The sequence below is a fragment of the Populus trichocarpa genome, chromosome 1 (genome assembly GCF_000002775.5).
Source record: "Populus trichocarpa isolate Nisqually-1 chromosome 1, P.trichocarpa_v4.1, whole genome shotgun sequence".
NCBI classification, from domain to species: domain Eukaryota; kingdom Viridiplantae; phylum Streptophyta; class Magnoliopsida; order Malpighiales; family Salicaceae; genus Populus; species Populus trichocarpa.
This window is the reverse complement of record NC_037285.2, coordinates 5,565,412-5,622,043: the sequence shown is the minus strand read 5'-3', so window position 1 is coordinate 5,622,043 and position 56,632 is coordinate 5,565,412. Positions and strand designations below refer to the sequence as shown.

The window sequence follows — 56,632 nt, the reverse complement described above, 5'->3', positions numbered from 1 at the left end:
AATAATTGAGATGGAATTTGAGAAATAAATAAATGTTAAAGGGTGTGAAATTGAAAAAATATGAGTTTAAAAAAAGAGGAAAAAAAACTAGCAAGCTCATGTGAACTTGATACTTGGATCATTAACTTGACTATATGTATCCAATAAGATTGGAAAGTTTAATGATATGATTTAAATAAAAGGCAACAATAGAAAACGAACCATAAAGAAAACACCTGAAAATAATAAACAAAAAAATAATCCATCGATATCATACCTGCAAGAAGAAGAAAGAAAAAATTGTTGGAGATCCACTGCCACTTGACTGTAGGCTTAGCTCACAACCAAAAGAACTTGCTAAGTTGGTTCAAATTTCACTGCAAAAGGATGCAAGATGACATCAAAAGAAGCTACATGGTTCGCTAAAATAATACCGTATAAAAATAAATTGAATAAAACACAATGATGTGAGTATCCGTCTATATCCAATCAATCACTCAATTATATTCCATTAAAGAAAAAAATTGTTTTGAGAAAATATATCTATCAAAGGAAAAAACATAAAGCGACCCCAAATAACCTAACCAAATAAAAAAAAAGATGTAGAAGCATATAAAAAAACATTGAGCATAATCTCTGATAAACTAAATATCAGAGGATAAAATCTGGAAAAAAAATATTAGCTTAAAATAATGATAAAAAGAAAAAGCAACTCCTAGCGAACATCCTTAAGCTGCGTTAACTTTCCAAACTGAAATCCATGGAACTCTAAAATGAGATTAACTAAAAAGCTTAAATCCAAATCAACTCAATGTTGAAGGGTAAAATTAAGTGTAAAAAAACACAAAACTAAAAAAATTTAGCGAGAAAAAAAATCAAAAGAATAAAGACAAAATCTTATAGGAAAAAAATGATCGAAGGTGAAATCGTCGAAAAAGTTATACTATAAAAATTATCTCAGATGACATAAATAACAATTAAAAGACCGGGGACTAAATAAAAAAAAAATTTAAAAATCAAATGAGGATGGAATTGAAAAAAATTTAATTTTCACGAGCTATTTCAAATAAAAAAAATATCAACTAAGAGACCGTGGACTAAATAAGATAAATTTAAAAAAACAAATGAGGATGAAATTGAAAAAAATTCAATTCTCACAAGTTATTTCAAATAAAAGAAATATCAACCAAAAGATCATGGACTAAATAAAAAATAAAGAGAAGTAAAAAAAAAATCAAATGAAATTGAAATTGAAACTGAAACAAATTTTGATTTTTCATAAGTTATCTGAAATAAAAACAAATATCAATCAAAAGATTAGGGACAAAATAAAAAACAAAAAGAAATTAAGGGGCTGATTTTAAAATTGCAAGGCAGGGAGCAAAAATCGAGGGAGAGAGAGGGAAAAGGAAGGAAAAAAAAGACAGCCAAAGTCAAACCGGATCTCTGTTTTCTACACGAGCTGCTTATACTTAAAGGAGACATCAAGACAAATCTAAAGACGCCTCAAAATGGTAATTTTGGTTGCCGAAATCAGCCACTTGTCATCCAAAAACGGTGGAGCACTTGATACACTAATGTGTTCCCAGCACGCGCTAATGTTTTTTTTTTTAAATCCCTTTAATTTATTAAAAAATAAAACTAATAATCACTTTATCCAATAACAATAACAAAAACTAATAATACAATAATCAAAATATTCTCAAATCCAAGGCATAAAAAATTAAAATCTAAGGGCAATGAAGTATTTTTACTATGCAAATAAAAATGATAAGATAAAAACACACCTCCCAGCCAACCAAAGTATTTTTGTATATAAGGTTAAATTAGTTATTTTATTATGTATTTTACAAGTAAAAATACAAATCTACCCCTCGTATCAAATAATATAATAATCTTAAGGGTATTTATAATAATTTATTGTATAATTTTAAAGTAAAAACCTATCATATCCTTGATCAATTTAAAAATATTAAAAGACTCATCATCATAAAAGGACAATCATGCTCTCAACCTCCGAGTAAAAAGGGTTCTTATTTTTTTCCAAGGGAAAGTGATGGGGAACAGTGAATTCACCATCTATTTTAGTTTTTTTTTTAATATAATATATAATATAACCGGTGGTATTTACATTGATGTGGAAATATATAGAAACTCTCAACCTCACTTTGGATATTCTCCGAGGTGCAGTGCTCGTCTTTTAATTAAGCAGCCCCGATGCAAAGACACACCAGCATTATTAAATAATTTAACGGTGTTATTAATAATAGCAAACTTTAATGATAAGGTAGCTAGCTAGCTAGGTCGTGTTAATATCCCAGGTTAACGGTGTTGTCGGCCACACCTGAGTTATTTAATTACCGCGTTTCGTGTTTTAATGTTTTATGTTTTTTTATTTAAAATTATTTTTTTATTTTTTAAGATTATTTTAAAAAAGATTATTTTAATTCATTTTAGAATTAAAAAGACTTTAAAAAATTATTATTATTATATTTTTAAACATCCTGTTAATCATGCAGGTTAATCATTTAGGATAGCGTTTGCAATCTGAGAATTTTACACCTGATCCAAATCCCATGATTAAAACCAAACACCATTTTCAAAACTACAAAAGTGGTAACAGGTAGAAGAAAATTATACCAATTAAATAACCTCAAAAAATAGATTTAAAAAAACTATAAATTATAGTTTTTTAATAAAAAAAATTAAAGAAAGAATTTGTAATAAAATCTATATAAAATTGTAACGTGTTCTAATTAAACAAATATTTTTAAAATTATAATTAAATTAAAACGCGTTTTCAATCACACATCATTAAACTGCCGGGTACACTCTTAATGGGAAATGGGTTTAGGATAGTGTTTGACATCTTGAAAATCTCACAGCCGATCAGAATCCCATGCTCAAGAACAAACCATTCTCAAAATAACAATGACAATTAATATACCATTCTTTTTCTTCTTTTTTTTGCGCCATCCAAGCGAAACTTCTCAGTTCTCACCGCACCGCAGGTTTGAAATTTGAAGGCCCAGGGATCTCGCATTACGCGTTCTAGTTATTACACATCACAATCAATTTTCTACATTATATTGATCACATTCACAAGAAATCCCACGACCAAGAGAATCTCAAAGACTAAATTAGAAATAATGAGAACGCCGCCTCCTTCTGGGAAATACAAGCAGCAGTTGAGAACGCAAGCAACACCAGATGGTCCTCAATCAAGCAGCGGCAGCATTTGACGAAGGCGTCAACCCACAGAGAAAATATCAAGTGATGCCGGCAAAGGGTCCCTCCCTTTGCATTTTCTCTCTCTCTTTTTTTCGTTCTTGGGAAAAGGTCCCTTCCTTTCTGATTGTCTAATATATTTTTGTCACAATTAAATCTTAAATTTTAATATTTTTTATTTATCTTAATGCTATTACTGATGATAAGGTAAACCGTCTATATCTCAGCTGGTGTGCTGATGATAAGTTTTTTTTATTTTTTATTTTCTTAATATTCAAATTCCAAATAATACTAAGAGTGATCCAAAATAAATAATTAATTTTTGTTAAAAAGAGAGAGGAGGTAAATGGAGAGTCACCTTGGAAAACAATACCAACACGTGTACGGCCCTGCTCGCACAGTATAAATAAATAAAAACTTATTCCGGAAAAGTAATAGAAATGATATACGTGTCAACCAGTCTCAATGATATCACTTTATTGATTGAAGTGAAGTGGGTCCAAATCAACCAGTACAAGACACGTGTCCAGAACCTTTTGCGCGAGGCGCAGCCTGCCCTTCTACGCAATGCTTCATGAATTAGTTGTTAAAAGATATTGCCGCGAATACAGGAATTATAAGAAGGTCCTGTATCCTCCCGACTAGTCGTCAGCTGTGTGAACTGGATCACTGTTTGAGCGTGAGAGCTGTATCGGTCCACGTGGAAAAATGAGTTATGATGAATCTTGTGGTCCCTGTCTAAGGCTGTGGCCTTTGTTTCGGAGGACAAGCCCATGAGGAAGGACAGGCGTCGTTGACGGAGAAGAGCACCGATTCAGATAATCCTCCATCTGTCTATATTTCTTCCCTTATACGCTTTATCATGTTAATTATTCTGATTCTTATTTGACTCCTCCATGCTCCCTTAATCATTAAAAAAAAAAGAAAAAAAAGATCATAATATTCCTGCCTGGGTTGTAGCTTTCCTTCTTTTGTTTCTCTTTTTAGAAGCAATTTAGTATTATTAGAACAATTATTTTTTAAAATTATTTTTAATATTAGTACTTTAAAAAAAACTTGATTTGAAGTAATGAAAAAAAAAAAAAATTTAATTTTTTTCAAAAATATTTTTAAAATACAAAAATAAACTATCTTTTATTATCTTTTTAGTAATGTGAAATTGTGACGCAAGATGATTTTTAAAATATTTTTTATTGAATCTCTTTTAAGTTGTCGGATAATAGATCTAAATTAACAATAAATAAAAAACTAATATTTAGTTATAAAATACGAGAGAATATATATTGCAAATATCTATCATAATTTCGTTTTCTATAGTATAAAGGAAACTTTTATTAGAAATTTCACTCTTAATTTTGTTTTGTGTGCATTACTTCTTTTATGTTCCAAACCTTTAGTTTTTGTTTGGGAACAATGATTATGCAATAATCTGATTTTTACAAATAAATCAACGATGCTTTCAAAAAAATTGCCAGGAGGGAGGAAAAATGGCCGCAGCCGGCGTGGACAATAAATTGACCTGGGAAGTGTTTTTTACGTGGAATCCAAAAGCATCTGAAATGTGATTCCCAAAAATAAAATAGGAGGAGAGAGAGGATGAAACGACGAACAATCTTAGCGTTTTACGATAAACAAATAAAGGGCTATATTTCTTAAGAAACAAAAAATAATGTAAGAGATATTACTAGTTTTTACTGCTATATTTCTTTAGTAAAACTAGAAGGAGAATCATTCTTCTTTAGTCCGAGTGTGATCGTTTTGTTTTGTGATTGTGATTTTAAAAATATAAATTTTTAAAAAATATAATTAGCTGTGATTAGTTGAATTTACATACGTGTTTTGTAAAAATTATAATTGAAATTTATGTGTAGCAAAGAAACATGTATAAAATATTTGGTAGTTGTGTGATTGTGGTTGCTTTCAAAATGTGTTTTACTTGGAAATTCATTAAAATAATATTTTTTATTTTTTAAAAAATTATTTTTGATATCAGCGTATTAAAATGATATAAAAACATCAAAAAAAATATTAATTTGAAACAAAAAAAATAAAATTAAAAAATTATTTTTTTCAAAAACGCTTTTGAAACGCAAAAACAAACAGGATTAAGAATTTTTACGAAACTTAGTTAAAAAAATATAAAAAAATTACTATACAAAAACTATATTTTAAACTCAATTTTTTAGACTACCGCAAACACTTAAACTAACGAAAACAAACGCAGCCTAAATCCATCCATTTGCCCCAATAGTTGAAACTTCGTATCTCACCGGGAAATATCTATGTGTATTCTCTAAAAATGTCCTCGAAACACGAGAAAATAATTTCGGAGAAATCAGAGACTGGGAATTAATTTTGAAAAACCAAGAGAAAAGAGAAGCTTATAGGAAAAAAACAAAAAAAGGAAACATAAAGGACCCACAAGGAAGAAAACTTGAAAACTCAAAAAAAATGAAAAACAAAAACAGTAGCTGTAAGATAAAAAAGGAACGGAACTGAAAGCACCAGAGCCTCACCGCAAATTAGAATCTGCCAAATTTTTTTATTTTTAGTTTCTAGTTCTCAACACAAGATTATAGACATGATGAAGATTTCTTTAAAAAATTAGCCTTGCTGCTGTGCATTACTTCACTCTGTTTGTGTTTTGTAATGATGCTGTAAAGTTGCTTTAATTGCTTTCTATTCTGTTAAATCTAATTATACCTTTTAATTAACGTAAAGCTTTCCTCTCCGAACATTTACTTTTTATATTTTTTTTAATGACAATAACTTGAAAATAATATTTTTTTAGTTCTTAAAGATTTATTTTTAATATCAGAGATCAAAATGATCCAAAAATAAAATAAAATAGGAATTTAATTTGTTAAAAAATACAAGAAAACAGACAGACAAAATTGCCCTTCACAATGTCATTGCCGAATCACTACAAAGAAGTTCAAGCTCAGATAATCGAGAAATCCACACTAATTTGAAAAATAGATGATTTAATTACCTAAAAAGGATATATTACTAATATACACTCTACCAAACCATTTCTAAAAATGGAGAGCCAAGCAATTTACAACCCGCACTGGCACTCTAATTTTGCTTTTCACACTCTCATTTACAGCCCCAAAAGTGATATAAAAAGGGACGCAAACAGGCACGTCCTATACAGTATACACACCCTCTATTAAAGATACAAGCAAGAAATACAGAGAGAGAGAGAGAGAGACCTTCTTCCTCTGCCTCTTCATCTTCCCCATCTTCTCCCTCTCTCTCTGAGAAAGAATATACAGAGGCTTCCGAAATCCATCCGATATGGGTAAAGAGAGATCAGAGAAAGAGAGAGGTGGAGGAGAGCATAACAAGAGGAATTTGTTTGTGTCTTGTGTTGTAATGAACTCATGTGCTGCCGAGCTTAAACTTCTTTTAACAGCTCTTTTAGTTATTTGCAGTGTTGCTACCCTCTTCCAGATTCTCCCTCCACGTTTTACTATCTCTGCTTCTGATCTCCGTTTTTGCATCTCTAGGATTTCCACCTCCAACACCTCCATCGCTTCCCTCAACAGTACCCCAACCAGTACCCCAACCATGCCTCCAAGCCCATCCCCGCCCTCCATTCGAAAAGATCAAGTGGCTGACAATGGTGTTATCAAGCGAGTCTTTAACCCTTATGGTTCAGCTGCTTATAATTTCATCACCATGGGTGCTTACAGAGGTGGACTCAACACCTTTGCTATCATTGGCCTTGCTTCAAAACCTCTCCATGTTTACTCAAAACCCGCTTACCAATGTGAGTGGGTCCCCCAATCGTCCTCTGCATCCAACTCTACTTTCTCCACTGTTTCTTACAAGATGCTCCCTGATTGGGGTTATGGTCATGTCTACACTGTTGTTGTAGTGAACTGTACCTTTTCAGAGGCTGTTAATAGTGAAAATTCAGGCGGGAAGTTGTTCCTGGAAGCCTCAACATCAGGCGGTGGTGATAGAGATTTTAACATTACTGATAGATTTGAGGTTTTAAATGAATCCCCAGGAGATATAAACACGACCCTTTTTAGTTCAAAGCCTAAATATGATTATTTGTATTGTGGGTCATCTTTATATGGTGGGCTGAGTCCACAAAGAGTGAGGGAATGGATTGCTTATCATGTGAGATTATTTGGGAAAAGATCTCATTTTGTTATACATGATGCTGGTGGGGTTCATGAGGAGGTTTTAGAGGTTTTGAAGCCATGGATGGAATTGGGGTATGTTACATTGCAAGATATAAAAGAACAAGAGAGGTTTGATGGGTATTACCATAATCAGTTTATGGTTGTCAATGATTGTTTGCATAGGTATAAGTTTATGGCTAAGTGGATGTTCTTTTTTGATGTTGATGAGTATATTCATGTGCCACAAAAGAATACTATCAAGTCTGTCTTGGATTCGCTCTCGGATTATACTCAGTTCACTATTGAGCAAATGCCTATGAATAACAAGCTCTGCCTCTCTGCTGATTATGGTAGATATTACAGGTATAATTATGCTTACTCACTCTTTTTTTTTTTTCTCTTTTTTTTTTAATTTATCTCTTATTTTAACTTTGTTTTATCTTTCCTAGCATGATTGATTTCAAGCTGTTAGAACTCTAAGAATGGGTCTCTCTTTTTTCTCTGTTCCGGTATTTGTGCTATATTGGACTTCTTTTTGTTTTTGGTGTCTGTGTGAAAATGGATGTGTCGGTTCGCATAGTGGTCCTACTGCCACAATAATTGAATTTTGCTTGGTAAAGTTTTCACACGGAGAAAATTAGCTTCTAGGCCAAACGAGATGGGTATAGAATATAGATTGTTGGTTGATTGAGTCTTTGGGATATTGGCAAAAATTGGAGCATCATTCGGTTTTTGTAGTTTTGTATGATACTTTGCACATTTGGATGCTGGATTGGAACATTTTAGGACTGATGCTGAACAATTAAACAAAAGATTGAGTAAAGTGTTTGGAATTATTCACCTGGTGACCATACCTTGATTTTTCTCTCGTCTCTTTATCAGGGCAGGTGGAAGTGGGTGGGCTTGAGTTTTGTTCTAAAGTGATTGTCTCTTAGTAATAACTAATAACTATGATTAGGAAAACCAAGTGATTCTTGAAGAATCAAAAGCAAGTTGAATTGCGGATGTTCGCTTCTTAAAGATAGGAAAACCACAGATCAAAATAGAGCTCATTGTGGTAATGAAAAATGGATTATTGTGGCGAAATGAACTTGGAAAATCAATAAAAATCAATTAGATAGTCGTGAATGATCAATTATGCTGATGTTTTTCTATCAAAAGTAAGTTGATGTCTATATAAAATAGTGAGATTGCACTAATGTTGATGTGGATGTGAAATTGAAAATTTTAATATCGAGATTGTTTTCTATATAAAATAAGTGCACGTTGCATTGACTTGCATCTTGTTCCCCTCATAACATGCCTTGTGATTGTGCTTGGATTCACAGAAAGTGGGGGTTTGAGAAACTTGTATACAAAGATGTGAAGAGAGGCATAAGGAGAGACCGAAAATACGCAATCCAACCACGCAATGTCTTTGCAACCGGAGTGCACATGTCCCAGAACGTTGCCGGTAAAACAACACACAAAACTGAGGGCATGATCAGATATTTCCATTATCATGGAACCGCAGCACAGAGGCGTGAGCCATGCCGGAACCTGCTCAATGTCACGGAAATCAACTTTGAAAACAATCCTTATGTCCTTGACACAACAATGCGAGATCTTGCTTGGTCTGTGAAGAAATTTGAGAACCAAATGATTGGACCCAAGCTAAAAAATACTCGGCAATGACTGGATGATAGATTTTCTTTCCATACTATGTAGTTGCTTGGTAGTAACTTTTTATCCTTTCTTTTTATTATTGTTTTACTGAAGGCTGGGTAGATCAGAAATATTCATTGGGGGGGTGTTCTTTTTTGTATCATATTGTTTTCTTTTTCCTTTTCTTTTTCTTTTATGAGTATAGATACAGGTGGTGTATGAAATAATATGGGAGGTGCTTCATTCTTTAAATTCTTCTATATATATGTATGTATGTATGTATGTATTTATATAAATTTGCGTGCCAAGTTATTTTTCACATAAATTATGGGTGATTTGTTGTCGGTATGATGTCCCACCAGCCACCTTTGGGAGGTAAAGCAATGCCAGCTTCCTCGCCTTTCCTTTGGGAGGTAAAGCAATGCCAGCCTCCTCGACTTTTGGTTTATCCCTCGTCGATGCCTTATGCTTTTGTTGTGTTTTTGATTGAAAGACCAAAGTGAACATGTGGTCTGGTTTCCGAGGAAAGCCACAGGCTGTTCTTCTCTTTTCCCTTTATAATCTTTTTGACAAGTCGAAATGGACATGTGGGTGACAATATAGCGGTCCCTTTCAAATGTCTCCTCTCTCAACTAATCCATGAAAAAAAAAATCATTATTCTTCACAATATAAAAGAATTTAGTATGACTCTTTTTATCTATTAATATTCATAAACATTAATTTTTATTTTATTTTACAAATCTTTGTTTAATATATAAAGATTTAAATCAGCAACGTCGGCAATCAAAGATGATTGCTATTTTTTTTTTATTAACTTAGATGTCTTACATATACCTCGGCTAAAAAAAATAAAATAATAATTGTTATTTATTGTTTAATTTTGATTAAACAAGTAGGTTACATATATTTGAGGTTCAAAATAAAGATCCCATGATTATTTTATCCTATCTGTATTCTTAGCAAGTATTTCATAAGAAAAAGAAATCCGAAATACTAATAAATTTGGATCGGTTGGTGGGTCCCATCACTTCACGTGTTTGTGAATCACGTACATAATTCACACACAAAATAATTAAGGTGAGGGATGAAATGGAATAATATTGCGAGACAACGGCTGTATTGATGGCCATACCTTGAAAGGGAGGGTAATGGAACCATGCACCAACTGTAATATTCTCCAGCATGCAATTGCTGCTCTATCCATGCTTCATTTACGAGCACTGCCAGCTAGCTCAACACAAGCCCGTTTCTCCAGCTATTTTTGAGAGAGACTTCGATCGTGTCCTGTAGCTTTCTCACTCATCATGACCTTTAATTATTTTTCTCTCATTTTTTGCTTCAATTGAAATATATGACACAGTCATCCTCTTCCAAGCACCAAGTTAATACAGGAATTCACTCTGCTAAGCCATAAGAGTCCGATGTTACTAGCTAGTCAGTGAGATGGTCTTGGACGCATAATTAAACCCGTAAGCCCTGTGGAAGATTCCATAAACGAAAATTATATATATGGTATTGGGAATGAAAGCGACATGGCGTGGAACCTGTGGAAGATCAGGCCACTCACCGTCCAGGACGTCGTTGCATGATCACATGAGGGCGCCTGAGCTGGGGCAATATCTCATCGATCCTTCGTTAATTATCATGCCAGTTAATGGTTCTGGCTTCACTTACCAAAGGGAGGATTTCAAAGTCAAAAGTGACCAGTAATTTCTATCTTTGTAAAAGATTGTTGAATCTCCATTGCTTGAAGGATTGGTGGTCAGTGTTGCGAGACAACTCAACGCGGTTCCATCATCAGTACTTGAAAAATATATATTTCTTTTGTTGCTTTGTTCCTTGCTTCGGTTAGAGAAGAACCTCCCCGTCTAATTAATTAAGAAAATATGGCAAAGCTATACCTATATATCTTTGTTTATTTATCTATTAATCTAGCTATCTATCCATTTACCTCGTAAGTTATTTTTATAGGGAATTAAAGACGGAAAGGTCGAAGAGGTTCTTATTGGTGCATGAACAGCACCTCCAAAAAGCATCCCCACACTGTTCATAGCTTTGTTTTTCCTTTATAGAAATAGATGGCCATCATTAAATATATGGTATAGTGTGGGACAACGCACATGAGAGCATGTGGAGCAGGAATTTGGACGATTTATGCTTGCGTTGAGTCTGTTTGGGCTAGGTTCCAACACAGGAAGGGAGGGAGGGAGGAAGAAGGAAAAGGGATTCTGTCGGTTTTGTTTTTTATTTGAAAATATATTGAAAAAAAAAACAACTTTAAATAAAAAAACAACCGTGCTCTTAATTAATAATTAAGCTAAGAATCTAGGTGAGTTTTCTATAATAAGATGAGTCACGGGTACCAAACCAACCCATAATTGCAATAATGAGAATTAAAAGCTTTCATCGATCCTCCTCAATCACATCATTTTGTGGGTCTAAGGTATTCTGTTCGGTGGAGCACTTATTATTAATCTAATTTCAACGACGATGAACAGTGGCTATAAATTTCTGCTAATTGCTCCATGTGGTTCGAACTACAAATCATGTCTATTTGAGATTTAAAGTTTCCACCGCTAATCTTATCAATTATCCCTTGTCGAATTTATTTATTACAAATTTAATACGATGAATTAATTGAGCAGATAACATGTAATTTCATAGGGGTACGGTGTCGGTGTGGACCTGTAGAGGTGTGTGACAGAAAAGTAAACGATACCTAGGGAACTATTTCATTACATATATACTTGTGGATTTTCAGTTCTTATTTGTTGGTTGATTAATTTGGTGAATATAGACAAATACCTAACAAATAATTAGGAACTTAGAAGCAAACCCCCGAAGACTTTTCCCTGATTACTCGGTGATTGAACATGTTTGTTTTATTTAAGCTAGGCTTTTCTTTTTTTAAAAAAAAATCAAATTACAAATCACATGCCAAAATAATAATAATAATAAAAAACAAATCTGTTCAATCACCGAGTAATCAGGGAAAAGTCCTCGGGGGTTTGCTTTTAAGTTCCTAATTATTTATTTATTTTGGCATGTGATTTGTAATTTGATTTTTTTTTTTTAAAGAAAAGCCTAGCTGACTTCATGATGTTGGCTAATATATATATATATATATATATATATATATATATATAACCTAAGTCTCTCATTCTTTCACGGTAAACAGTAAGAGGAAGAGCACTGTTTGATTTTAATGATTTGTTTCTCATAAGAATTTTGAGGCGTCGATGAAATGTTTCATCACTTATTTAAATCTCGAATTGATAATGCAAAATTCAATTTTAATGGTTTAAAATAGAGATATTATCCTCAAAATCTTATAATTTGATTGAAATTACACTAAATTACTGAATTTTAAAAAATTATAGTTTATTTCTTGAACTTTATATGTATATTAACGCTAAACATTCTGACAAAAAAAATTAACAAAAAACATATTATTTACAGAATTTTCATTATATTTTATTTAATAAAAAAAATACTTTTATACTAAATATTATATTTTTGCTGTCAAATTAAAAAACCTAGCCACTACCCTCATTTTTTTTCTCGTCTCTGAGATCCAGACACCCATCTCATCGACCTGCAAAAAAAAACACCACCGACTAACCAGAAGCATACCCATACCCTTAATAAAATCTTTGTGTCGAAGTCAGATGACCACCAAGTGAGAGTAATCTCCCCGAGCAACCTCATCCTTCTGATTATTTCAACATTTACACTCTTTAATGCTGGGCTGGTCAGTTCAACAGGCAGTGCCTGTGTATTCGACATTGCAATCTCAAGATTAACAAGTCCCGAGGTCTCGATCTTTGGGCGAGCAATGAGTAAAAGATTGAGATCCAATGCTGGGAATACTGACATAACTCAAAGAAAGAGATTTTAAACAAGGGAATCTCTAAAATTTGGGTTACAGCTTCTGCTTGCCACAAATCTCAAGAATATTTAGATAACATTCAGAATAGTTGTTTTTAAAATAGTGATTTTGACATGGCACGGAAAATATAAAACAAACTCAAATTATAAAATCATAAAATCGTAAGTAATTTTAAAATACATTAAAAAAATTCATGCTTCAAATAAAAATTCAAGAATCAATTCAAATCAGCCCTGTAATCAATCCAAACATTTTATGATTGTAATTAAATTTTTGTTAAAAAAGAAATAACATAATACATAACAGCCCATCTTCTATATTATTATCCAATCAAAAAATAATAGACAGAATCCATTCATCGAATCCATTCATCCAAATTACAAATAATAGACAGAATCCATTCATCATAAGTTACAACCCAGATGACTTGCAGCACTCTAAATTACAAATAATAGACCGCAAAGATTACAATTTACAAACATGCTAAGAAACGGACAGGGTAAGAAACTAAGAATCTTACCTCTGTTCTGAGCAGTGAGCACTGAGCAGATCGATATTGCAGTCAAACTTGGAGCCTGGGAATCCAATCAAAGTAATATTAGCATTAGAGTAAGAAACGGACAGGGGAACATGATACAACATGTTCCCTCACCGCCCCCTTTTTCTTTCTCATTTACGATCTGCTGGCCCTCTTAGCAACTTTACTATCCCTAACTAATCTCAAAACAAATGCGGTCAAATGAAAATGGAAAAATCATCCAGTCCAATCTGTCAGTTATCTTTTCTGCATGATCAGAATTCTCATATATTGACGACCTGACATTTCATTTCAATATCCTCATTTCAGCACCCTCAATTCCCTCAACTGACTTCCAACAATCCCATTGTCAGCTATAATTGACGATGGTTGGCCTTATAACTATACTACAAAATACTATGCTCTACTTCAGCAAGTTCCACAAACTGGAAAAGTTATTCTTAACTTTATAAAGCCCCTCCAATCCCATCAACAATCTCCTCTTCACATACTATCTGACAACACCACCCAGCAATACCAGGGAAAGGAAAGCCACTTTTATGCGTCTTTTTTCCTTGACATCCCACTATTCTCCTGTTCCAATGAAGTCACGATGTCTTCTCCATTCTACTCCTCTCCTGATTATTCAAAAACTTACAGAACCCTTAAACCAGACCTATGAGTTCGGATTTACAAGACATGCATATAGGAAAAACCTTAAAAGCCACCATCAAACCACAATACCTTAAATTCCCAGAGCTATAATAAACAAAAGCCTCGAAATTAAAAACCCATATGCACAAAGCTATAAACATGTAAAACAAAGAAAGAAAAGAAAAATCAAGAAAGAAACCTGAAGGCGTATAACAAAGTCTTCTTCTTTATCAACATAGAAATCATTGAACTTGTCAAGCTGAGAGAAAGATGAGGGCTGTTGTGGGGTACCGGTGGACGGTGGTCGATTGTTGGACCGTGGAATCGTGGACGGCTGAGAGAAAGAGATTGAGAAATTGAGGAATCCAAAGTGAGTATTTAGAATTTAGGGATTTCAATTTAGGGATTTTTTCTGTTCTGAACGTGAATGGTGAAATCAGAAATGTGAAGAGAAGACTGCATAGTGCATCCTCGATGAATTTGCAATTGTCAATTTGTCACTTTTGCTCGGTTAAATCCAATAGGCGGTTGACACCTGTCATCAACATTGCTTTTTTATCTCCTGCGGGCAAACTCGTTGAATCGGCAGTGAAATCGCGATTTTAAGCGATTTCACCCAATTTTAACGATTTTACCAGATTTTGACCCGATTTTACCCATTTCCAAGTTTTGTGAACGATTTAGCACGTAAAGCCTATATTGACTCGTAAAAACGTACGATTTTACGAGTTGAATCGCGATTTTAACAACCTTAGTTCGGACATTATAAATCAATAGGTGCAATGGTTTCCTAGTGTACATAGCCAAGCAATGATGGTTAAAGTAGTAAACATCATCATCAGTCAAAATTGTTTTTTTTTTTTTAAAGAAATAGCATAATAAACATAAAAATTTGACAAAATAGCACCGTTTTAAAAAGATTTCGTTAAATAATACAATTTTATATTCACGTTTTAAAAAAGAAACATAGCGACATTTAGTAAATGTCAATATAAAAAAGCACGACAAGCTGGCTTTCGTGCTTCAAAAGCGCGACAAGATAGATGTCGCGGTTTCGAAGCACGACATTTACTAAATGTGTGCTTCTGAAACTCGTTGGCTTCAGATATCACGCTTTTAAAGCGTAACATTAATTAAAATTTAAACGCAGCTCAGATCGAAGAACACACAAATTAGACGACCTCTTTCTCTCTCTAAAACCAAACATCACCCCTCACAATCTCTCTACAAAAAACCCCACCAAATCCTTTTATTTTGCCCTTAAAACAACCAAAAATCAAATTCATCCTAGTCTTTAAGCATCATTGGACGTGTTGATTGGAGTTATTGTGGTTTTTGTAGTTTTTTTAAGTGAGATAAAATTTTAGGTATAATTCTTATATAGGAGAAAAACTATAATTTTATTGTGGTTTTTGCAGGTTTTATTAAAATTATAAAATTTTTAACTCTCTAAAAATCGTAAAGTAAATTAAATTTTAGAATAACAAAAATTATGATTTTATAAACTTTTTCAGTCTCAACACACCAAAATTCTCCAAAACTAAACAGTAGCCAAAACGATCAAATTATTTTCAGAAATATCTAGTCGTTTCTCAAAACAGTTTGCTAATTAATGTTGAGGTTGAATACCATGACAAAATGATAATTTATGTCATGATTCACAACTATAACATTTAGTCAAATGTTGTATTTCTGAGCCGTGACACTATTGAAATATCACATTTCTGAATCGCGACATCCCAAGTGAAAAAAGAAAAGGGTTTTAAGAGTCTTGATTGGATATTCACAAGATCAAGGTAATGCTAATTTAAACTTGAGGTTGAGTTTTTCCCGGCTCGGATTGATTGATGCAAGAGGTGTTGTTTTTTAAAAAATAGTTTTCCTTAGTTATTTTTATTTTAGTTTAGGAAATTAAATATTATGCTTAATAATTTTGTTTTTCTTGGTTTGTTTATAAGTTTTTCTTTATTTTTAGATTTTCTAGTTTGTTTAGGTTGATTTTTGAGTTTATTTAAAGAGTTGTAAATCTCTCATATATACAAATTATTTAAAGAGAAAATATAGAGTAACAAAATTTTGAATTAAAAATTTTTATGTGGTGATCCTATCCCGCAGAATTTTATGTTATACATGTTTGCTGTTTTTTTTATATTGTTTTCGCCAGCATCAATTTCCTTCCAAGGCAGCGGGTTATGACAATAAAGCTACGATGACCATTTTTCATCTCTTTCTTTTTCTTTTTCTTTTCTCTTCTCTCTCCTCCACTTGGTTTCCACACTAGCTTTATTTTCTTCTTCCCTTAAAAGGATGCTTTTTTTTTCTTAATTTTAATTTTTAGTCCCTTTTATTTCAATCTTTTGAAAAACAAAGATTCTGAACAATTTTTTATAAAATCAAGCAACAATTTAATAGTGATAATTTTTTTTTCCGTGAGAACCCCACATTGAATCTATCAAAACAAATTAATATTAAAAAAAGTAACATGAAATGATGAAATTAAAATATATATATATATATATATATATATATATATATATCACGTAATTGAAACAATAAATTGCTTAGGTCTTTTTATTTTCTTGTTTGATTTTTTTTCCGGTTTATGAAAAGAATACGGATTCAGTAACATCGTACACGAGAATCCATAACAATTCACAACTAATTACATAAAGGAGAGACGGTGACGTATCATTGTTATTTTCATCATATCACGTGAGGGGTGGAGTGTCCATGTCAGATGGGCATGGAACTGGAGGTTGGTTTTAAATAGCAGTCATGGTTACGGTTGCCGTGTAGTTCAATACCTTAAACGATGTATTTAATATATTAAGGTTGCTATGTATATATACATTAATTATGCATGCATATAATATATTAAAAATTCATAAAAAAAATCTTTTTGAAGCGTGACGTCGGCGACACCGATTATAGTCATGACATTGATTTCTAGTTTTATTTATTTATTTACATGAGAGAAGAATGTGTTGATATTGTAAACATGTTTTCTTGTCTTGTCAAGATTTTAATTGGAAATTAAAATTTTGATGGGTATATTTAATGAAATGAGAAAATTATTGCAGACTTAAGCAAAAAATTAAAAAAACATAATAATATTTAATTTCATGACTTGGGATGTATATTCAAATTGTCTTTTATTTAACTACACGGAATTAAATATGATTTTTTCATCACAAATATAATAATTTAGATTTTGTAGGAAACATTTAATTGTTAGTATAATTTTTTTTTTACTAGTGTGTTTTTTTAAAATATATTTCTTTAGCTATGTTGTTTATTAGATATAAATTGTAAGCAACTAAAATCAATATAAAAAAATATAACTATTTGAAATAAGTCTAAAAATGTATTTCTTTAATCAAATCATGTTTCCCTATGTGGGATTTTTGTTACCAAAATATTTTTTATCATAATTTATGTTTTTTTTTTAAAGTTTATAATAATCTTAAAAGCAACTTTTAATAAAAAAAATGAATTGATAATTTTAAAGAGCATATATTTTAAAAAAATTAAAATATAATATTGAGAAAATTATATACAAAAACTTTAAAAATAGTTATTTCATACATTTCTAAATTTATGCATATTATGTTCATGTATACTTATTAAGAAATAAATTGTTGATATCACCATGAAGGATGCTAATATTATTTAAAAAGAATGACATAATTAGATAATTATTTAAAGATAAATATAAATTATTTTATTTAAAAATAATTAAAAAAGCACACACTCCTTGAACCACTATAACCGTGTTCCCGCCAACAAAACACATTTTATTCGGCTTAAAAACACAAAATCAAATCAAGTAGAAAAACTTTTCGAGATCGAATCTATTTTTTTTTTGTATACATGAAGAAAAAAATCACCTACATTAAGTTTCACTCTTAAAGATGAATCTACCAATACCAAAATCAAAGTTATCCAAAATTTGACCACCCAAAAGTTTTTTCTCTCGACAAAATTTTCGACAACTTTCTCTCTCCTCTCTCAAGTTCTAGGGATTGAAATGAAAAACAAATAAACTCTAGAACCTAAACAAACATTCCAAAACCATAAGGGATCAAACTTAAAAAAATAAAATTGAGGGATTAAAATGTAGATTTATCTGCCTTGCATCATTATTGTGTTGTGTTTGAGAGAAATAAAAATCATAATGTTCTGCTGGCTCTGGGCTGGGCCTGCGATCTCTAACATGAACCCCCAAAATTGGCTATTAGGCTTTAAAGCCCTTTGTGCTAGGGCCTCAGGGTCCTTTTCCAGTCTTTAGTAAACAGCGACGCAGCCCAGGCGTCTGCCTAGTAAATATGAAATACTTTCAATCTTCAAGTGGCTTCCGGCCCAACGCTCGTCAAGATCTAACTACTGTCTAGTCTCGCACTAAAAGCCCACGATCATGTCTCTTATTAATTATCCGACGTCTCTCTTTTCAAGGTTTTGCTAATGGTAGAAACCACATCATATAAAGTGTTCCTGTGGAAGCATCAAACAATAGCAAAAACATCGTCATCGATTTCGTCATGGAGGGTTTTTTTTATGTGGCGTTTGTCGTAGGCCTGGTCTGACCTGAGAGCCAAAAGCATTACCTTTTGCGATTTGGACCCAACTTTGCTTCACGTACAGAGAGCTAATTTTCACTTCAAGCATGGAATTTATTCCTAGTACTACAATCTATCTTATAACTCTTCTCTCCTTTTCCATGCCTTTTGCAACTTCCGCCACCATCTTTGATTTCGAAAACTGTGAGTTCCCAGCAATCTTTAACTTTGGTGACTCCAACTCCGATACCGGTGGATTGGCAGCTTCTTTCACCCCCCCTAACTTTCCCAATGGAGAGACATACTTTGACATGCCAGCAGGAAGATACTGTGATGGAAGGCTTATTATAGATTTTATTTGTAAGTCTTTCTTTTTTAACTTTGGAAAATCCAAAGTATAGATTCATAGTTTCAAGGTGAGCATGTTAAAAAATTAAATGTTAAGTATGTTTTATGAAAGAAATATACCAATACAAGTTAATTTGCATCTTTAGTTGTGTAGCGGTCACTAATTTTGGAATCTTGAGATTATAATTCATGAATTTTCTTTCAATTGCGTTCCTTTATCAATTTATTTTAATAGTTTAAGCCTAATATACATGTTTTATCCATAAAAATGGTGTCGATTTGAAGAAAATTTGTCAGAAAAAATAATGAACACTACTAACATTTTTTTTTTGTCTAGTATGCATAGTTATGTGCTGAAATGACTCCAGTTTGAAGAAAAATGATGAAAATGTTGATGAATATTAACAAAATGCTTGATTGAGAATATTTTGAAATATTTCAGATTGAATTTGATAAAATTCATAAATCTGGAACTCAATTGAAAACGAGTAAGATAGGTCTAGGAGTAGATTGAGGTTTTCCCAGTTATTATTTTTAGTTAAATAGCTTGAAAAAACCGTGTTTTTTCAGCAAAGAGTCTTGATCTTCCGTATCTGAGTGCATATTTGAATTCTCTGGGGACGAACTTCACTCATGGAGCAAACTTTGCCACTTCATCATCCACCATTACCTTACCAACTAGTATTATGCCAAATGGTGAATACAGTCCTTTCTACCTTGGAGTACAATATGAGCAATTCTTGCGATTCAAAGCCAGGTCACAGTTGATCAGGGAAGGAGGTATCCCTTATAACATAGTTTATTGGTTTCATGTTTTCAAGATGATGTTCGATTAAGTAATTAACCTTAAATTGGCACGACTTGGTTTTGTAGGAGGAATTTTTGCCAGGTTGATGCCCCGAGAAGAATATTTTGAAAAAGCTTTATACACATTTGATATTGGTCAAAATGATCTCGGGGCTGGATTTTTTAGTATGTCTGTTGAGGAAGTGAATGCATCTGTCCCTGATATGATTAATGCATTTTCAACAAATGTTGAGGTATGCAACTCGATTCCGCTCCTTTTCCCTCCTCTAGACATTGAACGCGAGAACAATTTCAGTGTAAATATTTATACATAGCATGTATATGGTTCACCCCTCTTGAGTCTCTTAGAATTTCAGTAGCTAAAAAGAGTGGAGTCTTGTTGATGTATGTGGATGCAGAACATGTACCATTTGGGAGCTAGATCATTCTGGATTCATAACACCGGACCAATTGGTTGTCTCGGCTACATTTTAGTTGGATTTCCCACAGCAGAGAAAGATGTTGCAGGTTGCGCTAAGCCTTACAATGAAGTAGCTCAATACTTTAATCACAAGTTGAAGGAAAGTGTTTTTCAACTCAGGAGAGATTTTTCAACAGCTTTATTCACATATGTAGATGTTTATTCTCTGAAGTATGCTTTGTTCAGCGAGCCGAAAACATATGGTATTTTAAACCTTAAACTGCACTCAAATCGCGTTGAGAATTACTCATCGATCAACTTAGCAGGATATGATCATTTTCTCTTATTCATTCAACATATTATATTTGTGACTTTTGGTCTTCCAGATGTATTTGATGTGGTTTCTTTGCAAACTGCAGGATTTGAGCTTCCACTTGTAGCATGCTGTGGCTATGGCAACCTGTATAACTATAGCAGCGGTGCTGTATGTGGAGCAACCATTGCAATAAACGGTACCCAAAAAACAGTGGGTTCATGTGATACCCCCTCGGCACGGGTAGTTTGGGATGGGGAGCACTACACTGAAGCTGCAAACAAATTTATTTTTGATCAAATTTCTACAGGAGTATTTTCTGATCCACCTGTTCCTTTGAAAATGGCATGTCATAGGACTGCAGACCTTCAGAGATACTAATTAACTAGATATCATATGTATCAAAATCATCGAATACCCAAATGTTGAAGAATTTAGCAATGCTGATTAACTAAAGCAACTAGACACAAGCATGACAGGTTGCACGACACCAAACTCCCTGATCTGAGGAAAACAGGAAACTATTAATGTGTTAACAGGGTAAAGTTACTACAAATTTTAGGGATATAATCAACCATGAACTCATCATTATGGCCAGTATTAGACTAGGCTGGTCAACTGACTGAAAGTGACCTTTTCTGCTCTTGTAATTCTGAAAGATAATGCCTAAATGAATTTTGAAGATGTATTGTTAAATATAGCCAGAACAGTTTTTTTTTTTTTTAATCTTTCTGTTCTTATCTTTGGTGTTGGGCAAGGTTATGGCATTTTAGAGGAATAGGAGCAACGAAACATGGCAGTTCACTTTCTTATAGCAACTCGATCTCTCATGGTAATTGAACGGATTTTCAATCTTACCAAGTGCAAAATCTCACCCATCGATAGATGCTGAAAATTTGCATGGTGGTTCATTGGTCACTAGAATTAATTTGACAGCAACCTCATGAAGACCATTCTATCAACCCAATACATGAAACAAATGAAGAACAAGAAATGGCAAAATTCTCGTACAATTATATTGTTCAACCTTCTCTCGCTTATCCCCAGAATATGGCTGGAAAATGAAGGATGCATCAGACTCGGTAAAATTTGTCATCCAAAACTGCACAATTGCAACAAACAGAAGAACACGATGCTAGAAGGAAAGGAAGTTAGCAGAAATTTCATGCACCCTGTGCTTCTAAGAAAGCATTGAAGTCCTCCCTAGCCTTTTGCAAGCGAGGTGTAATGCAAGAAGTTGGCGAGGTAGGGTGCGATGTGGAAGATGATGTTGAAAACCGAACGTGGCGAAAAGATTCATGGGATTTCCTGGGTGCTGCTCTTGTTGAACAACTTTTGAGAACTCCTTTTCGATCCTTGTCGAAGACGAAGGCGGCAGCAACCGGTGAAGTTGCATCATTGGAATTAGTTTGGATCAACTCCATTGGCAAATCAAAGTAAAGATTCATGGAGTCATCTTCATGGTCATTTATGATGGCCGATGAAGCCCATGAACCACATTCAAATTTTTCCAGAGAAACTGTCCTGGATATTACATTTCCCAAATCTACTTTTACTTCTTCCTTTTTTGGTCTCACTGGTTTTCCCTTTGCGAAGCCTGGGAGGTACAAGCATAGCACACCGCATTTAAATCCATCATCAATGGAATCCATCTTTTCACCAGTTATGAGATCTTCTTTGCTAGCCTCAGTTTTGAAGTGTCCATGAGGTCTGTTATTGGATTTGCAAGCATTTGGTCTGGTGAACCAAAGATCAAGTCCATCAGCCGGTGCAGCTGTCCTTCCTTCTGCACAAGACTTGCTCCTTCGCAAGTGAATTTCTTGTTGAGCAGCGAGGGGAGCATGTGCTGAAGAATGTCGACTGGCCATTTTGTCAATTTGGCGGGGAGATGCTTGGCTTTCGTTTTTCCATTTCTTCTTCAACATGGTGAAGCTGATCGAAGGAGATGAGCAGGCTGAGCTGGGGAGGCTGCAGGTTATAAGCTGGGATTTTGAAGGCAGTGCAGGTGGTAGCAGGTCTGGAGTTGGAGTAGTTGAAACTAGCGGCAGCATGAAATTGAAGCTAGATTCTCTCCTTGATGATTCTCTCAACGATATTGGATCCACTGAAATCTGCTTTTCCTTTTGCATACTCTCCTTTCTGACCAACTTTTTAGATTCTTCAATAGCAATGAATTTTAACTCATGGAAATGTTCAGCAGTACTCATACAGAAGTCCAGATCATCAGAGATTTCAAGTGTTTCGCGAGTTCCATTATTTGAAGTGGGAAGGACAATATCTGAAGCTGGGACCATGGTGTTTAAGGGCACAAACTAGCTATGAGAATAAAATGAGAGATTTAACTACTTATAAGAACAAGAGGAGGAATATGGCAAAGTGCGGACGTGGGCAGCATGTCATAAGTGTCAATGAGTAGTGATTTCCATGTTTTTCCCTACTCGCCCATATAAAAAATGGCATAGTTATATAATATTGCAAGTTCTTTGTAATTTATCAATGTATCATCTGCTAGCTTCAGAATAATTTAGTTTATATTATATTCTTATGAGAGCTGACTTCCCTGCAATAATTATGGTCTAATAAGAGTAGCACTAATCGACACTAGCTAGAATCTAGTTTGTCCCCAGCATGACTCAAAAATAAGTGCCCCCCAAGCACCAGAGAAACCACTGTTTGATGTGCTTGCATCAACAAATAAAATCCCATAACAAGCATGCAAGACATACGATGAGGCTTAAGCCAATAAGCAATACTAAAAGACTTCATGTTTTTTGGGCATCAAAAACTAAAAAGTATCGCATGGCCAACCATAAAAGATCACCAACAAGGACATGACACCAACTCTTTAATTTCTGCCTGGAAGTTGCAAGAAATTGTTGTAATATATTTTCATTTTCTTCATTCACAAAACACAACAAAGGAAGATCATTAGGGAGCTGCAAAGAGGCATTCATCAGAACCTTTTTATCATACTAGCTCAAGCAAGGTCAATTAATTAAAATATATTGTAATTGCATAATCATGTGGTATTCACATTGTTTGAATGCATATGATACATTTTAAGTTAAAAGGTAGGACAAAAATCTCTACTGGAGAGAATTATAAAATAAGATTAATACTACTGCAACACCAATGATGATTGGAAAACCTGTGACCAAGTATAGCGCTCCATAACCCTGCAAAAGAGTTACAACCTCAAATTAGACAAGTCAATTTTCAATTTTCAATTTTCAATTTTCAATTTTCAATAGCAGATTGTTTTATCCTGCCCTCACAAAGACACCACTACAACCAGCATGCAGATTAAATGAACGAGGCAGATAGTACATGGTTTGTGTTTTTCAACAAATATTGTAGTCATGTTAAAGATTGCACGGAATATCAATCAGCAATTAAAACAAAAAGTATTACTATTTAAATCATACTATTTCTTTTCTGCTTTCCATGTGTGAAGTTAGAAAATCAATAAGCCTTTATAAGAAACCAAAACATATTTAACAGTGCCTTTCAACTGTGAGAGAGTCAGTATTTTCCACAACAAATGTTTCATGAGTATAAAATTTTAAGAGCTAGTTGTATCCATGTTTGCAGGAGTATTGGCACCACATGGACAGCAAGCTCGTGAGAAGCAGCCAGACTACTGTATTTAGAAAAACACACAAGCAGACCACCCTTAAATGAAATACACATTAAACTAAACAGAAAGTGAACAAACCACAACTGGGGGTACGTCAGTTTCATCATTCATATCAGCATCCTCAATTTCAGCAGCTGAGTCCCAATCAATTTTCAGTCTCCTTGCAGCCTCTTTAAGATTTATGCCAGTGTCAGTGGCTTTTGCATAAAGGGATTTGCTTGGCTTTGTCTTTGTTGCTTCAACCTATTCAAGGAACACGTCATTGTATAAACAAATATTCAGCAAGGCCACAAATAAGGTGGAGGTGGTAATCACTGAATACAAGTTAAGGGAGGATCTATTAAAATAATTTTGCCGTGAAAAAATGCAGACCCATTTTGCACCAGTATGGAAAATTAATGGGTTGAAACAAGGATTGAAGAAGAGGAAAATGACAATTAATTTCATGGCTGAACTGGTACACAAATGATTCAGGCGTTTAGAACTGCAACCATTCACAGAATTTTGGCTTAAAACAGAATAGTAAAGTAAAAAAAGGGACCCATGTAGCAAACTTGGAACTCTGACAATTAATTTGAGTTGAATTCAGTGGAGTTGCATGCTTATGGATATATTGCTTTTCAATTCTGGGTTGAACTCTAGGTTAAATTGGCTAATTCTAATAAGTTGACTTATTCATGCAAGGTGAAAATTATCCCAGTTAGCGGGATAAAGTTTCCTTCACAATGTGTCAAAATTATGTGGTCAAGACTATGCCTATTAGTCCTTGATAGATTATGATTTGAATATCAAGGGATCATGTTATTGCATACTTAGTTTCAACTACCTAGTCTTGAACCTTACAAAGTAGATTTGTTTTCTAGCTACTTTTACACACAGAATTAAGTAAATATGAGGTTCATTACTCGTAACCTGCAGCATACTCTTATCAGAGGTGACGTGACTTTGTTGCACAGGACTGTCAACATGGAAGTGATATAACTCAACTCACTTAAACTAGAACACGGCATACTGATGTAGTAGGGATGCGACTCCGCTTCAATCTATTCATAGTTTACAATGCTATGTGCCTTTTGCTGATCATTCAAAGAAAATATTTGCTTTAATAACTCTTTATATCCAACTTAGACAACCTTGCATAGTGATTCTTTCACCCTTCTCTGACTTCTGTCTATTCTGGCAAATTGAACACAGAAAACCCCAATCTTTTCTCTTTATGTTGCATTGCACATCACTTCTTGCATACCTCAACACAGTGAATGTTTGAAAAACACGATCACCTCCTCGTTGAGAATGATCCCACCTTCACCGAACCTGCTCCTTTTGTTTCTTGTCTCATACCTTGCTCACAACAGCCTATCTCATTTATCACTTCCCAGCTCGTTCTGAATTCCAACTCCCATTCGAATGTCTTTGGGTGCATCGCCGAACTATCTTAGTCTTTTAAGTAATTGGTTTTTTATGCTTTCCTTTTATGTGACCATACATGGAATAAATGCTTGAACTGCAGTCACGAACTTGCATTCTCTGGGCTAATCTCTCACCCAAAGTGCTTAAAAATGTTTTGCTTTAAGCACAGAAAATATCACATTATCTCGGAAATCATATTGCAAAGGGACAGGATCATAGCTAATGTTCATCCTAGCCTATGTTTACATCTAACCTTCACCTAAAGAAGGGAATTATCTATAAGTAAATTTACAAGTACAGCTGATTTCTGAAAATTTAATTATTGATGAAAATCAGGAGACCAGAAGAAGTCAAAACCATAGCACCCCTATTATCAACAATGAGCATAGACTAAACCACAAGTTTACCTCCAAATTAGGCCAATTTATCATCTCCTCAGCTAGCATTTGAAGTGCCTCCCGTTTTTTTGGGATTTTGCCTTCATTCACCTAGTAAATAAAGGATCAAATATTAGAAAGAATGAAATAATATTGTTCACACCTTATGAATATAAAGAGAATGTTTTCAAATTCTCTACTGGGGCAGGTGAGCTAACTTTCTTGAAGTGCAAATGCTTGAAGCAGCAACTATCATTATGGATTTTGGAGAAATTTGACATTGCAAAGTTTCAGCACTTAAAAGATCAGGGATGGATATCTGTCAAAAAAACTCCCATCTGCTACTAACTAAGTTGAGAAGATTGGAGATACTTGATCAACTCATTGAAACGTTATGTTATAGGTGGTCAGATGATTAATTTCAATTCCAGCTTATTTATCCTCTTCTATACCAAATAAGCAACTAAGTATCTGCAAAACACGGTGTTCTTGGATGTCTTTGCTTATGTGTAAGGGAATGCAGATTTTAAAACCAAATCTATGCACATCAGTTCATGGGAGAAAACTTAACTTATCACCCTCTACTTTCCCAATACTTAACACACTGTCTCATTCTTTAGTTACGGTAATGCATTACACTAGCCAGAAAAATAACTTCCTTCAAATCTCCAGCTAGCCTTGGCAAAAATTGACTAATAGTAACCTCAGTGCTGTCAAATATATAGCACAATTGAATCTCAATGAGGTATTAGGTTCAAGCACATTTCAATTCTAAAGTTAACTTCACAAGAAATGAATAAGCAGCAGCGGTGATTATTAGTTATAAAGGGAGGGATTTACTTGTTCTAGAGCTTCAGCCAAGTCCTCTCTGGTTGGGGTATCAGCATCATCAATACCAAGCAGTCTCCTTCTCTCAACTTCTCTTGGGTCCTCAATCATTACTGTCAACTTAACCTAAAATATTTGGATGAGTAATTGAGATCAAAGTGAATTTAATAATAAAGAAACAAAAATATTGAGCTAATTTGTAGTACAATATTCAGCTGCAAGAACAGTGAACATGAAATGAAATGAAGTGAATTGAATAACAAAGAAACAAAAAATACCTCACTAAATATCATGTCTCTGTTTTTCCTTAGAAGCTCCAACACCTAGTCAAAAGACACAGATATAATCAATTAATAAGAAACATGGTATTCTTTAAAATTTAAAAGAAACGAGAAAGAGAAAATGGTGAGGGGAAATGAAAAGCGACCCTTTTGATATCTTGAACATATTGGAGGTCTTGAGGGCTAGGGGGTAGTGCTTCTTCTTCTTCTTCTTCTTCCTCTTCCTGGTCTTCTTCTTGATCTTGGACACTCAATTCTATGTCTTCTTTACCAACCAACAAATTACCAGTCTTTCTCCTTCTCAAAGCGTTATGGTAGAGAAAAATACTAGCCAATCTTGTTGTCAGTCGCTCATTCAAAGAAGGTGTGTATTGGTGGGATTGAAAGAAGAGTGAATGGGAATGTGAAGAAGAAGAAGAAGAAGATAATGAGCGTGTAAGGGGCATTTGGTAAAGTTGCAAAGCCATTGTTAACATCATCTTTCTTCACTCTCCTGCCTTCTATATCTATGTGAAAAACTAGTAGTAGTTACTGATATGAACTAGTTGATGATAGGTTTATGCGTGTCAGTTTTGAGCATTTCAAAATCTTGGAGTTCCATGTTAAAGAAGATGAAGATGATGTTATGATAATCCCTTGGTTGGTTGACAGTAAAGGCCCAAATGTTACTCCATATGGATTGGGCTTTTGTGCTTTTGCAAGTCATCCCGATTCACGTCCGAATTAATAACACATAGAGCAAGCAACTATGTCACAAGTTTCATGTTTATTAAAAAATATTAAATTTAAATTAAATAAACATGATTTAGAGTAAGCCAATATCATTATCGCGAACTAGGTTGTCAGTTGGATTAATATTTTTTTAATATAAAAAATATATATAGGCATTGTTAATATTTTTTTCAATTAGAAATTTTTTTAAACCGTATAGAAATTGATCCGATATGATCTGGTTAACTTGACGAGTTTAAAAGTAACTCAGATAACCAATAAAAATATAGTTTGACTCAAAATAAATATTCAAGATAATATTTTTTTATAAATACTGAAATGAAGCAAACTGAAACAAATCACAAAATTTAATTAATTAATCCAATAGTGAAGAATAAAATTAAGAAAAAAAAATCAATTAGAAAAATGAAAAAAAAAATTGAGTCGACCGAATTCCCGTCAAACTCGCGGTCTAGATCATGAGACTATAATAACCTCATAAAAAGTAAATTGAAAAATAATTATGAAGTTCAATTCCCAATAAATTTAATGTTTGAGGGTGAAATTGAAAGAAAAAATATAGATTAAAAAAACTAAAAGGTCAATTAGAAAATTGGAAAAAAATTGAGTCCATCGAATTCCCATCAAACTCGCAGTCTAGATCATGAGATTATAATAACTTCATAAAAAGTAAATTAAAAAATAATTATGAAATTCAATCCCAGTAAATCTAATGTTTAAGAGTGAAATTGAAAAAACAATATATAAAAAAAAACTTAAATAATATTTTATGTCAGGGAATAAAGTAAAATCTCCTTCTCTTTTAATTATTTTGTTAATAAAAATTATAACAAATTACTTCTTTATTATTTAAAATTTCTCACCGGATCTAATTATGAAATCTAGAATATAATCGATATATTCACAAAAAAAAAATTAAAAAAATCTCAATCACATCATCCAAGTTAAATAATAAAACTTTTTATTTTTTGAATTATACTTCCAAACATTTTAATGTATGAATGGCAAAATACATTAGAAACAACTATCATAATCATGATTTATGATGATGTTTAATGTCAAAAGTATGAAATATACCAAAAACATTATTTTGATGGGTTTTATTTATTTTTAATCTCAAAATCATTTTGTTAAAGCACTTTTGACATATACAAATAAAAAAATATATTATTTTGATTTTCAAAACCAGTAAAAATAACCTCCAAATTTTTCTTTACAAATAGAACTTCTCTTTTGCATATACACCCCATGGATTCAAATTTTTTTAAATGTTAAAAAAAAATTAGATCTTAAGAAATTCTTTAACATCGATATTAAATTTAAAAAAACAATCATTTAAATTTAGTTATTATAAAAATATTTTTTTATGTTAATATATTTTTTATTTATTTTAGCCAAAAAAAAAATTTATTGAAAAAATTAGATTCATTTGCAAGAACATGTGGAATCAAACAAGGAAAATATAATGCATGATCAATCAACTCCATTCCATTATATTCTTCACTACAGTAGATAATTGATTGTATTAAATGACATTACACCCTACCAAACAAATATTGTGTTCAAGTTTTTTTAATGATTCCATTTCTAAGTTCATTGGGATAATCATTGCTCTATCAAATCAAAAATATTAGGTAATTACCATCGTATCAATACTCCTTCAATCCTCATAGAAAGAAACTGATGAAAATTGATTCTTATCAAATCAAGGAGCCTATTTCCAATTAAAACAACTGCAAGACCAGATTGATATAATTAATGGCTTATTAGCTTTGTTGATGAATTAATCCCCATAGCACAAGAATAATCAAATATATAGTCCTTTGATCAATGTTGACTATCCTTAATTAATATTTATTTTGTTCCAAGATTACCTTCTATCCCAATTAATGTTCCCATCTCACTCACTTCTCTTTTATTTTTTCTGTTTTTCAAGAAGAGAAAAAAGCAAAATAAATTAAAAAAATAACATGTAATTGACTAGAGGACTAAGTTACAAGTAGATTTAAAAGCATAGGCATGGGAATAATAGTTTTTACTTTCTTTTTTAGGTAATTTAAGTTTTTCCTGTGAGTTTGATAATTTATTTTGAATTTTTTTATATCGTCACGGTGTCAAGAAAATCCCGATATTGAGTTGATGTTTAGTTTAACAAAAAAAAAAATTATTGCTTGCATAAAAATAAAAATTTGGAGAATAAGATTTTGGCCTCCAAATTTTTTTTGTTTTTAATTTTTATCTTTATATTTTGATTCAAAATTTTATATTATTCATATTTTATTTTCTAAGTTTTAAGTTTGAGAGAGTCACTAAAAAAGAAACAAATGAAAAAGAAAGGAATCATTCGTCCAAACAAGAAAAGCTAATTAAAGTATATGTCAATATATATTTTACTTTGTTTTTATATATATTTCGTGATTACTAGTTTAATACATCTATATATATGATGTTGATTTTAACAAACATTCCATTAATTTTGTTATATGCTTAGCATCATGCTTATTAATTAATTAGTTAAATCTTGATCAGCACATCGAATTAAACTAAACATTATTAGCAGTTTTTTTTCCCAACACTCAATTATCCTTTAAAGTATGGCCAGAAAGCCTCGACTTATGGGATATATACTTTAACATTTACCATCACCTTAATATATACAGTTAAATTTGGTGGGAAAATGGAAAAGAAATACATACAACTTTTCTTCTTTTATGTCTCCAACCCTAGACGTTCCCCTGGACACCTGTTATTGGAATGATTCCAATCAGCACATCAGGTGTGCCAAAACATACTATTCATGAATAATTTCCATGCTGCTATCTCACTAAAGCTCTTGTCAATGCAACTCCCAAATTCCTGCTTTTCTGAAAAAGAAAATAATAAAGCAAAAGTCTAACACGAAGAAAGAAGAGCATGGCCAGAATATCTGAAAAGGGATTCGTCGCGGGCGCAGCTTATTTGACAAGCTGCAACCACATACATACTCATAAAGGAACAGCTGAAATCTGGCTAGCCAGGACGATTTGGATCCACCAGCAGTGTTATAATGTACGTAGCACTGCAGATGCCATCTTTCTTTTAGCTTTGTTCATACATATCGTGTACATATGCCATGCGCTTTATACAAGCTCAGCTCAACTCTTTTGAGGTCCTCATAGGACAAAGGGAAAAAAAAAGTTTGAGAGATTGGTATCGATTTTGGATTTCGGCCACAGTATCCATTCAGATTTAGATTCTCTCCGATCAGCTAATTGTTCCGGAGAATCAATCTTGTATAGTAAATTTAAACCCCAGTAGTACTTTATAAGGTTATCTAGCAGTACTATATATATATCGGTGGTCATGAGCTAGGTTTGAAGAGTTTCAAGATTCTTTGGAGAGCCCGCGGATTGAGATGCAAGTATTTTTATTGACGAGTTAAAAAATCTTGAAACTCTAAAAAATCTCACATATATATCAGGACATCACACCACCGATAAAATTAATTAGTAATGTAATTCCATTTTAAAAACCAGGGAATCACATTATATTCCTCAGAACGTGGGGATGTGAATATATTTTTTCTACTTAAATTAACATCCTTAATTTTTATAGAGCCAGAAAACTTACTTTGAAACCAGTCAAAAATTAATCCATAATAACTTTACGCATGCCATGATCATGACATGTATCTATAAAGAAATGATTTATATGTTGAATGTTGCGTATCAGTAACTTTTTTCCATTAGGGATCAGCGGGGCTCGTTTTGTATCAAAATGTTGAATTGATTTGAAAAACTAAAATAATTTTAGATAGCCCTTTTGATTATTATTTTGGAACAAGAGAGATGCATTAGGATGGTGGGGATGGATAAGACATGTTCTCATGTATTTCTTGTTTAAAAAATATAAAAATTCACTTTAAAATTATTATAAAAATCAATTTAGTTTGTATCTCTGTCCACGGGCTCAATTCCTAACATGTCAAATATTGAATGATAAAATAAATAAAAAAACCAACCACACAAAATGATTCGAAAAAAAACAATAATTAAAAGCAAAAAAAGAAAAGTGCGAGCCCACTTGGGTTGATCCATCAAACTCATGAGTTAGATTATGAAATCAGAATAACCATATAGAAAGAAATACGAAGAAAACCATGAGGTCTATTCTACCAAAAAAACAAATCAATGTCTAGTAACGAGAACAAAAAATATATATATAAAATGACGTGAACCTGTGACCTAGGCCATTTGACTAGAAATATCAAACTTGAAAAAACCACGAAACCTAAATTTTAATAAATCAAATGTCAAATGATGAAAATTAAAAAACAAAATCAATCATAAAAAAAATGATTAAAAAGAAAAAATAGCAACTAAAAGAATAAGAATGAGGGTCAAATTTAAAAATAATTCGTCCACCAAAACCAAGCACGCGCCGCATGTTGAGGAAGAGAATTCCGTGAGGGATCGAATGACATGGTAGGAGCAAATTCTTAACCTTCATGTGACGGCCCACGCACCACCAAAGCGTCGCGACTTCTCTCACACGCTTAACATTTTTTTAATTATTGTGAAGGACTAATTTACCTCTGAAACAACTTTATTATAACAAAAAAAACCCAATTTAAAATATGAAAATGCCCCAAATAGAGCTTAAGTAAATCTTGAAACTAAGGTGATTTTAGTAAAATTACCATGCTAAAAAATGTGAAATCTCAAAAAAAACTTTGGAGACTAATTGTCTAATTTTTTTGCTCTTAAATATTTTTTTTATTTTTTTTATGTTATTGAATTGTTTTGATGTGCTAATATAAAAAATTAATTTAAAAAATAAATATTTTTATACAAAAATAAATTAAAGAACGACTTTTACAACAATAATATAATATCTAAGTGAGGACGAGTCCCAACAAAGGAATATGGCTTGAATTCGGCATACTGAATGAGTGACTGAAATCTAACCCATAATTGAGGAATTTCATGTGGACTATTCCATGAATCGTCACGCACCAAACTTGGAGTTAATTAAAAAAATTCTCCATGTCTAAGTAATTAATCAATGCTCCAAATCATAACCTGGCTAGTAGTATTCAATGCTCATTCAATAATTAAACGAATGTTCATTCATAGATTTTTCTTTAATTGAAGTCTCAAACGAATGTATCAAATTGAGTTGGTACGTAGATAATCTAACCGTAAACAAAAAAAAGTTACTTAGGACTATAAATAAACGATAAATAATTGCACCAAAATAATACTAGCCATGTCACTCGATTATGCATTTAAAACAAGCCCTCAATATATAATAAGATAATTAATAGTTTTAGATGGGGATATTGGAGCTGCTGCATGCACCTTGAGTGGATTCCCAAATTAAATATCGTTTGTGAATTTTGATTTATTTATTATTTATTATTATTATTTGGGGGGGGGGGGATTCATTAGAATATCATGCGATCCAGCAGGATCTAATTATTAATTTTTTAATAATCAAAATGGACAAGTTTACTTTGGTTGACCTTTTCATTATTATTGGCTCATTGTACTTTAGCTTGGTCGTCTTTAAGAAGTTGGTGAAATGACTGTCGTTTTGCTACCCTCTAATTTTCCTTTATTAATTTTATATATATCCGTGTTTGATATCAGCATAATCATTCTCTAACGAAAGAAGAAGTCTGCTTCCTGAAAATATATTAAAATAGAACAAAACAAGAGTTGTATTTGTCTCGTGGGATAAGGTAAAGATAGGCATATCACGTCTTCATAGCCTTTTTTCAATAAAATAAATAAATAAATAAATAAAGGAAGAGGCATCACGCATGCCATAATTGAAGACGCTGTACTGGAATTCAGCCAAAACATTTGTTTTTCTTGAAGTTGCCAGGTAATTACTAGATCTCCTTCCAAAGAGAGAGATAATATATATAACTCTCTACCGAAATCCTTGCTACTGTCATCAACTTCTTCTTCTTCTTCTTCCTGGAAAAACCCTACCGACGATGTCAAGATGATTGCGTCAATGAAATTGCATGCTTTTGTCCCGGGGCAAATAAATCAGCATATATAGCTTTTTATCGTCATCAAACAAATAATTTAAGAGAAACTCTAGGAATGATTTTGAGCCTTTAATTGTGTTTTAAGGGCATCACCTCTATTAATTTTAAAGAGTTAGTTCAGCAGATAAGGAGATTTATTTATTATTTCTTTGATATTTTGAGTTCAAATGATCTAATTAGAGATAATACTTCAAAAAAATCACTAAAATTTTATAAATGAATCGGATCGAAGGTCTATTTTCAAAATCATCCAGGAAAAACTTAGGCTTTACTAAAAAAAGACTTATATATTCAGGTTAAAATTAACTATATATAAGTTATGACTTGATATTTGATTTGGAAAGAAGAAATTAATATTTTTGATGAGTGAAAACTGGTATAGTTGATACACATATACATCCATCGAGATCGAGAGAGAAGAAGAGGGAGTAGCAGCCAGGAAGACGTGGCATTTTTCACAATTCCCCACCGATCTTAGCAGCAAAATATCGGCTTGACTTTGTTTATTATTACAAAGTAATTAAGCTGTGAGATATTTCTCTAGCAGTACCAATCAAAACTTAAACGAGATGTTATACTTGGAACGATGCTGATGCCTCTCTTTTTATATATATATAATCTTAATTAGGACACGTACCTCTCATGGGTTCATATCATCTCTTTATGTGAAGAGAAGTTGTTCCATTCATCACGAAGCAATGATTAAAGAAAGTTGCATTTCAGTAGGATTTGATTACACTACAAGTAAGGGAATATCTCAACGATTTTCTGCTAAAGATGGAAAAACAATTTGCCAATATCTCTAGTTTTTTAAAATGTGGGTGACCCACCACCTGCACTGAAAACAGTTGCAGGAGAGCAGTTGACAAGAAAAGTAGCCTATCAAGAACTTGATTTTACTTAAAGAAGATAATAGCTTGGGAGACAAGATAATCATATATCATATTAATGCCCATCTACATTATCACTAGTCTTAGGTATAGCCAGGGCATGTGGATTGGAAGAGCTTTCTAATCAGTGCAGAACAAACCAAAAATAAAAAAGGCCAGAAAGGAAAATCCACTCTTGTAGCCGACAATTTCTATGCTTTTGTTTTATTTATAATTTCCTCTGAAGTTGATTTTCGTTTCATTACTATAACCGGGGGGGATGCTAACTCCTAGCTTTTGTTTTTTCTCAGGTGTAAGCGAGTAGATTTGTTAAGCAATGATGCCGATCGATGGATGTTTCTCGCTAGTGGAAACACACGAGTGCCCATTACTGCAACGAGCAACCCCTCATTTTAATGTATTGCAAATAACCAAGATAAATATATATATATATCTTCATCAACAGAGAATTTAACAAGATTTATGACAGGTTCCAATAAAAGTTAGAGGCGTTTAACTTCCACAATTGCAATTAAATATATCGTGGTTTAAAATATATTATGTATAATCAGTACTGTTAGGATGTAAATGCCGCTTAACATATATATAATAGAGAGAATTATGGATTGTCATTGCAAGATATGTTTATAGTAGCACTTTCATTAGTAGAATTTGAAAGAAAAAGCCACCGAAAACCAATATTCATCTATATAATATATATCATTATAGTGTTTTACTTGTTCAATCCCTCAGTTTCAGGTTTTATAATTGCTTTCTCATATCTAAAATTCTATTATAGCGAAGAAGAAGAATAAATGAAAGGGAAAGGTTTCATCGCCTCATCCACCACAAATCCAACACTCCTTCTGCAGTTTTGCTCCGGGCCGGGCAGATCCATTACAGACCGACTACTGTGACAATATCAAAACATCTTTCGAAGAATTAACGTATAGAATACAACATTAAACCATTATTTAAAGTGATAGTTATGGTCGGAAGCAATGAGTCACACCTTTAAGAGCATGCACGTACATGAACCGTATTCATATATTCAGGAGTACTATCCCACTGAAAGGCTTACTAACTGTTCTTTACTCTCGCCTGAAGTAAAAAAGTAAATTAGTGTTCATAAGGAAATTACATTACAGAACACTATATTTGCATAAATAAATAAAAAGAAATAGAATTTCAGTCTTTTAGTCAATAATCCAAGAATCAGTTGGTCTCCCTACAAGAATGGCCATTTAACAAGGACTTTCAATTCTTGTCTATTATATCTTTTTTCCTAATGGTCTTTTCATAAAAGAGCTACCACTTTTTCTCTGTTTTTCTTTTTTTATGATTTTAAAGAAGGTATGGTGTGATATTCAAGCAAAATTACTTGAATTTGAAGCTATATACAGGAAGAGTCTTGTCAGGGAAGAAGAAGAAAAACTCTAGAATTAAAAGAGAGAGAAAAAAGGAAGGAATTCGGTGGATCTATCAGCCTTTTTTTCCCCTAAAAATAAATAAAGTCAACCTCAAAATTAATAAAATCCACCATATGATATAATCCTCGCGCTAATTTAATTGTAACTGGCAATTAATTAACAAAAAGGATCAACATGGTAATTATTATAATGGGGTCGATAATACCAATATTGGACAATGAAATGGAATCAAACTCATCATCTTGTCTCCAATCCCTCGAATTATCTTTTCATTAATCACACATAAGATACTACTAATTATTATTTCTCTAAACATTGTTGGCTGATACAACGTTCTGAGCCATCTCCATCCCATGATTTTTATTCTCCTTCTCCTTTTCTTCTCTCATTTTAAGATACATACCATAAACATAAGAACAAAAACCCCACCCACAAAGCACAGTGGATACTACCTTGACACCACCAAACTCATCTCCATAGACCAGCACCCCTCCTAACACGTTCATGGCCAAAAGGGCAGTCATGCAAATCCCTCCTGTTAGTGATGATGTTAAGAAAACCATTCCTGCTGTGCCCATGAAGCATAGCTGCCATGTAACCACGTTAGCGAACACCGTCACCCAGTAAATCTCTGGTCCTTTATCAAATTTGACTTGGCTCTCTCTCTTCATCTCTGAAAAACCACCGTCTGATGCCATCCCCGCGGTGGCCAGAGCTGTGGCTGCAATCTCCATCACTAACTGCATTTCCATCACCATCTCATAACAGTAGATCCATTTGTATATCTTTTCCATGACTGGTAAATATAAAGCAAATAACAAGCCAGCTCCTATGGTTGAAAAGAAACCAACGAAGTATTTTGCACGGGTTAGTCCTTGAGGTTTATCATGGGTTGAACCTAAAGCCAAAAGGACTGAACTTAGGGTCAAAAGGACTACACAGTTGAGATTTTGAAAGGTGATCTTTTGTTTTACTATGATAACCGAGAGAATAAGGTTGAATACAAGTTGAGAAGACAAAAGTAGAGATGAGGTTGATACTGGGAGATAAGAATTGCCCCATGAAAAGAGAAGGTTATTCAGGCCTAACATAAGACCTATTAAGATTGATAAGATTAATATCCTTGGAGTGAAGTGACTAAAGGGACGTCTATCAGTGCATTTGAGGACATAAAAAGGGAGGTAAATGGGGAAGATAAGGAGAGGGAAACCAGCAGATTGTACCCATGTAGATACCCATCTGCTTGAACCGTGATGGTTGAAATAAAACTTTGAGAGTAAGCTCGAAGAGAGTGAGCCCGCAAAGAGGAACAGGTAGTTGATCACCAAAAGAAACATGTATCTCTTGTTCGTCTTGGCCTTCTGGTCTTCTTGCACTCTAACTGAATTATTGCTCATGATCACTAGTGATTGTGAAGATGAGAAATCTTTGTGTAGCTTTTGCTGTTCTTGAATTGTTTCGGTATTGTTCTCGTTGTTCTTGGTGGTGGTGTTGTTTAGAGCACTTTGAGAGTGGAGATGGGATTTGGGAGAATTTGGAGGTGAAGCTTGTGCCGAGATATATATCCTTTAAAAAGGAGTTGAAACTAAGGAGACGCATAGTCTCTCTTGATAAGGAGATGGACGACTTTTGCTCCTAGCGTCTTATACGAGTAGTAGTGTTAAACAGTACTAGTATTTAAAAAAATATATTTAAATCTGATTTATAAAATAAATAATTCAAATACACTTGATAATTTGTAATACTTTTGAATCATATCACTAGGGATCAAAGTAAGTTAAAAAATGAACCTAAATCGCAACTTTAAATTGGATTCTATGTAAATCGTGGGGTCTCTGGATTTTTTGGGCCATATACGTGAAGTTTCCGGTGAACAACTTCAAGAGAAGAATCCAAGGATAATTAGTAATAACCTTCTAATATAATTAATCTGAATATGCATTTCTTCTCTGCCTTCTATTGTTTTTTTGTTTAATTAGAGTGCAGTTACTCTATTAATCATGAATATAATATCTAGAGCCATGGGAATTCTTTGGTGGAAGTTCATCTATCCTACTGGTGTTTAATTGACTTTATCCGAACAAATTATCAAATTATCTTATCTTATCTTATAAGTGGAGTCATTCTCATTTCGATAACATTTATTTTTAAAAAAAATAAATACTTTTTTTATGAATATTGTTATCTTTTTATGGTCATCAATATATGTAAAATTTTAAAAAAATTTGCATGCTAAGATATTGCTCTATCATTGCGAGCAAATTTGAGTTAGGCGGTCAATATGATCTCATCAAGGCCTTGAGTATACATGAATGTATTTGAACTCATTCCAGACATAACCCAAGAAATGGGCCAAAACCCAAAGTAATCACTATCATCCCTTGATCTCGATATCAATACTCGTATTTTAAAAGTGAAGATTGAGCTTTGTAATTAGATTTGGATTGCAAAATACTTTTTTAAAATTAGTATTTTTTTACCAATCATGCATATACTAGTTTTGGCAATTTTTAGCAAGAAAATAATTTATATTTTTATCATTAGAAATAATAACAACTTTTTTAAGGTAAGATGTTTAATTTGAGATGATTTTCATTTTTTTTTAATTAGCATAACTAATTATTTACCTGTAATTTAGGAAATCATTTGGGGGTTTTCTAGTTATCATGAGCTAAGTGGCGACTACTTTTTCAATTCTATCCCTATCAATCATAAAACAAATCGAGTTTGTTGAGATGTTCCGGTGAAAATAATAAAAGGTAGAAAGGTAATATTTGGAAAATCACAGCAAAGGGTTGGGGCATACCTAGTAATATAAAATTATTTTTTTATATTTAGATTTTTTTCTTAAAAAAAAAAAGTAGAAAACATGTTTGTTTATTAAAAACATAGAAAAGAACAAGAAATATATTAAAATTATATTTATTTTTATAAAAAAATCAAAACCATGTTTATAATAGTCATATTCTATGTACATGATAATTTAATTATAAAGTATTTATTTTATTTCTATTTAAATGAAAAGTTATTAAGAAAAAGTTATACTTAAAAAATAATTAATAATTATATTATTCATCATTTGAGTTTTTTTATTTGAAAATAATCAAAGACTTGTAGAGAAAAACAGTTAAAAAAATCTTTAAAACCTGTCTTCTAAACTTGATATAATTTAAATAAAAAAAAACAGGATAGAAAAATATTATGTTTGAACAAGAAAATTCAGTTTTCTGGTCTCCGATTTTTCAAAAGAATAGATTATTATTTTATTTCAAATATTAGTCTCTGGAGTTTTTGGCAATCAGAAAAGGAATGTACAGATGAAGAGAGAGGTTGTGCTTCGAAACGGCTAACCTGGACTGCTTCTTGATCCAGATATCAACCACCGTATGAGCATGCAACGATGTGGTGTGCTGGCAATGTTCGAACAAGAAAAATAAATTAGTTTTGTTTATGAATATATTTATTTATTTTTAATACAAAACCATCACGACAATAAAAAAAAATAAAACAAATTTAATTTTAAATAAAAACAAATTAAAAATTTTTAGTAACGAACGGCAGCCACATTCCATGCAAGCTATAGGCGTGATGAAACTATTGCTGTGTTTAGTGGACGCTCCACTAAACGACAATATGACTTGTCATAGTATGCATAAGAGAGATTAAGCTTTGTTGGTTGTTTAAAACGACAATGGCGGTTCTAGTTTTATTTTTTATTGATGAACTATTTTGGAGATTCATCAACTCTTCGTTTTGTATTTAAAAAACATCCTTTAATATATTTTGTTACTTTCCTATTATATATTAGGGTGCTTTTCTAGTTTTTTTTCTATTTAAAAATATTATTTTTCTATTTTATTTTATTTATTCGAAATTATTAGGGTTTTAAAGTTTTTTCCATGTAGAAGGTTGTAATATGTTGCTGGGAAATTAAAATATAGATGAATAAAATAAAATATTTTAAAAGTCTTCTCATAAAAATGAGTTGAGATGAATTCGGGTTATAGATATGCTCATGGACAGAAAGCAACAATTTTTTTTAAAGGAATGTAGTATAAATTGTAATAAATAAATTAAACTATTTTAACTTTTAATTAAATCAAGATCATGACTTAATTTCTGACAAACATTTGATTTGAGTTAAAAGTTTTTTTTTTTTTTAGTTTAACGTGGTTGTCCGGGCTAGCTTGCGCGCACCTCGACTAATCCCACGGGCCCTGAAATTAATGACCATGTAAGCCTCCAGTGGCCATCATATGAGCAACCACAGGGCTCGAACCTGAGACCACAGAGAGAGCAAACCTCTTGGTCCCAAGCTCTTACCACTGGGTCACCACCTACATGGTTAAAAAAAAGTTATGTCAACATAAACATGCCTATAACTTTTCATTTAGTGAGAGAAAAAAATTCAAATCAATTTATAAAAAATATATTAAATATTAATAAAAACTAAAAAAAGGGTTGATTTACTGTTCACAGCATCATAAAGCATTTTTTTTTATTAGAATAGGGTTTTTTTCTTAATCTTTTCCTATACCTTTTTTTTTTAGGTTTTTGTCTTTCTAATTTTATTATTCAACATTAGTTTGATAGAGAATTATATTTTATGATTTGTTTTTATGTTTTTTAAAGGTTTATCCTAGTGTTATGATCTAAGTTACGAGTTTGACAGGTTAACTCGAGTATTTTTTAATTCATTTTTTCCGGTTCTTATCCTTCAACATTGATTTCATTTTAAGAATTGAAATTCATATTTTTTTTTTATTTGTTTTCTATGTGTTTATTCTGATCTTATGATCTAGATCGTGAGTTTGACAAATTAACTTCAATTGATTCAAGTAATTTTTTTTAGTTTTTTTTAATTATTGTTTTTTCCAATTTCATTTTCAATATTGGGTTGATTAAGATTTGAAATTAATTGAAATTAATAATTTAATTTCTATAGAGTTATTATGGTTTCATGACCAGATTCTTGGTTTTAATATGTTAACTCAAGTCATTTTTTTAATCCATTTTCTAGTTTTATCTCTTAATATTGGGTTGGCATTAGAAATTAAATTTCATAATTTATTTCAACATGCTTTTTTCTTTTTATGGAATTGTCTCAGATTTATAACTTGAATCACAAATTCAATAGTTTAACCTTAAACGATCAAATATGTTGCCTTCTCAAATTTTTTTTTTAAGATGTGTTGGAATTTTTTTTTATCAAACTATATTTTTATTGGTAATTCAAATTGCCTTTGACCCGCTAAGTTAACCAGATTACACTAGGTTAACCCTAAAATGGTTTTAAAGTTTTTTCTACTAAAAAACATATTATAAATACCTAAATATATTTTTTATATTAAAAAAAATTTAATTGAATTCGCATTATATCTTATACCAATAAAGTAATAATCATATTAAATAACTAAATTGCAATATAGTTCAACATTTAGTCACATAATTCATTCTCAAAAAACCCTTAATTAATTTTCTTACATATTAAAAAACGAAACTACTTAGACTGTCAAATATTTTTATAGGTAAACACAGTGTTATTAGAAAGCCTAACCACGAACGTAAAATAACGGCATAGCCCATTGCGAATTGGGCCATCAGAAAGCCTAATAATAAACTGAATCCGGCCCATATCGTACGCAATTCTGGCGCGAAAGAGCTAACCCCTCCACTGATTTCCCGCCAAACAGGAGGGCATAATAAACTAATTTGCGTTGCCTTGCCTGTTTCCGCCATCGAACACAAACCCACTAAAGCTCTTCCATTACAGAAACCCATTTTCAAATTCAAAACAATGGATGCATTCGGCCGCTACTTCGTCGACGAGAAAGCTGTCCGTGTTGAGAACATTTTCCTCGACTTCCTCAAAAGGTTAGGTTTGGGTTTTTTCTATTTTTATCTCGGTTATATATATGTATATTTAATTTAAGACAAAAAACGAGTTACTATAATGTTTTATTGAAATGTTTCTTTCTTTTTTGGTTTGTTTGGAGCAGTTTTAGATTAGATGGACAAAATCGTAATATAGGAGAACCGTACTACGATGCTGAGATTGAAGCAATGAAAGCGAATGAATCAACAACGATGTTCATTGATTTCTCTCATGTCATGCTTTTTAATGATGTTCTTCAAAAAGCCATTGCCGACGAGTACTTTAGGTATACAAAAAGAAATGATTTTGAATTGAAATCTGTTTAAGAAAGGCGAAACCACAATCCCCATTTTTGTTGATTTTGTTTAATAATGATGGCGATTATTAGGTTTGAGCCGTATTTGAAGAATGCGTGTAAGAGGTTTGTGATGGAGCTGAGCTCAACGTTTATATCTGATGATAATCCTAACAAGGACATCAATGTTGCTTTCTTTAATATCCCTTTTTCCATGAGGTACTTCTTCACTTTTTTCCAGTATAATATTCCTTTATTTTTGTTATTTTTGTTGACGGGTTTAATGAATCCCTAATAGCTGATTCTATATACACTGTTCTAGTAATCACTGCCTTAGTTGATGAAAAAGAACAAAGTAAATTATTGTTATTATTCCCTCAATTGTGTAGTGGGCTACCTTGTTTACAGATTGAGAGAGCTAACAACAGCGGAAATTGGGAAACTTGTGTCAGTAACCGGAGTGGTGACTCGCACAAGTGAGGTAAGGCCGGAGCTTTTGCAAGGAACTTTTAGGTGTTTGGAATGTGGTGGTGTTGTCAAGAATGTTGAACAGCAATTCAAATATACTGAGGTCAGTTTGTGCATTAGTGCTGTATTGCAACTTTAGTTTCAAGTTTTATGTTTTGTTTGATGCCAATTGTTAAACCTGTTGCTGGAATTGCGAGTTTTGCAGCCAACAATTTGTGCCAATGCGACATGTTCCAATAAAATGAGATGGGCATTGCTTAGGCAAGAGAGCAAATTTGCTGACTGGCAGAGGGTGAGAATGCAGGAAACCTCTAAAGAGATTCCTGCCGGTTCCCTTCCCAGATCCTTGGATGTTATTGTTCGCCATGATATTGTTGAAAAGGCCAGAGCTGGTGACACGTAAGATATTCTTATGCGTTAATTACTCTGGTTATCTCTAGTGTTTCTTTTCTCTTTGAAGTAAATGTTGGATTTTGTGTGTAATTTGGCTTCAAACTTTGATTGCTTCCAGGGTCATTTTCACAGGCACTGTGGTTGTTGTACCTGATATATTGGCATTGGCATCCCCTGGAGAGAGAGCAGAATGCCGGCGGGAATCTTCTCAGCTTAAAAATTCTGCTGTTGGTGGTGAAGGTGTCAGAGGGCTCCGAGCATTGGGAGTGAGAGACCTCTCTTATCGCCTTGCATTTATAGCCAATTCAGTGCAGGTTGGTCTACAGCATGGCTTGCTTGATACCTAATGTTTGACCATGATGGATGTGTATTACAATTATTTGTGATTCATAAATGTGTCTTTGTTTAGGTTTGTGATGGCAGAAGGGATACTGACATCAGGAATAGAAAAAAGGCTGTTGATGAAGATGATAACCAGGAATTCACGGTCAGTTGTCCTATTTCTGCTTTTTTTTTATTATTATTAATTCTCTATGCCCTGACTTCTAATTCATATCACCATATCTTCACACTACACTAACCCTATGATAATATTAGCTACTGACATTCTAGATAAATGTAATATCATTTGAACCGTGTCATGTTTATTTGAGGGTCATGCTCATGTTGTCATATATGTGGTTAGAGTAATATACCAGACTTTTCTCACTTCATTTTACTTGACAGACAGAGGAGCTAGATGAAATCCAAAGAATGAGAAACACTCCTGATTTCTTCAATAAGATTGTTGATAGCATTGCTCCAACTGTTTTTGGTCACCAAGATATCAAACGTGCAATCCTGCTCATGCTCTTGGGTGGCGTTCACAAGTTCACTCATGAGGGTATTAACCTTAGGGGGGACATCAATGTTTGTATTGTTGGTGATCCCAGCTGTGCAAAGTCTCAGTTCCTCAAGTATGTTGCCTTTTTACTCTTAGTATGTGATTCTTCTGCTTCTTGTTTGTTCAAGTCTATGCAAGGGAGGCATTTGTTTATACGGGTCTGTTCTTACAGGTATGCTTCAGGTATAGTTCCAAGATCTGTCTACACATCTGGAAAATCATCATCTGCTGCTGGGCTGACAGCATCTGTGGCCAAAGAACCAGAAACTGGGGAATTTTGTATTGAGGTAGCATTCACATGATGTCAGCACTCTTTTGTTTTAGTCCAAGCAGTTGTGGCACCTGTTTACAGGTGCTCCTCTGGACAGCAAAGATCAATACCCTTTCTCTTTTGGAAGAACCTGCATGGCTCTATGACTCTCTAGATTCAAGCAGTTACTAAACATCATCTTGAAGTTTGGTTTAGATTAGTGTGCCTTGCCGTACTCTCTAAGAATGACAATGACAACAGTTTTGAAATGACACATGATATTGAGCATTCATGATTTCTATTGCAACTTTAAATCTTTGATCTTTTATTTTTCTGATTTAGTGTCTGACTTTTTTTTTCTCAGGCTGGTGCATTGATGCTTGCTGACAATGGCATTTGTTGCATTGATGAATTCGACAAGATGGATATTAGAGATCAGGTAATTTTCTTTCATTAAAGTCTAACTTGACATTTCTAATAGCGATTTCTGATATCAATCTAAATGAACATGAAGGTTGCAATTCATGAGGCCATGGAACAGCAGACAATAAGCATCACAAAAGCTGGGATACAAGCGACACTCAATGCTCGAACATCAATTCTAGCTGCAGCTAACCCCGCTGGAGGACGCTATGATAAATCTAAACCGCTCAAGGTGAGAAATTGTTTCACCTGATTTTAAAGCCATGTGAATAACTACAAGCTGACTCTTTTATGCCATTACCTGTTTTATCAAGTTAGATCTCTTTTTTTCCCCAGACTAACTGTTTCCAAGTGTTGTTGTCCAGTATAATGTGGCTCTCCCTCCTGCAATTCTTTCAAGGTTTGATCTGGTATATGTGATGATTGATGATCCAGATGATCAAACTGATTACCACATTGCGCACCACATCGTAAGAGTTCATCAAAAGCGTGAAGAAGCTCTTTCTCCTGCATTCACAACTGCTCAGATAAAACGATACATTACATATGCGAAAACCTTGAAACCAAAGGTTTGATGTTAATACCTTAAATATATAACGTGCACACACCAATGACTTTGTTTTGAGAATTCTTTCACTGTACCTAGCCATGCTTTAGCAGACCTAAATCTTGATGCAGCTTAATTCCGAAGCAAGAAAACTGTTGGTGGACTCTTATGTTGCTCTTCGCAAAGGTGATACAACTCCAGGGAGTAGAGTTGCTTATCGAATGACTGTTAGACAGCTGGAGGCACTGATCAGACTGTCTGAGGCCATTGCTCGAAGTCATTTGGAAACTCAGGTTTCTAATTTGCCATTTGCATCTTGAGATCGATATGCATTGATTGCATTTTCAACTTAGACCTGAGACAAATAAGTTTTTTACAGGTACAACCACGACATGTTCGTGTAGCAGTCAAATTGCTGAAAACATCCATAATCAGGCAAGAAAATTTGGAAAAGTGCTGACATCTTTCTTGATTTTTCAAGTTTTTCATAATTATAATACGTGCCTTTTGTTGTGCTTGTAGTGTGGAGTCAAGCGAGATTGATCTATCTGAGTTTCAAGAAGCATATGGTGATGGTGGTGATGGTGGAAATGATGGTCCCAGTCAAGGTGATGCCCAGCCAAGCAATGCTGACGCTAACCCAGTTTCAGAAAACACAGGTAGGCTTTTATATCCTAAGTTATTTATATTTTTTTTATTCAAACTTTTCACTAAACTACAGAGATTGCACAGAAAATGGAGCGGCTTCTGCTAGCCGACAGGGGAAAAAACTTGTAATAAGTGAAGAATACTTTCAGAGGGTTACACAAGCACTGGTCATGCGCCTTAGACAGCATGAAGAAGCTGTGATGCGAGATGGTAAACTGCAAGACCCCTTTCATTCATGTTTCATGATATTTATGTTTTTGAGTTAGTCTATTTTTGCTGCTATCATTACAATTTAGGTTTTCACCTCGAAGCATTTATATATTTTCTTAATTTTGCTTGAGGGCCTAACCTATATATGTTGATTGGGAAAAAAACCCTATGTAATGAGCGCACTGGAAGTTGGACCCTAGATGCATATTGTACAGTAATGATCTGTGCAATAGTAACGAACCAATAGATAGTAATGAACCAGTAGGCCCTTTCCTTTATTCACCATATATACTGTCTGAGGCATGTTCTGCTACCAATTTCAGGGACGGGGCTGGCTGGAATGAGGCAGGGAGAGTTGATAAGATGGTATGTGGATCAACAAAATCAGAAAAATAGCTACAGTTCCTTGGAGGAAGCAAAGAATGAAGCTTCCAAAATCAAAGCCATTATAGAGGTAAAACTAAAAATATCTTGAGTCTAGCCAATATATTTTAGAAGTTCTATGCGAGTAATATATTGGATGGGACAAATGTTTATATTGCAGAGTTTGATTCGGAGAGAAGGCTTTTTGATTGTGGTAGATGATGGCAGCCGACCAGAAGCAGAGGGTGATGGTGCTAGGCAGTCATCATCAAGAGATGACAGGATATTGGTTGTGGCTCCTAATTATTTGGTAGAATGATGTGATGCCTTCACAACTCGGTAACCAGAAGACTCGTGCATGGTGCATGGTGCATGGTGTATGAGGTCATGCTAAGTTAAATGTAACTTAACCATATATACATGCTGCAAGTTCGGCTTTTCTACAGCCAATAGTTTTTAAGTTCACGGCAGCTGAAAGCTTGGCATTGGAATCAACCCATTGTTCTAATCGTAAATGCATTTGTAAGATCTGAAAATAGCATCTAAAGTTTGGTAGGTGATTAAGTGATGTTTTTTTCTCCATGATTGTTATGCAAAGCGCATATGTTTTATGGTGGCACAGAGCCGGACTTTCAGGTACTAGATTCAGCAGCACCACTTGCATCTGCTGAAAGTGCTTAACAGAGAAGAGATATTAGTACGGATTGATAACTCAATTCTGCAGCTAAGATTTGCAGATCTCAGCGACTGCCGACTCTGTTTCACAATTTCCATCTGCAGGAGAGGGATGCGTTATCCTGTTCTCCCATGTATGATGCCTGAATTAGTTGCTCTTTACAATGAAACCTGACATTATAAAAGTCGACTAGTTTTTTTGAGTTCCGTAGTTGGATTCAACAAAAGCCTAACCGAAGTCTTCATTCCAACCAAGTATAATGGCATGAATAATCTGCCAAGTTAAGCAGCATGGCGATTGATTCAGCTAGATTTGATGAACTCGTGAGTGATAGCCTCCACCGAACACGTTATCGTGCTGCTCTCCTCGAAGAATCATCTCCCTTGATCTCAGCCTGGCTGTACAGGTTGAGCAGCCAGGGGCTTCGCTTAATTCATTCATCGCTAAAGCTTTATATGCCAGCTTTAATTAGTGAAAGCTTCTTAACAATTAAAACCAACGTATTTCCATATTTGTGGCTGATTAGACATCAGAGACGACATTTGTTCTTACTGACCCATCAATTTCGAATCTCTATCCTAGTACAAATGAGCTGTCTATGATCATTTCTAGTTTTGGAAGCTAGAACGCCAAGGCTCTCAACTTTCCATCTTGTTGCTGTCTTGCACTTTAAAATAACGCCACCTACCCTCACTTCGATGTCTTGCTCTGATGAAGAATTTCTTGCACAAGTTTAGCGATGGCATTTCCTATGTAGGGCTATCACAGATCAAGGTTATGAATGAAATATGTAAAACTACGTATCTGTACAGTAGAATTGGTGGAGCGAGGCAGCTTACCTGTCATTATGCTGTGATAGTTGCCAGTTAGACACGAGCCAACGAGGTGATAATGTGAGTCCTTGTCAATAATTTTTTTTTTTTTTGAGTTTTCAGCTTAAATGTGAGTTTTTAATTATTTTTTTTCTGATGATAGGTTCTGAGCTCTGGCTTAAACTTGGGACATGATAAAATCCTGAGGAACATTAGGGTCAGTTAATCCTTCTTTCTGACTGTTCAATTTGCATTGCAAACCCATCAATTTCTTTCCTTAGGTTGCCAACTCCACGTCTTTTGTGGGCTTCTTTGTCACCTGCTAGTCGACCCCAACTACCATTCTCATAATTTAATTTTTAAATTTTTCAAAAAACAAAAAGAAATAAAAAATGAATGAATTGAAGATTGTGTTAAGAGAACACAAATTGAAAGTTTAAAGTTTGGGGACTACTAAGGACTGAATTATAAATTTGGGGTTAATTTGGTCAAAAATTGGAAGAATTGGAAGTTTGGGGACTCAATTGAACTTGAAATTGTTTAATTAATGAAATAAGGGACCCAATTGTTAAATATCAGAAGTTAAGGGGGTAAATTGAAGATAGCCATTTCAATAAAACCACCGCCGTTTCTACTGTTCATCACCTTCCTCAGGAGACCGATGCAACAGGAAGAAATGGCACCAAAACCGGACCACGTCTCCTGCCCACGATCTCGTTTCCAGATCGATTAACAGTCCTGCAAGAGCAGGACTGTTCACGGCTTCATTTGCAGGAAGAAATGGCACCAAACCCAGACCACGTCTCCTGCCCACGATCCTGTTGATTAACAGCCAGAGGAAAAAGACACGAACAAGAAAAAAACGAACAGAGAGAAATAGATAGACGAACCACAGAAACAGGGAAGCAAAACACAAAAGAAAACAGAGAGGAAACCAGAGGAACAAGCAAACACAGACAGAACAAAAAGAGAAGAACGAATAACACAGAGACAAGACGAAGAACAGGAGACAGAGCATCTCAAGTGAAGCTCTCAGCATTGTTCAGAAGGACGAAGAGACCAAGACGAGCAGTAACAGAGGAGAAGGCTTTTGCATTCATCATAGAAGTGTCATCCGATCAGCCAGAAACGATCGCTCTCACTTCGTCTTCGTCTCCAACGGTAACCAGGAAAGTCCCTGCTGCTCTTCCTTTGCAATATAATTAATTTGGTACTGTCGATGTGAATTATAATTACATCGTTCTGTATGAAGCGTGCGTTAACATTTCACGCACGCTTGCAGCTAGCCGGGTCACTGGCTTCTCCCAGTGACCAGGCCGGGCCGGCTGGGTACAGCCCAGCCCATATGAGCTGAGCTGGACCCAGCCTAAACAATAAAAAATAAATGTATTTTTTTTAATTTAAATTTTACGGATTCATTTCTTAGTGTCAGAATTACGAATACTGCATATTTTGAGTTACGCAATATTTAACAATGCTAAAGTTAAAAATATTCATAGATAAATATTCATTGATACCAGTATAGTTTTGAAACCTGTCCCGGCCCGGGACCCGGGGCTGGAACCGGGCCGGGTTTAAGAAAAAAATAGGAAAAGGAAAAACCCGGGGTGAATTGGCGGGTTGACCCGGCCTAAAACCTGATTGCAATTCGTTGAATTTTATTTTTTACTAAAAAGACGTCGTTTTGATTTTTTTTTTAAAAAGAATTGACCCGAGTGACCCAGTGACCCGGTCAAAACCCGGAACCCGAGCGTTGGACCGGGCCGGATTTCAAAACTATAGATATCAGAGTCAGGAATAATACAGGAAGACCATAAAAATAGAAAAAAAAAACTTTTAGCAATTTAATACAAAACAAGCAATGTAACCTGCTTTAGGTAGAACGCTTAAGGAATGCTAATATATTGTTTTTTGTGTAACTAGTCCCATACCATAAAATTATAATTAGGATTTTTAGTAACTAAAATACTTCTTAAACATGAATTTTCCTCCACAAGATGTGTCTTTTCATTTCATTATTTTTTTTTAGCGTAGGTGTCCGGGTTAGCTTGCGTGTACCTCGACTAATCTCACGGGTTTTAAAGTTAACGACCATGTAAGCCTCCAGTGACCATCATATTAGCAACCACAAGGCTTGAACTTGAGACCACAGGAGGAGCAAATCCCTTGGTCCCAAGCTTTTATCACTAGACCACCTACTAAGTGGCCGTTTGGTATTGTGGTTGCGGGTGAGGTTTACCCGTAGCCACAGATATTGCTGTTTGGTTAAGCAAAAAACACAATTTTATTTTGGTAAGACCCACCATAAATTGGGGTTGTGTCGCAGGTTTAACAAAAACATAATTTATGTGCTTTGCAAACAGCAGCTCCTCCACTGTTCACGTGAACAATGGAGAATAAAGAAAAACTGCAGTAAACAAGAAAGGGAAAGAGCAAGCTTTCGTTGAAAAAGAAGAGCAGCCCCAAGTTCATTGAATATTGATCACTTGCTAATAATACTGGATCCCTTATCAAGAGCAATGAAGAAAAACAGGACAGGTAAAACGAGGAAAATCCAAGTAGATCCTGTAACATAAAAGAAAAAATCCAAGTAGAAGACAACGAGCGCAGCCTACGCTCGGGACCCAATTTAGGATTGTGGAAAATTACCTCGCAAGATGGCATCCAAAGTCCAAAGATTCATCTGAATCGCCAGGCTGCATTAATAAGAAATCAATGGGTTATTCATTTGTAACATAACAAACATATCACTGTGAATCTTCTCCATATGGGTTTCTTGCCAAAAATTTTGAAACCAGCTACAATATAATTCACTTTCCACTGTTCACGTGAATAGTAGAGAGCGTATCCACTGTTCATGGTCGGACCGAGTCCGACCCAAACCTAAATGCCGGGTGTCTGGGCTCGTCCCAGTGAAATAAAAAAAATCCAAAACAATTTTTCAGATATTGTGTTTTATTTGAAAAACTAGTGTTTAATATTATTCAATGACACTATATAATTATATTAGAAGGAGATCGTATGATGACGTAACATTTGCAGAATTTGATCGCAATCTCAATTTTGTTCCTGATGATATTTTACATGATGTTGTTTCACGCTTAGAAAGCTATGATGTTTCACGCTTAGAAAGCTATGAAAACTGTAGTCCTTGTCGGATGGATTTCGTATGTAATGGAATTGCAAATAGTTTAATGGAACAATAAAAAATAATTTATATAAAGTATTGTTTATTTCATAATGTAATAGCAGTAGTTAAATGTATAATATTTCAATTAAAAACCATCAATATTAATATGTTTTTTTTAGTTATTTTATAACCTCAATTTGAAAAACATTTTCAACTAAACACATTAAACTACCTTTTGTTCAACCTCGATTTCAACCACAGTTTTAACCAAACATATATTTTTCCAAATCAACCTCAACTAAAAATATTTTTTGTAAAATAATTTTTTTCGAATCACAATCACAACCGCTATCATAATACCAAACACACTCAAATGATTAAAGTTTGCCGTGATTTCTGTCCGACAATCATATTTATGTATATCAAAAGATTCAAGAGAGACAAAATCATGTACTGCATGTAATCTTAATTACAGACAGCCAACGGGGGCTAAAACTGGGGATTTAAATTTGAGCGAAGGAAGTGCATCATCATTAATATTCTGAAGACGAACAAACAGATAAATAACCAAGTAGTCTTAATCGAAATGCTCAGGTTGGAAAAGACTTGCAAACTTGGATAAGATTATTGGATGTAAGAAAGACAATAGAGAAGAGCCAATCAAATTACGGTTTCGTTTTCAAAATGACGAAGAATCCATAAAGCAGTCCTTATCAATGGAGTTCTGCACTCAAACGTCAAGTTCGTCATCTTCTGTTTCTTGGTTAATGATACAAATGCGATTGACACTAACCACTATCTTCGTCACCTGCTCTGCTCTTCCTTAGGTCTACCAATATAACCAGCAGTTCAACATCTGGGCTTGCCGTGACATAACTACTCTCAAGCTGATACCATTCCATACTTCAGAGCACAAAACTTGTACCCATGAAATCTGTCCGCACAAATTTATTGAAACACATATTTCTAGACTGTAAAACTTAATGACGAGAGTTTGTTCTAATACGGTAACCTCAGAGCAGACTTTATAAATGAGTAACTAAAAACTACTCTAAAAACCCCATCACTATACAGTTCATTTATACAGGCTGGTGAAGTTGCTGTTCCCTCGAGACTCCTGTTTATTTTTATGTTTTAAAAATATTTTTTAAAAAGTTTAAATTTATTTTACTTTAAATTAATTTATTTTATGTTTTTATATTATTTTTATAATATCAAAGCCTCCGCTTTCAATCCAATTTCAAATCATTTTCTTTTTATATATAAAGCAAATTCAAATCAATGTTTAACTTTCATAATGCTATAGTTTTATCATTTAATCAATTAGTTTTTATCAAACGAAAGAGGTATTACAAAGACGGTCTTAAGAACACACCTTTTATATTAATCTAGTATTTTTAAAATTTCTGGAGTGTAATAAAACACAAAGAGAGACAGATCAAGCATCCATGTTTGGCCTTACTTTTTTTATTTATATTATCTATTTTTTATTTCTTTTTAAAAATATAATAAATAAATTTTTTTCTGTCACAATACAAAAAATATTTACATCCTCAAAGTTCAAACTCATAATATATAATTTATCATACATGCTAATCAACTCTGCTTCGAGATAAATTTGTTATAAATCAATTAAAAAATATATTAAAATATTTTATTATTTATATTAACAGTAAATCACAAAAAAATCCATTTTTTAATGTGTTTAGGATATATATATATATATAAAACGTTTCCCGCCTTGTGGAAGTGTATTTGGGAACGCGGTGTAAATCACGTTTCTAAAAATTTTGAATTTTTTTTGTTTAAAATAAAAATTTATTTTATGTTTTCAAATCGTTTTGATATGCTCATGTAAAAAATAATTTTTAAAAAATAAATATACTTTATTTTGATATATTTTTAAGCAAACAGTACTTTAAACTGTCATTGTTACCACTAGAAACGGAGCAAGAAAATAAAATTAAAAAGGTGAAGATTTTAATTGTTTAATATTTATATTTTTCAAAAGAGGAGCTGAAAAAATAATTTTCTTGGGTCGGGCCGAGACCGCCCTCCCTGTACTCCGCCCCTGGCTAGCACAATTTTTAAGATTGGCAACTGAGTTGATTATGACTCTTGGATTACTCTACCTCTCCTCTTCCTTATTGCTTGTGAATTTTTATGATCAAATCTCATATTAAACGCAAATCAAAGTCTTTTACAATCTCCCGTTGCCTTCTTGCTCTTACTATAGTTTGCAACTTGCCATTATTAATTTTAGATACATTTCTTCACGGTGACTTGGATGAAGAGGTGTACAAGACTCTACTATCCGGCCTTTGTCTACAGGGAGAGAACTTACTGTGTTAACCACACAAGTCACTCTCAGAATTGGTTTTCAAAGTTCTCAGAAATTAACCATTCAAAAGGCTGGCTTTGTCCGATCTCAATTTGATCGATCACTCACTATTTGTTCAAAGAAAAGACTCATCTCGAATAGCGGTACTTGCTTATGTGACAATCAAGTAGCTCTACATATTGCTGCAAATCATGTGTTTCATGAACGCACGAAATACATTGAACTTGACCAGTGATGTCGCGAGAGAAAAGATTCAGGCAGGACATATCATAATTAACCAAGTTTGTTCACTCCAACTTGCTGGGATGTCTTCACAAAAGCTTTGGGAAGAAATGAGCACTTTATGAACTTAATACGCAAGTTGGAAGAGATATTCATGCTTTAACTTGAAGGGGAGTGCCGAGATTTGTTTGAGCTGGAATAGGGCAACAGAAATCAGAATATCTCATTCGAAGAAATCCAATGATATTCTCTGATTGGTATCCCTTTTATATATATAGAAGTTAATTAGTTTGTTTCCTTAAATACAAGATCAATTAGAAGCCTCTGTTACTCTGTAATAGGTATATATATGCTATCACTGTATCCTAATTTTTCATGAACTGAGTTAATGCTAAGTTGCCAAGCTACACCAACTATATAAGCCGTGGGTTGGTGGATCAGCTGGGCAGTGATAATAGTGGATTGGAAGGCAGTTGGTGTGGTAGGGATCGGCAATGGTGGTAGCAAAATGACAATATCAGTGAGATATACGATGATATCAACCAGAAAAAGAAACCGAGCACAAAGAACAATGAATGAGAAATACGTTATTGGTCTGGTGTTGGTAGACTGGATTTTAGTCCGAGAAGATGACTTTTATTTAGGGGTATAATTGTCACTTTGTAAGAAAACAAATTAAGAGGAGTGTGGTTATGGCGTTTAGTGGCGTGGATATATCATTATCACCTCCCTATCTTCCAGGTATTTACTTCTCTTATACTTATAAATTTATATACGTTTCATCATGAAAAATATTTATAAATCTTTTTTTTTATAAAGAAAAATACTACTCTAAAATAAAATGAGGCATTATGATATATTAAATCCTATTTTACATTTTAAAGAGATATCAAGTGAAGATGGCTATCTTTTTCAAAGTTATATACAAATATCAATTAATTTTGCGTGACGAATTCCATAAATAAATGAGAGATGTGCTTGTCTAGACTATAGAGTACATCAGATTTTTGAGAGAGCAGAACAACATGTTCATGGAGATTAAGGGCCGGGGGCTTCAATTAATATATCCAAATTAAGTTATATAAACAACCTGTTGATATATATAATTATTAATGTCTCCTTTTACAAAACTAAACAGAATTGGGATAATTATCTTCAATTTAATTTTTTATATTACAAATTATAAATCTATTATATTTAATTTTTCTTTATTCGAGCGAGTTGGATATATCATGTTGAAATAATTTTTTGTATACATATTTACGAGTTGAGTTTATATTGCTAATTTTTATGAATTTATATTTTTAAAGACGGACCTACTCACCTACAACATAGACTATAGGTTCCATGGCATTCTTAGGTATAATTTTTTTATATTATACCACCATTAAACTCTAGCTACCTCTCACATCTCGGCCTCTAGTAAAGAAATAATTTTTTTTTGTTGCGTTAAAGAAATTTAATAGGAAGTCCATTGACAAGAATTTTCGAGCCAAAATATTTTTAAATAAAATAAAAATAAATACTCAATTTATAAATTATCAAGTATAAAGATAAAATGAGTATTGGGTATTCAGGTTGGGTCGGATTGACCGGGTTTCAAAATTAAATTTGATCCGTCACTCAACCCTTTATATATATCTATTTAATTTTTAGATTTTTTAATTCACCATCATATGTAATATCTATATTATCTGACTTTGATGAGTTGAATCGAGTTAGATAATATAAATATTACAGACGAGTTAGTTTTTTTAAACACCGTTGCTGATATGACAAGTTGCTTCGTAGAAATGTTTGATAAGGAAATTAAAAATGAAAATATTTTTGGGTTTTCTTCAATATTATGTCTAATCATATGTATAAACACCAAGCTGCAATCTTAATTTAGTAAAATAACATTATAAGGTTAATAATTAGTAGAAACGTTGACTGTCAAAATTGTTGGATATTATACATAAAAGAATTTTCACCCTCTCCCTTTCCTTTTATGAGGCCAGAATCTTTCCAACTTTGCTATGTTTTTTTAATTTTTAGATTTTAAATCTTTTTTGCCAATTAGAGCATATGATTGACAATTATTCTGGTCAAAATTTGTGTTAGTCTACAAACCGTAGTTATAAAACTGACATAATCTAATATTCAATCTACGGGAGTCTAGGACTGCCTCAATGACCGAATGAGGTGCATCTGTTGCTTAATTAACATCTCAAAAATGCAAATATTTGAAAAATCTACATACGATCAATAATTAGTTGATGACAGTGATTATTATTATTATTTTTGCTTATGCAATTAAATTATAAATAGATATCCCTCTTTCATTTTGAGTAGAAGAGCTGGCTATTTAATTTTAGGTAGAGAAAGGATCTCTCTGAGGAAAAAACGAGTAGAAATTGAATCATAATATTTATTGTACATACAATGTAAACTATAAAGTCCATGGGAAGCGACAAGGATCTCAATATTAAAGCTTCTGCCACCGATTTAGAGCTGTCGACAGAGATCGATATCTACAAATTAAGGACAGTTGATCAATCTTCGCTATATTACCCTACGCATAAACAAGCATACCAACCTGCATCGATCTCTCCCATGGCTACAAAATATTTTGTCAGGTAATATTAGGTGTCATCTACCGCTAATGAACAACGTATTATGTACTAATTAAATCTAATATTTCATAATGTCTCAAGGTATCAAATAATAGAAAAAACTTGCAAAAGCATCAAGTACCCCACCATTAACTAATCCCTGTTTCTTGTCTCCCTCTCCTTGTTCTTGTTCAAACATAAATTGTAATGAAGCACCCCATGTGCATGCAAGCTTGTTGCTTATTTCTTCCTGTTGCTGTTAATTTCCCCCCTTCTTATCTTGCATGAGTGGATATTGCATGTCATTCTTCATTTGTATGTTCAAGCATCCCATCGATGTAATTATTCTACAACGACTCAGCAACTCAAAAGACCATAAATTAATCTATAATTAATGGAATGTAATCCCTTAACTTACAGGAA

General features: G+C 33.3%; 6 protein-coding genes across 6 annotated transcripts; 3 read left to right on the top strand and 3 right to left on the bottom strand.

The window, feature by feature from the left end:
* The first annotated feature begins 6,353 nt into the window (after nucleotides 1-6,353).
* On the top strand, nucleotides 6,354-9,242 carry LOC7477781 (galactan beta-1,4-galactosyltransferase GALS3). The gene is made up of 2 exons (XM_002299345.4): nucleotides 6,354-7,709; nucleotides 8,675-9,242. Exons 1-2 carry the CDS (start codon nucleotides 6,508-6,510, stop codon nucleotides 9,018-9,020), a joined length of 1,548 nt encoding a protein of 515 aa, XP_002299381.2. The 5' UTR covers nucleotides 6,354-6,507; the 3' UTR covers nucleotides 9,021-9,242.
* A 9,267-nt stretch (nucleotides 9,243-18,509) lies between these two features.
* LOC7477780 (esterase) lies at nucleotides 18,510-21,193 on the top strand. The gene is made up of 5 exons (XM_024590117.2): nucleotides 18,510-18,967; nucleotides 19,526-19,735; nucleotides 19,829-19,995; nucleotides 20,161-20,425; nucleotides 20,582-21,193. Exons 1-5 carry the CDS (start codon nucleotides 18,715-18,717, stop codon nucleotides 20,854-20,856), a joined length of 1,170 nt encoding a protein of 389 aa, XP_024445885.2. The 5' UTR covers nucleotides 18,510-18,714; the 3' UTR covers nucleotides 20,857-21,193.
* Nucleotides 21,194-21,362: 169 nt separating this feature from the next.
* Nucleotides 21,363-23,289, bottom strand: LOC112325005 (uncharacterized). The gene has a single exon (XM_024590129.2). The coding sequence runs from the start codon at nucleotides 22,767-22,769 to the stop codon at nucleotides 21,639-21,641; it is 1,131 nt and encodes a 376-aa protein (XP_024445897.2). The 5' UTR covers nucleotides 22,770-23,289; the 3' UTR covers nucleotides 21,363-21,638.
* Nucleotides 23,290-23,424: 135 nt separating this feature from the next.
* On the bottom strand, nucleotides 23,425-27,640 carry LOC7477779 (ycf3-interacting protein 1, chloroplastic). The gene is made up of 6 exons (XM_024590138.2): nucleotides 27,155-27,640; nucleotides 27,006-27,050; nucleotides 26,740-26,853; nucleotides 25,930-26,010; nucleotides 24,191-24,355; nucleotides 23,425-23,651 (listed from the first exon to the last, which is right to left on the bottom strand). The coding sequence occupies exons 1-6, from the start codon at nucleotides 27,485-27,487 to the stop codon at nucleotides 23,562-23,564; spliced, it is 828 nt and encodes a 275-aa protein (XP_024445906.2). The 5' UTR covers nucleotides 27,488-27,640; the 3' UTR covers nucleotides 23,425-23,561.
* Nucleotides 27,641-36,235: 8,595 nt separating this feature from the next.
* Nucleotides 36,236-37,683, bottom strand: LOC7491460 (probable purine permease 4). Its single transcript, XM_002297873.4, has one exon. It carries the CDS (start codon nucleotides 37,474-37,476, stop codon nucleotides 36,388-36,390), a length of 1,089 nt encoding a protein of 362 aa, XP_002297909.3. The 5' UTR covers nucleotides 37,477-37,683; the 3' UTR covers nucleotides 36,236-36,387.
* A 4,103-nt stretch (nucleotides 37,684-41,786) lies between these two features.
* LOC7491459 (DNA replication licensing factor MCM6) lies at nucleotides 41,787-47,016 on the top strand. The gene is made up of 18 exons (XM_052451014.1): nucleotides 41,787-41,953; nucleotides 42,079-42,240; nucleotides 42,343-42,468; nucleotides 42,658-42,820; nucleotides 42,923-43,116; nucleotides 43,229-43,424; nucleotides 43,520-43,597; nucleotides 43,837-44,066; nucleotides 44,166-44,280; nucleotides 44,608-44,682; nucleotides 44,758-44,898; nucleotides 45,032-45,235; nucleotides 45,345-45,506; nucleotides 45,593-45,648; nucleotides 45,736-45,872; nucleotides 45,946-46,071; nucleotides 46,395-46,525; nucleotides 46,616-47,016. Exons 1-18 carry the CDS (start codon nucleotides 41,877-41,879, stop codon nucleotides 46,751-46,753), a joined length of 2,511 nt encoding a protein of 836 aa, XP_052306974.1. The 5' UTR covers nucleotides 41,787-41,876; the 3' UTR covers nucleotides 46,754-47,016.
* Nucleotides 47,017-56,632: the final 9,616 nt, after the last annotated feature.

Bases quoted from the DNA above. Each gene is read 5' to 3' on its own strand.
- LOC7477781 (XM_002299345.4), top strand. From the start codon at position 6,508: ATGGGTAAAGAGAGATCAGAGAAAGAGAGAGGTGGAGGAGAGCATAAC. The intron at 7,710-8,674 runs GTATAATTATGC...TTGGATTCACAG, and splicing joins GATTATGGTAGATATTACAG to AAAGTGGGGGTTTGAGAAAC.
- LOC7477780 (XM_024590117.2), top strand. From the start codon at position 18,715: ATGGAATTTATTCCTAGTACTACAATCTATCTTATAACTCTTCTCTCC. The intron at 19,736-19,828 runs GTATCCCTTATA...TTGGTTTTGTAG, and splicing joins ACAGTTGATCAGGGAAGGAG to GAGGAATTTTTGCCAGGTTG. The intron at 20,426-20,581 runs GTATTTTAAACC...TGCAAACTGCAG, and splicing joins CAGCGAGCCGAAAACATATG to GATTTGAGCTTCCACTTGTA.
- LOC112325005 (XM_024590129.2), bottom strand. From the start codon at position 22,769: ATGGTCCCAGCTTCAGATATTGTCCTTCCCACTTCAAATAATGGAACT.
- LOC7477779 (XM_024590138.2), bottom strand. From the start codon at position 27,487: ATGATGTTAACAATGGCTTTGCAACTTTACCAAATGCCCCTTACACGC. The intron at 26,854-27,005 runs GTATTTTTTGTT...CAAATATTTTAG, and splicing joins GAGACATGATATTTAGTGAG to GTTAAGTTGACAGTAATGAT. The intron at 24,356-25,929 runs GTAAACTTGTGG...TTCCTTGAATAG, and splicing joins TAAATTGGCCTAATTTGGAG to GTTGAAGCAACAAAGACAAA.
- LOC7491460 (XM_002297873.4), bottom strand. From the start codon at position 37,476: ATGAGCAATAATTCAGTTAGAGTGCAAGAAGACCAGAAGGCCAAGACG.
- LOC7491459 (XM_052451014.1), top strand. From the start codon at position 41,877: ATGGATGCATTCGGCCGCTACTTCGTCGACGAGAAAGCTGTCCGTGTT. The intron at 45,649-45,735 runs GCAAGAAAATTT...TTGTGCTTGTAG, and splicing joins CTGAAAACATCCATAATCAG to TGTGGAGTCAAGCGAGATTG. The intron at 46,526-46,615 runs GTAAAACTAAAA...TTTATATTGCAG, and splicing joins AAATCAAAGCCATTATAGAG to AGTTTGATTCGGAGAGAAGG.